Here is a 72,089-nt window from a genome sequence, read left to right on the forward strand (position 1 = left end):
GGCAACTTTGAAGATGTCCCCCCCCCCCCATATGACTTCCTATTCTTGGCACAGGAACACTTTGGAAAAAAATCTCATCTAATATTCTACTCAGGGACCTCTAGATCCCTGCAGTGTTTTCTACACCTTTAACAAGCATGACTGCTATTTGTCATGAAATGATCCAATAATTTTGGATTTAAACAATTTTTAGAATGAAATCAGGATGCAAAAGAAGTCTTGCAGAGATTCAGTAAGTCAGACCCTTCTGTCAAGTCCCTACAAAATAAAATACTGTCTTTACAGGACTAGGTGTCCTGTTTGCTGAGGAGCACTTGAACATTCCTAAGACATGTTTGAGCATTCTCATTAAAGAAAAAGCAAAATTCTCTTCTCCAGAATCAAAATTCATATGGATACATAAGCAAACCTCTTCCCACAGAGTCCTTTTAGGACTGCTTCTCCCCGTGGACACGTAACAGCCCCTTCCATGCCGTGCCAGGCTGCAGCACAAGTTGTGTCAGCTCTTCAGTCTTCAGCTCGTGTTGCTTCTAAAGGGACTACGCTGAGCCTTAGCTTTGGCATTAAGAGAGATGCAAAACCAGACTTGTGCTCCCATTAGCCCCTAATCCATTAACCCTGCTCCTGCGCTCCAACTCCTCTTTCAGTACTGTAAGAAAAGGAAAGTTAGGTTTGTGATGTTTAATTAGCAAATACATGTTAAAAGCACTCAGATACTGTTTTTTTTTTTTAAACGACGAGTATCACTGCTGAAGCTGAGCATCACACACCCTCCCATTTTTTCAGCTCCACCACTTGCCCTGTTCTATCGAAACTTCAGTGTTTCTCAATCTTGGCTCTTTGCCCATTTTAACTTCTTACGCAGCACACACCTCAAAGTCTGAGCACATTATGAAGATATTTTCCCTCACATCGGTACTAACATCAGCCTTGCTAATAGCTGTGGGTTTTCTTCCCATTGGACTATCAGACTCCTGAAGCTGTAAAAGAAAAAATAGCACACTTATCTAGAAAGGAACTATTGTTCTTAAGTTAGCATTATCTTTCCAAGGCGAACTAAAGAAGAGGAGGGTGGGTTTACGTTGGTGTATAAATGTACAGCTCAGTGCTGCACATTTGTCTCTTCCGCAGCCCAGACCCTGTTAGGTATGTTCAGTCTGGAGTGTGGATGCCCTCCAGAGCCCTTCCCAATCCAAAGGCCCTCAACAACATGACCTCAAACTCCTCTTCTCCTCAGATTGTTCAGCTGCACATCCCAACAGCTCTTTTCCACCAGTCTTCACATCTCAGACTATTTTCTCTCTTCCTTACCAACTCACTGCCACATATTTTCATTTCTTCAAGGCTCCTCTTCCCCCAGCCTGCCTTAGCATGCTACAGTCCTCCCAGACCCAAGACTGCTTAGCTCCTCAGATGCACAGCAGCCCTCATCCAAAGTAACATCATTTGTTCCCTGCTACAAATCCCATCATTTCTGGATTTTCCTCAATGTCAATGCTAGTTGCTGTTCAACAGGTCACTTGCAAAAATATAGCAACTAATTCTAAGGTCCTTTCTCCACTGTTAAGACAACAGTCGAGCCAGTGGACTCTGTTGAGCTCTTACCAATCTACTCTGGCAGAAGGAACAAACCCGAGCATCACCTGCCCTTGCTGACCCTGGACTCAAGCACATGGCGAGGCACAGGTCAGACAAACAGCACAACTAACGCAGCTGCACACAACTCAGCTCAGGTCCAAAAGAAATAGTGCCTCTTTCATTAGGAGCCGTACCTGAGCTAACAGCTCCTCTGATGATAGTCCTTCTCCATGTGGTCTTACTCACATTTCCACTGTCTTGGGAATCTCCGCACTGCCTGCTGTTTCATGGCAAGATACATTTTGCTCTTCTCAGGGCTTCAGGGGGATAGTCTTGTTTCTCTCCCGAGAAGCTTGCCTCTCCTGCCTGAGGCATCTTTTACCATAGGCTCCAGCGGTGATTCCACAGAAAGCAGTACACCAACAGCCAGCCATGAAAGCCCTGTGGAATCTGTGTTGAATTCCCCTTCCCCAAATCTCCATAGCCTAAGTACATCTTTTTCTCAAGTTCACTCTGCGAAGTCCAAAGATCAACTCTTTAAAGGCACACAACACAAACAGAAGAGAGAGGACTTCTGAAGTGTTTCTGAATTAACTATGCATCAGTTTTTTTTCAAAGCAACTCATGAATCTCAAGCTAAGCTTATCTGTATTCTATTCCTTGTCAAACTGCCTCATATCTCTGAAAAATTTGGAGTATATGACAAATAACTGAGGAGTCTGGAATTCCCTGCTCCAGAATAGGGCCTCTAAAACCAGAACCGTCTCTGCTCCAGCTTCCTTGTAAAATGCTGCCTGCTTTAGATCCTCCAGCCACCCTGTCTAGTTATTCCCTGGATCCAAGGTGACCAACTGCCTAGACAACAACTCTCAAAAAGATAAATAAGAACTGATGGAGAGAATCCACCCCTTTATCCAAAGAGAAACTGCAACTGCTGAAAGCTAAATTTAATAATCTTCTACTCTTCAAAGGTGCACATTGCTCATAAGTTCAATTAGTTCCTAAGGCATACATAAGTTTTAAGATACCTTACTAAAGCTTGAGACAAGCCCATAGCTAGATACTGTTCACACAGAAACACCAACAGAATCACTGAAGCTTTATTTCACCTTTCAGCGTTGCAAATTATAAGGAAAAAAAATAGTCGTGCAGGAGCCTATGTCCACTACCACTTTGGAACCTATTTCGAAAGGACCAGAACAAGCAACTGGACCTTATGACAATCCCTTCTGACTAGATCTTCTACATGGGGGAAGAAGATCAAGAGCATCCAGGTCTCATATCTTTGCATATCCATTATTTGTCATCCATTTTTCTCCTGCCAACTGACTAGATTTAATCCTGACTACAGTTAATGAAACAACAGCTAATGTAACATCAAAGGCTGTTCTCAGCTTTGAAGCCTCCATTCTAGTTTTTGTAGCTGTGACAACGTATTACTAGAAACTTACTCCGCAAACTGTGCTTTCCCAAGGGAAAAAACACTATCAGCCTTTCCTACAGGAATTCATACAGAAGAGAGATATGTAGAAGAGGACCAACACAGCTACAGGTTATTTTTAAATGAACTACTTTAGTATTAACAGTTTGTGATGGTTAGTTAGTACCCAAGCTTAAGAGGTCAGGAAAATACACATTTCATTAGTATTTTCATACTGGTAATAAACCTTCAGGCAAGCAACAGATTAATTCCTTCCTCCTAGAAGTACTTTCTAATGCAGCTGGCATGTTGAGATATGTGTATTTCTTCTAACAAAGACAGTACTTCATCAACTCTTCAGAATAGTGATGAAGCTTGAGAGTCCCCAAAATCAGGTTATAGTCAAACTTGTTTTGGTAAAAGGAACACGGCTTCATTCTTCAAGTATAACACTGTGTGGGCAGAGTATAGTGAAATCCTGTATTTCACAATATTTTAACTCAAAACCCAGTTGCATTAAAATTTCAGTTTGCAATGCTAAAAAAAGCTGTAACCACAATGAAGTATGACAAGTTTGAAGGTTAAACAAAACACTTTCAACTCACTGTGCCAACAATTCAGAGCTGCTACGGAGGCAGATGATTATCAAACCCCCAAACTTCACACCCTCCCACTTTAACATGAAAAGTCAAGTTGGACACATGAGAGAAAAAAAAAGCTTAGTGAAATACGTTAGGTGTGATTTCCACTTTTTACTGTGCAAACTACTCTAAAGCTATACTCCTGAACATCTAAGCAGCCTGCTTTGATGGCACCCAGACTTTTATTTTTTATTTTTTAAATAAAGCAGGCATTCATACTTGCTTTAAGCATTTAGATTAGGCACCTTAGCCAACAGCCTAGGCTCCCTGCTGGAAAGCAATTCAGGGCATCAACTACACTCAGAGCTCACTTCTCCCTGTTGATTACAGGCAGTCTAAAGTTAAACTATTTACACTATTTGCCTGCAGTCAGTCTCAAAGAGGTTAAGCACTGATTAAGCACAATGCCCTGAATAAGAACAAGACGACACTACAAATTTCACTATATTCTAGATTTGTATAACAGCATCTAGAAGCCAAATGAGGTTGAAGCACTTTGTGCAAGACACTACAATACCAGCAATGAAATCCTGTTGCAGAGAGCTCACCACCTAAATAGGCAACATGCACAAAAGAAGGGGGAATTACAGAGAGGTTGTTCCAGTATCAATCCTCACAGTTTAAAGATGTAAGATGCCAGGTATTCGACATTGTCCTTGAAGTCCAGCCATGTAACTGGAAGTAGAAATTTAAATAAAATTTTGGATATTTTCGGAGGGTGAGGAAGGGTTCTGATACTTGATCCGAGTGCATCCAAGCAGCTAAGAGGCAACTCAAAAACACTTTTAGCCTCAGTGCTTACATGAGCTACCTGACTTTTGATTACCTAGCTTTAGTAGGACTATGAAAATCAAGATCAGACAGGGCTAGTGACAAGGGAGAGATCAGAACCCAGGCACGGGGAATCCCAGTCCAAAGTTACGGCAATAGTCATTATATAGAGAATTTTTCCAAGCTCTGTGATGCAGATAACCATCTGGCTAGCCATATTTAAGAGTACCTAAGTTGGTTAGTCCTTCCTTGATAAAGAGTTTATGAGCAAAACAGTCTCATCAAAAAAAAAAAAAAAAAAAATCACTTTTCACTTGCAGTTTGGACTTAGGTACTTTGACTGGCAGAAAAGAGGGATGAAGTCACATTCATTACATACCACAGGCAGAAATCTGTATTAAGGTGCTTGAGGCGGCACTGGTCACATTTTGAGGAAGAGCAGAACAGCAGTGGGATAAGTCAGAAAGGCACTGGATTTAGAAACAGGAGTAGGTTAAAGTTACTCATGGACTGCCAAAGGCATTTAAATGAAATACAGGCAGATAAACATTTCAAATGCATATTAGTTCCCTTGTTCCACAAACCTGTTGCAGAAACATTCATGGCACAAAAGAATACTCTATATGACACTAACAAAAGCCAAAAAACCCGACTTCTACAGAGACCGAGATGACCTTGCATGCAGGCAGTGCCACAGGTCCACAGATAATGTCTGTAGCGTCCTTGTACACTAACTACTTGGGAGTACACACCAAAAAAAACCTACTATCAAGGTTACTGTAATGTTCAAGGCAAAGCAAGTAGTATTGCCACAGCTGAAAGAGAACACACAGAAAGCTGCAGCAAGGAGGCTAGAGAATGAGGTCACCCAACTGATTCAAGTTGCAACCTGCTCATAAATGCAGTGGAGCCTTTCACCCAGCCAGTCACTCTTATCTAACTGTTTCATAGGTGAAAGTAAACATCTGAGCTAGTAGGATGTAATTTGTTTGGTAAAAAAAGTGACTGCTTTTATAAACTTGATTTGGAGTAGAAGCCTGTATCGCTAAATAAACACAGATCCAGAGCCTTCAAGATAGCTGTACGAGAAGTGATTTTAACTAAATTATACCTTTCTAGCCACAACGTGCAGGAAACTTGCCATTTATTTAGGCTGGTTAGTCCCTGTCCTTCAACAGGAAATATATATATAAAACAATTAATAATAATAAAAACAACCATCATGAGAATTAAAACTTTTATTAGTGTATTCACATATTAGGCAAATGCAACACGCATGAAGCTTATTTCTTAGGTTCACAAGTTCTACCAATACATTAGTCTACTGGTAAAACTAGCACAAACTGGTAACTGCTTTGCCAATTTTTAAGAGTTGTCTGGCCCACTTTTTCAAGGCTTGATTTTTGGTATTGCTTCTATGCCCTAGTCATTACGGCATAAAAATATCCATCACTATTATCAATTCAGTCAACTGATTAAAAGCTGTAACACTGGCCACATTTTTGTTCTCAAAGCTAAGTTATCACTAGCTGTACTTACAAAGTACAGTACTAGTGTAATGGATGAAACAATGGGAAAAACAGACAAAGGCAATCCTGCTACTGCCACGATAACAAAAGAATGACAGACAGCTAGATCACAAGATTGTTAGTAAGATGTATATTTTTCAAGTCAATAACCCTTCTATACAGTTTCCCAACCCTTCCCCAACCCAGACTTATTTGTAGAATATATTTCAGAGTATTTTTAATATGGTGCAGCTGTAGTGTCCAAGGGTTCACAATAACATGCACTGTCATGAAGAACCTAGAAGTCCTCCTTCGCTGGTCATACCTCAGCAACCACTATCCTAGAGGTTTTGCAGAAGCAACTACTTTTAATAACAAGGCCCATTATGACATAATGAATGCGTATGATCTGGTATGTAAGTAACCTATACAAAGCCACTCAGATCAGAAATTTAAGTTCTGTTACTGAAATATGTTAAGAAGCTGCATCTATTTAAAACCTATACGAAAGAGTCTAGTTTACCCTGGGAGAGAATTTTTCAAGGTATTTGGCCTCAAAAACTAAAAAATGAGATTCTTAGTGACATCTGCTTAATTAAAATATACAGATGTAAGGGGTTAGCCAATAACCTTGTATATTTAATCCAGTATCCAATGCTACTACAAAATTCTCATTCCATGAGAAAAACATTGATCTCAATGAATCAAGATAAAAAAAAGTCCCAAATGCATCAGTGCCAGCAATGCCAGCGCATCTATTTCTGACAACAGGTGCATCAACTCAGATGGGTAGGGAAAAGTAGACTCCTAGTGTGATGGATACTTGGAATTTAAAATATGAACTCATTTTAGGCCCCATTAAGCATATAACGTGTCTTAAGATTTCAGAGACGAATCTCAGACATTTCTTTCCCTTCCAATGGAGGGATTTTCTTTTTCTTTAAGAAGGCAGCAAAAAGTTAAGCTTCTCTACAAGGAAAGTCTGCTTTTTATGTTTAGGACAACTCGAAAACCTGCTTATATAAAAAAATATAAAAGAATAAAGGAGTAGAGTCTTGGAATTTTGAGAGATTTGCCCCAATCAAAAAAACAAACATCTATTTATGGGAACTAAAATGTAGAACAGCACAATACTGTGATATTTGAGATCATGATACATTACCTGTACATATACTTAACTATTCATGTTATTGATAAACCATTAGGACACTCAATTATATACCCAATAAAAACACCATTAAGAGTCTTTAGAACTGTCCCTTCTTCCTTCTGAAGAAGGCGCTTCTATACACTAAATTTTCATCTAGTATCAGAGTATAGGAAACAGAATCCACAAGGTGCTTTAATTGATGAGACCTCAAGTGCTGTTTTCTTTTCTTTTTTTTTTTTTTTTTAAAAACCTTTTTGGATAGTAAACAGTTCATGGGGACCACACACAAATACTACGACAGACGAGCTGTTATATTAAGTCTGTTGACTGGACTCGATATTTAGCCCACTGGTAACGGAGGAAGGAGTTTTACGACATGCTGGAGCAGCGTACTGAAGGGGAGCCCATCTGAGTCAATACTTTGTCCAACCATTGTAGAGGTCCGTTCAGATGAAGTTCAATCCAGCAAGGAGTGCTTGTTACCGTTTGCCGCCTGGAAAATGAAGAGGAACAGAAAAGTCAGAGAGCAGTTTTGGTTACCGTAAAGTCCTCCACCACCTGATCAAGTGTTTCCATCCATATGTACCACACAAAGATAAAAATCTGCAACTATTACATAACTGTACTAAGGTTTCTGTTTGCAAAAACACCCCACATCTGTAAGCCTTGTCAATAATTACAGGTATATCTTCAATGTCCAGAACATAGTTTTACTCTGCAGATTTAAACTAGAACTGCAGCATTTGCTTCAAGTGCCACACCAAAAGTCCTACTTTCAAAAAGAGACTCAAAACTGAAGCTGATCTGGTGTTCATACCCCAGTCAGCCCCACACAGCTAACATCTAGATCTTCAAAGAGTTTGCATGCATAAGTGGGTTTGAATTTAGAAGACAACTACTGAAAAAGAAGGAATAGAAGCACTTTGCTCTGCACAGTCAGAAAGGCTGAATAGCACAATACTATCGCTATCATAAGGACAACTGCTCTGAAAAGCTAGACAAGAGAAACGTATAAGGGAACTGTGCTAAATGTTGTCAAAAACACTGCATTGTACCACAGTATGTGGTTACACCGTGTTAAGTGATGTTATCTCAAAGGAACACCAAACTTTGTCTCCGATTTCCTGTATTTATACTTCTACATTTGTTTTGTACTGTAGCATCCTCACGCAGACTATTTAAGTAATTTTTTTTTTTTGTGTTTCCCTTGTCTTCTCTATAAACTTCACTGTATTTTTCCAGGATTGAAGCCTTTAATTAAACATCACAGAAAGCCTCAGTAATGCTGAAGTGTTGACAACCTTCATTAATTCTCCCATGTGTCCTTGTTTTAGGGATCTGTTACTCAGAAATCTTCCCTCCCATTTCCAAACTAAAGAAATCAGCATTGGACATTCTCTACCTGAGAAATCCTGCTATATCACACTACCCACGCCAGGCATGGGAGTTCTCCTGAACTAGAATGGCAAGACGACTGCTGCTAAGCCAGTTTTTCCTAGTAATTCTGGCCATTCCAGAGTCAAAGAGGGAGGCATTAAGATTCAATGACAGCAGATTAGTCAGGCACAAACACAACCCCTTCATTTTCAGCACTGGCACTGCAACCCTCTGCTTTAAGTAAATCTGTTTATATAAACAGAGGAACTGTAAAGGCAAAACAATTAAGCCAACGAGAGGACGGATTTCAAGAGTTGTCTGTGGTTTTTACATTTTCTAGGACAAGCGAGCGGCCAGGGTCTGCGCGCTCTCAGCATTCTGAAAAACATTGTTATCTCAGTACTGAATACTTGTGCCAAAACAAAGTGATCCAATAAAAGAACAATCTAAACCACAGGAAATATAATTCCATTTAGTCCCGAATCCTCTCCCAAAGAAGGAAGCGCATTATTCCACCGCTGTCAGCTCCCCTACGATGTGTTCCATAACATGCTTCCTCAACACTTTGTAACTGGTTTTGTTCAACAGCCCTAGCTCTTCACTAAATTGGCAAAAGAGAAAATAGTGGCAGTCCCTTAACAGTCTGCTCAAAGCTAAAACTCAGCTTTTTTACCCCGAGTTTCCAGTCCACATATCGCTACGTCTCTCTGCTACAATTACCTCTACTTAACTTTCTTCAGAAGATGATTCTGTCTGAACTTCTAACCTAGTCCTCAATTCAAGCCAATACATATCAAACAAAAAATTAAGTACTGGTTTGGCTTTGCCAAAGTCTATGAGAAACATTTCTGACATAATAATGAAGCATAAGAGTTTTTACAAGAACGATTGATTTTACCCCACTTCATCTATTTTGACAATTCAGACTATATTCATTTAAATTCAGTCATGCGTGTAGTAGCAACCTCTTCTTGCTTTAATCACAACTGTAGCATAACCTAGAAGTTTACTGCATTGATAATTTATTAGCAGCACGTTAAACAGATGCAAGGAAACTAGTACGGCATTATGTCAGCAACCAGTTTCTGTTCTCTTCTGGCAGCCTTTCTACTGGAGCTTTTTCAACCCTCTGATCTCTGAAGGGTTTACAGACTATTAACAACCAACATTTTCCCTTCTTAAAAGTAACCTTTACCCAAAGCCTCCCCAGCACTAACACTCCATTCACTTCAAGTTGTCTCCGTATCATCTGACTGTCTAAGCCTTTCTTCTGTTCCGATTTGAATGTTGTATTTAATTATGCGTAAGTGTATACATACTCCTTTGGAGCCAAATCCAACAGTTCTTTAAACTTGAGCCAGATTTTTCTCTTCTGTACCTCTTGCTAACAAAGAGGTACCAATTTATTCCATTACTCAAATTTCTCATTTCATGTAATTAGACTTTTACAAAACTGGCTCCACTTAGGCGAGAGTCCTCCCCCACATACCGATGCTCACATCTACGTGGATATATTACAAGGCAGATAAAAGAATTTAAAACTCAGGATCTACAGTGCAGCCAACATGGCATCATTCAACTTCAAAATCAGGAATGATTTAGACTTAAAAAATCAGTACGTATTGCAATAGGATATGATGTCAGATTTCTGTTCTTTCAGTGAGCATTTTCTAGAGATGTTTAAGGGATTCTTTTTTAAACCACAAGTCTAAACTCTCCAAAATAATGAAATCTTCTTTAAAACTGTTCAGTTAGTAGAAGTCCAGATGCTTTTCTTTCCAAATTCCCATATTACATTAAAAACAGGCCCCATCCTAAGTTAGTTTTTAGTTTTGCTAGTAGAGAATACAATTGGAATCCATTCAAAAGCAGAAAAAGGACTATTTTTTCCACTCAAAAACTGTTTTTAGCAGTTTTACCACATACACACAGAGAGTCATCTTATTCCTGCAAAGTTTTTTCCGCTACAAGTTCCAAAGTATTTGCCATTCCTTAAATGTGTGTTCTCCAGCTGTTTTATTCTGCACAATGGCCTTAGAGTCGCTCCAATTTTCTCCCTTGGGTACCATCTACTGATTCCAACATCATATCCTAACCAACTCCTTACACTCTATATGGAACAGCACAGAGACTAAAACAATGGTAGGTTTAACAAACAGCAAATAATCATAGCACAAACATTGAAACTTCTGGATGTAGTCAGTGGTCTCGCCACAGTAAGCAAGCAAGCAGGATTGATCAGGGAAGTGAACTTTGATGACACTCCTTGCTCAACAGCTAACTTCCATGCAATACTAAAATCAGGTTACTTGTCCTTATGACTTAGGAGCTCCACAGTTGAGGGGGAGAGAAAGAAAAATTCATGCATTCAACCTGCAGACAGCAGCGAGAAGCCTGTACATATGGCTTTTGAGCCAGCCAGAAACAGAGCATTGAAGAAACAAGCAAATGATCAACTCTAAATTTAAAAGCAAAGACTTTTTTCTTACCTGTATTCAGCTCCCCATCCTTTAACAAAACTCATTCTTATGGTACACATTCTAGTAAGCTGATATACTGCTTCAAAACCCTGATTCACAGATTGAGCCAGAAGAGCAGCAAATTCCTGGTTATTAAAAATTTTTAGATTGCATCCTACAAAGAAAAAAAAGAAAAAAAAAGTTAAACAGGTACAACTAACACATACTCGCATTTGCTACACAGAAGCCCAAAACCGTGAGGAAACCCCATCCTAGGTGTCCAAAGGAAAGCAAATGAATGCATTTACTGGATTTTTTTTTCTTTTTTTTTTTTTTTCTTTTTTTTTTTTTTTTTTTTTTTTGGTAAAAGACCTTTGTAGGCTACTAACCTGGTGGAATTTTGCACACAGTCGCCGGATGCCAGCCGTATCTTTGATTACAGTTGGGGCTCTGAACAAAAATTGCACTATCACTGAGGCACTCAGCAAAAACTTCTCCACCAATGTAGTAGAGGCGTACTCCCCTTCCTATAACAAAACCCAAAGGAACTCCAGTTATGATATGACCCAAGTAGATTTACAAACAAGGTTGTTGTTTTTTTCTCCATAGAAGGCCAAGGTTTTTCTTTACAATGGCAATAGAAATCAGTTATCTAGATGACCATACTGCTGGGCTGACAGCTGTAGCGAGAGCAGAACATGATTAACTCCCCCCCGCTCCACAAACATACACCATTTGAAGGAAAAGCAGAAAAATATTTGGTCAAGAGGGAGCTAGAACTTTCTAGCCACGTAATGGCTTGCAACCAAGTCCAAGCTAGGAAGCAGCATTCATTCCCAAAGAACTTTTTCACTTGAAGAAATACTTGGAATTGGAATAAAAAGGGGATTAGATTTAACATTATTAAAACTTATGCCAGCACTAAGTGTTGTGTTTGAAGCAGCACATGCCACTAAGACAATGGGAAAAAAGCAAAACAAGTATTCTCCCTCTACAGACTCCTCTTACATGCACCCACACTACTAAGCAAGCCACTGCATACCTCTCTTCCCTACTACTTTGACAAAAACAACAGGACTTCATTCATCCCCATTACCAAAAAAACCCCAAAGCCACCCTATTGTTCACTTCTAAATTGTGATCTTTTTCTGAGTGGAAAAAATCTAGATGGGTTATTCTGGCACAAAAAAGAGAAATAATACAGGATTGATCTCCAAAAGAAAACTACTTATAATTAACAGGTCCTTTAAAGGCCCTAGTTTCTAAGAATCCCTCTCCCTCTTCTTTTGAAAAATATTTTTCAAACAAAATGTGATATTCTCTTAAGAAAAAAAAAAGACAACTCCTTACATGTTTGCTTTTCCTCATCATTGACTGTTTTAATCAGTCAACAGAGGCATATCCTGGGTTTCTCCACATCTAAATTTTATAACAGAAGCATTTGGATTTGGGGTGGGAGGAGTCAGAAGCTTCTATTAAAGAGTTTCAGTAAGAAGCAAATGAACACACTAATGAACATTGCTAAATGAAAAAAGAATCCAGCAAAAATTAAAATACAGTTTAACAAAGAACTTAAAAGCAAGATGCTGCATTGTGGTAAACGATACTCTTTAACTGTTTCAAAGAAAACCTTGATCCTGTCAAAACAGCACATTACCCCAATGGCAGCTTTTCACATTCCGGAAAAGTCAAGAAGTACTATTTATGTCCAATTTGCATTTTAAAAATTAGAATAAACTGAGCAACCTTTTGATATTTTCTAATTACAGCTTAAGTGTCAGCTATAAACGATGCTGAATTTAAATGCTACCCAGGGCAGCGTGGTCCAGCTAGGAGCCTGAAGGCCACAATCTGCCCACAGGATGCTTCTGTTCAGCACATCATCTTTTTCCAGAAGACAGAGAGCAGCTACGTGAGCAACAAAAATACCCGTAGAGCTGAGTACTTCCTCCTGTGCCTGCTCTCAGCCTGACAGCTGTGACACTGCTGCTGCCACCAACTTATAGAGACCACAGAATGAGGAAAGGCAGCTAGCTCCTTTCACCTTCAGCCATCACTACAACTCCTCCCTATTGCAACTGGCTGCCAGAAGCTGCTACACATTTCTCTGGATTGGGCAGCGGTGACTTCTGCATCTTTCCACTTCTGTCCTTCGCAGGAGTAAGTCATGCTCCCTCTGGCAAGTGTCAAGGGAGAAGTTCAATGGCTGGCTGCACAAGGGTGAGATGAGCCCAAAGCACAGCTCTGCCCATCCTGCTTCGATCACTTCAGCTTAATGGCTAAAATGAAATTAAATAGTTAAGAGATCAGCAATTTTTACCTATGTGCCGCCTTGTCATTTCCACTGTAGCATTTCTGTTTACATTGGAAAGCAGACCTAGACAAAATCGTTCTGAATTTGATGGATCTGTAAAGCCATCTACAGTCAGTGAGGGTTGCGATGCATGGAAGGTTTCTCCCACTCTTTGATTCAATTCGTAATATGCTATTGAACACCAGAATGCAGGCTCCGAATAAGTAACTGGTTGCAAGTCTAAAAAAATTTAAAGAACAGAAAAACAAAAAAACAATAAAATAAGAGTAATCAAGAATCTGAGGCTGAAAAGAAACCTCTCTGCCCTGTTACTTGTCTCCTCCAGGAAGGACAGCTGTAGCCTTCTCAAACTACTCAAATTAAATTGTGCTTGCCATCATTTTTATCTCCCCCAGTAAACAGAATGGAATTCAATATTCCACACAAGGAGGGGGAGGGAAGGGGGAGAAGGGGTGACCTAATCTGACAACAGCTTGGGTACTTCAGTACTTGTATTTTTGCTCAGCAAAACAGTCAAGCTAAACACAGTGAAAATTAGTGAATGCCAGACACTGAGGCAATTCTGTTGCCTTTCTGTAACTTGCAAGGATTTTGGCAATATTAAAGTGAAATTATCAAACACTGAACCACACAGAGGAAAAAGTGATTAATATGCAAATGATGTTCCCTTGTTTTACACTATTTCCATGCTTTTCCTCTCTCTTTAAAGGCACCTCTAAATTCCTTTTATTCTCCTTTCCACACCTGAGTAACTTCCCTGTGCATCTTCAGCTTTTGCTATGTTACTTCTCCTTTTTACCTGTCTTAATTACTCACTCAATGTTCTGAACAGCGTGTTCCTGTCCTACCAGCTCCCTGTTCCTTACACAAATCCCAGGCGATCTGATCTTCCCTAGGCATTTATACACACACAGTGATGGCATCTGATCAAAGCAGGTGGGTAGCTAACATGGGAATAACCACTGTCTTGTGGTCCCGGGTGAAACAGTGCATTAGAAGTGCGGCAGAACAGATGTTTAGAGGGAGACAGCAACTCTGGGGAGCACTAGTTTGCTGAGGAGGTTTGATGGCCCCTGAAATTTGTTATCTACCCATAAGACTAGTTAGAGGCTATTGTCCTTTAAAGGATTTATGTTATAAATGCACTTTCTGCACACACAATTGTATAACCCCTTCTCTTTGCTAGAAGCTCAACCGTTATAGAGGTAGACTAGCACTGGTTATTAACCCAATTGTATTATGTTTATCAGAAAGTGAACCCAGAAGCCTCCTCCTACTACAGGTCTTATATTTCCAAAAGTACATTTTTACTTTTAATGTAATTACATATATAAAGAGAAGTGATCACACACACACAAACAATTGAAAGTAATTCCAGCTTACCCAGGCTATGATTAACTGGAGAGAGAGTACTAGGAGACAGCTCTGCTGGAGATCCTGTTGGAGCAACACAGATTGTTTCAGAGCAAATGATTCTTGGTATTTCAGATGGGAAGGTATGACCATTATCTAGGTACTAGTTTTATACTAAAATTCTTTGGAAATAAGAAACCTCACAAATCCTACAACCAGTTTTCCAGCATGTCACATCCTTATTCTGAATTAAGATTACATTTAATTTTCCAGACACCTGGGAACTTGCCCGTCCTTGTAAAGATCTCATTAACATCTTAGTATTGTATTTGGCAGAGATCTCACTTCATGCACACTATGTGAATATATCTCTACTTATGCACAATATTTAGAAACCAGTGAGAAATCAGTGACTTCTTCCTAGATTCAGTGAGAAAAGCTAAGAAAAAGTGGACAAGATAATCAAGATATTACCTCTCTATTCTCAAAGGAGAGGGTTTATTGCTAGAAAAGAACAAGCTGAACTTCCTCATTTGAGGAAACTATTCTTTCCTGGAAAGAGGAAGAAAAAACTCAGAAAAACATGGACTGTCCAATGCATCATGAGCACTAGTAGGCAAAATTCAGGTGCAAAGAGGGGTTGCACAGAAACATTCCTACAGTTACTCCTGAAGTCAGGCTTTTAATTAAGATACCTACTGTCACATAGTGGGAAAATATTGCAATTCTTACATAAGCTAGTGCAGTTGATTCCAATTAACTGAAAAAGGTTGCTAACATTAGCTAACCAAAAACTCTCTCAAGTCTGGCAGCACACAGCAGGAGGTTCTTATCCAACACGTTAACTATTCTTTGGCCAAGCCTGAAGTCAAACAGATTATCTAGGAACTCCTTCACACAGAGACAATACTATTCTTTTAGTAGACCCTCCTATACAAGAGCTCATTTGAAATATGGCAGAAATGATAAAGTATCAGAGACAGGTTCTCAAAAAGCAGCTTTTCTGCAACCTTTTTAGGCCAACAGACATCTTTCCAATGAACCTAACACCTTCCTGCTTGTCTTCAACAGGGAAAGTCAGGGATCGGTTAAGAACAGTCAGCTTTCAAAATCTATTTTGAGGCTTTCCAGTGAAGACTTATTTAGACTTGGATGCTTTTGTTATGAACCAAATGAAATGGACTTAACATGGCACAACATGTTTTAAAAACACTCCCCTAGCAAAAGTTATTTTGTCCGCAAAAGACTGATAGTGGTATTTTAAAGACAAAAGACCAGCTTACACAGAGCGCTACTACTATCATCATCTGAGCTGAATTCATGCCACTGTGTAGATGGACCCCAGCTAGCAATCCCTATTCTTGAAAGTGGTAAAAAAAAATTTTACCTGTATCCATGCTTTGGTTCAACTGCTGGTCACTTGTCTCTCCATCTTCACTGATGTATCCTGGAGGTGGTGTTTCTGTCAAAAAAGTATCCATTTATTGGCTCAATGACTGGAGAAATTTATAAGATTTAGCATTTGGGGTTTTTGTCCTCAAGTTGCCACGAGCCTCATATGTTACCTGAGTACTGAATTAGAATTTGACTTTTCAGGCCCTTTTTCCTTCCAGTAGGACTTTAGACCTACTAAACATCTTATTGTCTATGTAAAATGTATTCTCTCTTGTATGCCTGTCAATTGCTTACTGGGCAAAGTTATATAATTAATGGACAATACTTGTTTATTCCACACAATGCAAGATACTTTCACTACAATGAGTAACAATTTCGCAATTGTGATCAACAGCTTTCACATTTACCAGAATTACGAACAAGAAAACCATCTGGTGACTTCCAGAGAAAAATATGAGCTGCCTTATGTAGTATAACCGTAGGATCAGATACCCTCCCACAGTTTAGAAGCTGCTAGATTTAATGAAGGCTAGCTTTCAATTCAGTCCCCAAATCCATTTCTCTTTAATACCCGACAGTTGATTTCACTCATTAACTCCAGCTATATTATCTAACCAGTTTTCCCTGCAAAAGCCCTATTATTGCTATTAACTTCCAAGCTCTACAAAAACAATCACCTCTTCTTTCAACTAGCTTTCTTTAAAGAAGGTGTTTCACAGACTGAAGTAAACTCCGTAACAAGTTTAAAGCATTGTGATACTTGAAACTGTGCCTAATTCCAGAGAAATATCTAAAAATAGAGAGAATGGCTGTTCCTTTTCTCCATTCAAAAATTTACTTTGCAATTCAGATAATGAGTTAACCAGCTGCCTTTCAGGAAATAATTGTCTTTGAACCGGACAAGTGTCTTTTCCTATAAATTAAAGGCAAAACCTCAATTTCTTTAGTGAAAGTGCTTGAAGCTAACTAATCTCTACTACTGCCATAGAATTGTCTTTGAGACATCTGAGAGATTAAATACATTTAATTACAGTATTACCAAAAAGCAGAAATTTAAAGCTAAAGCCTTTTACTTGAGAATTAAAATAAAATTATTTCAATATGTCAGAGATTCACAGCAACAGAAGATCAGAATGAAGTCAGCAGGAGGAAAATCAATTGATTAAATAAAAATGAACTGAAGAATTATCTCTTTGGTGCATTCTGTAAAACTAGTATGCTAAATATTAGAAATTTGTGACAAAGAAAACTCAAATGAGCATTTAAAAGGAAGATTAAGGAAAACCTTTACCAGCAAGAAGTACGACGGTAAAAATCTTACTGTTTTGAACATTTTTATACAATTCATTGTGATAAAGTGGACTCCACCCATCTCTGAGTCACTCATTATAGCTAAGCCCACAGCCATGGTAAAGGTCAGTAACCATTTCCAATCTAACCCACACCTCCTGTTTCCAGTTACTAATCTAGGTTCGTTGGCACAGATAATTTCCATATCTAGTCTCTCTGAACAGAGATTTCCCCCACCTAGTACTATTAATACAGCTTTTGGGTCAGAGGTTGAACACCACCACAGCTGGAAATAAATGCTCAACTGTAACATTAAAAATCCTTAGCAGAGTGAATGCTGCCAGAAGTTTGGACAATGCCATTCAGCGCATCCCGAACTTAGAAGGGAACACAAAGCCCCAAAAGGCCATCCTATGCCTTCCATGGTCACCATCCGCCCAGCAAGCATACATGACGTATGCCATAGGTGAAACCAGTCTCTCTGTAGACTGAGTATCGAGACAGTATTGCAGTGCAATACTACCAGGGTTGTTACTCTGGTCTGCAGCTAAAGAAAAAGGTTCTCTGTAGCAGGCTGTGAAGACACACAAGACTTATCAGAACCTGTCAGGCATTCAAGATTAGTTAGCCAGGTCAAATAAAGTAAGATTCCACAATACAAATTCAAAAGAAGGGGGTTAATGGCAAAGAGAGGAAAGAACTCTACAGAAATTCAAACTGTGGTTAGCTGCACAAGCATTTGAAGATCACGTGAATACTCACAATCACCTTCAACAGACTGCTTGCAAATTACTATCTATAGTTGCTTTAGATCATTTACACAACACAATTTTCAAATGGTTGCTTTCCAGTAGTTGTCTGCAAACACTATCAAAAGCCCTCAAACTTGAGTGGAAAAAAAAGTTTTACAATCTTGGAAGTTGGTGTCACTTTTTAATTCCTCTCCTCTCCTGCTCTCCTTAGCCAGCAACAAATGTGCCACTAATTAAACAGACCAGATATCAAATCCACTGAGATTCCAGGTGCCATTTCATTCTGCAATATATTTAAGAAAATGCAAACAACATTCTGTTTAAAACATGTAGATGTTTTGTATACTACGCATGTTGAGCTTCAAGGTAGTAATCTTATTTTTCTAGAGTCAGGATCTGAATTTTTAGCTTATTCATCAGTTTTTGGAAGCTGCAAGGTAGTTGCATTAAAGATGAGTGAGAAAATTTCAGCTTTGCATGGTTTTACACTCTAGGCAACTTCCTGAAGAGACAGGAAACAGGAAGTTAGGGCAGGAAACAACAGTGGCTCATTTTACTTCACAATATGGATGCATACCTATGTGTGCACAGTAGCACCTTAGTCTTGATATTTGTTCAGGGTGGGAAAGCAGCAAACAGATAGAGGAGGAATTATTTCACAGTTCAATTTTGTTACATTGTTCTTTCATATTAAAAAAGGACAAAAGTGCATGGACACAACAGTAACAAATATGCAAAACAAACTTTGATCAGTTGCAACCTACAGTTTAAAAAACAAAAACAAAAAGCCCCAAAACCTTTAAGTTGCCAGAACAGTTACCTAAAAGGTTTTCTCCAAATCATACATGTGCACTAAGAAATTGAGCAGCAGTTTACTACTCAGTCTCCAATATATAGCATTTGGCAACCCCTATATGTTTGTAAAACAGGCTTAAAGCATGAGGCAAAGGTCTGCTTTGTATTCACTAGCATTTTGAATCATAAGCTAGCTTATGGTACTTACACAACCGCACACGTGGTTTCACACAGGACTGCACTTCACAAATAACTACGATCAGATATTTCGACAGGAATACATCCATCCACAAAATCAACAAGACAAGAAAACATTTAATTTATTTGCGTGTCTTCCAAGCCATTTGACCACTTAGGAGGATGAAGTTACTATCTTTGTTCCAATGGTACAACGTTAAGCACACTGTTTACAGTGAAAGTTAAGAAAATACCTGGTATGTAATTGCTCTGTGGTTCAATTCCAGCTGGAAAGTTAGTGTTTTCAGGAATGGAATGGGTATAGTCATCGAGAGGTGGAAGTTCCGTGAGGATCTCGGTGTGCCGTGGCACTAGTACAGGAGGCAAGACTGGGAAAGAAAATTTTAAAGCATTAGTTAGACTCAGAAAATATACACTTTACTTCTGTGAGCTAAAAGCCAAAAAGAATAAATAAATCTAAGTAGTCTAAAAATGTCTTTAGATTCCTTGAAGATTTCTAAATGTCACGGTATTAATGTTTGCTACAGAGCTGCTAGCTACCCAAAACAGATTTGTGAGGTCCCTGTTAAGTAAGATTACCCCATATCAGCTAAGGTAAGTCACTTCCATTTTCATTTTCATGTTGGATTATACTTAGCCAACTGGAAATTGCTAGTAATACTGAAAGCATTTATCAAAGGCATTCACATTTGTAAAATATGGATTTTTTTTCAGTAGCTTCACTATTAAAAACTTTCAGTGGATGGAATTCTCAACATCTGTATTTTCAGTCGTCTTGCAGTTTTGGCAAGAGGACACATCACCCTTTTCTATTTTTCATTTAAGACATTATGCTGAATAAGTACGGACAGGTGCTGCTACAGAATGGCCGAAGCAGTCTTCCTACCTGGCGTCTCCACTCTCTGGTAGTGGTAAGGGTTTACACATACTTCATCCTTTTTAAGATTAAAAGCATATTCACAGTTTTCAATTGCTTTAAGTTCATGGTGGCTGTGAAGATCTGGCCAGCGCCACAAACGACAGTAAATAACATGCGGTAATCCTTTACGATGAGATACCTGTAGACGGCCATCGAGAGATCTATATGGGAAAGATGTTGAGAAGTATTTATAGACTGCATGCTGTCTCTTAATCACCTAAGCAACAGTGTACATACAAGGGATGGGTAGTTTATTTATTCTCAGAATTCAGTGGATTGGCACTGCTAGTGACATTTATATGCTTGGTAAAAGGCTTCAAATGTAAGAAAAATGGTGACATCAAACAGTGCTTTAACTTATTTTTGAGCTGCACAAATTATTGCCAGTGAGTTTGGGGTTCACTGAAAAGCCACTTTACCTCCAAGTATTTATGATGATTGCTTCATATACATTTTTTTTAATGCACAAGACAGTTGTTTAAAAAAATCATACACTTAATACTCCCTTGAGTTTCTAAGCCCCGCAGCTTTGCTGTGGCATGGATGCTTTATGGCTTTAAGCATAAAAATTCCCACAGCACTGCAAATAAGCCTAGAAGCAGTCAGCTGCCCAAGTGATCCACATGGCAGTATAACTGTGAAGCAAAAAGCACGAATGCACATCTTGTAAGGGCTGTACAGTTTATCTTCTTGACTTCATCTGCCTTGCTACCAGCTGAAAATGTTTTGCTAGTTTTAAGACAGACTGCATATGCTTACACAAATGCAGATGTTCATGATTGTTATGGGATGGGAGACAAACCTCAATACACAAATTAAGTAATGTGACATGAAGAAATAAAGACCCTGTTTAGAATTTGCCCACCATTAACTACTGAAGAATTTACAAACAATTCTTTAGCAGCTTGTATCGGATCCAATTAGCAGGATTTAATTGAAAGCTTGTGGCATACAAAGCAGTTTAAACACTTTGTAAGATTAGGTCTAAGGAATTAAGCATCTCAACTTTGTTAATATAAGTACCAAATCACATTAGGGCTTGCATTTAACAAGTCTTCCCATTCTTTCAATGGCACTGGCATGAAAAAGGAGTACTCCAGAATCAGAATTTCATTGGTCAAAACATCAGCTGAGAACACTTAGATTTCTATACTGGCAAGCAATTATTTTAAAATGCTGTACCATGAGAGGCCTAGGAAGCATTTTAGTCTATTTTACAGCTAAAGCATCCCACTACAGACCCTCCAAAGCCAATCCCTCCCACAAGACTTCTATGATGCGAGAGAGGGCAGAATATTCACCTGGTTTGTTCAGAGAAGCTGTAAAGGCCTGTTGTATCCCACTGATCTATCGTGTTTGGTGTACTCAGTCCCCAAATTTCAGAGCAAGTGCTGTGCATAAATTGAAAACAAAAACAAAAAATTGATATGAATATGGAACATGGTTATTCAAAACACCATGATGTCAAACATGGAAAAATGTACAGAATACGTCCTTCCACATAGAAGATAGAGCATTGTCAGGTTTCCATTTAAACTGGCATCTAATGCTATATTTTCTATATGAAGGAGGCTATTAAAATGGAACACGTGATTCAAGGTAAATGATAATGTTTTTAAAAGGTGAACAAGTTCTCTGGTTTTAAGTAGTCAATACAGTTGTAATGTTCCTTAAAACAGGCAAAACTTCCTCAGCCTAGCTCGTAACAAAATTCAATTTTAAAGGGTAGTTTCTGGAGGTTTTTTTGTTTTTGTTTGTTTTTAAACATAAACCAATCTAAGCTTTCAAACAGACACCGTGGGTAGCTGAAACTGAACTGTCACAGCCTAACTTTCAGGTACCACCACTTCAGTATCAATCTCATTTTCCATGCAGATACTAACTTCCTGCTTTTCCGAACACAGGAAAATTTGGACTCTGAAGAAGAACACATTACAGCTGGTAATCCTCACCGTTTTCTTTATTCCCCTTGATTAAAAAACTAAACACTATTTTCCACAAAACGCAATGTTTAACACAGTTTTATAGCAGTGTATTTTAAGATTTAATTATAGAATAACAAAACTTTAACCGGTAAATCAAGCAGACCAGGAAAGCAGGCGGGAAGGAGAGACAACCCATTTCTTTACAGAACTGCTTCAATGACAAGATCAAAGCAGTAAAGAAAAAGGAGCCTGTGACAGACACAAACTAAGAGCAGCAGATTTAAGCAAAGCAAGAAAATAGCATGGGTTTGTAAATGGTCAACATGTTTTCAAACCATACCTCAAGCTCGGCTCTGTCATGGACTTGTTCTGTGACCACTGGAAATGTTAACTTATTTTACCTAAGTAACACACAGCTAGACTTTGCATCTCAGAAATGAGTTTGTTTGACAAGCCCCTTACAACTCCACTAGCTAATCACACCACCTGAGGTTTGACTGGCTGATACATTACCTTTGAAGTTCATAGTCTCCGAAAAGTTTACCATAAAGAAAAGCAGCCAAGTTCGCCGAACTCTTAGGTATAAATACAAGCTTTGATATTTAAATTTAAGCTCCTAAACTTAGTTTATATACTTATGAGGTTGGATTCAGTGCTTTAATAAAGAGAAGTGACATTTTTATTTCTCTTCCTTCTACAGGGAAATTCACTAATGGATTTCATTAGAGTTAGAAAAGAGAAGACAGCACAGTACTGTACTTAAGACCACTTTTAGGGTTGACAACTACCTTAATTCCATGGTTGCTTCAATAATACATAAGCGTGGGCTACTGACAAATGCAATGAGTAGTTCAGGTCCCCTTCCGACCTGGCCACATCCTTATTTCTAACACCACGCCAAGGGAGGCGGGAACACTCATGCAATAGAGCAGCGAGCCACATCAGCGAATTGCCCATCTGATCCCAGAACACACGTGGCAGAAAACTAGCGTTTTGCGAGTTGCTTCTCAGCCAGATCAGTTCCTTTATTCCCTGTGGAGCTACACGAACGTGTCCAAAAAAACCCCCCAAAACAAAAAAACCTATGGCCTCTGACACGTCATTGATAATGAACACAAGCAAATCTTATGCCAGATGACTTCTTGTCTTTTTGCATTGGCAGGACAGAGACACATATTAAGGTTCGTTCTCTGACACGTATCCAGGCTTCACAAGAGCCAACTATTCTGAACAAGCGCCTCAACCTGATACCCAGATAATGTCACCACTCTCCAGAAACAGAGCGGTCAGAAGAGGGAGAACTGACCACTACAGGATCAGCAGAGCCTGCAACCTCTCCCTTTCATATTCCTAAAATGCTTCTGGGGAAGTGGGCTGCCAGAAGCTGTGTGAGGGTTGAAATAGCTGCCCTGAAGACACACAGGCAGCTCGAGGGCCTAAATTCATACTGTCACACAGATTGCACGTGGTCCCAAATTGTTGACTGCATCATTGGTGCAAGCATGACCCTGCCACGCAGCTGCTTTACAGCTAAGACAATACATGCAAAAGTAAAGCCTTATAGCCCTTGACAAAACCTGATGAACAGTATTTTGTACTGTTAACCTCTTCCCTCATCAATATTTGAGCTGGCAAAACTGACAGTATATTCCAAACCTATGAAAAGACAAACACTATTCTGAAGCGACTGCAGGATGGTGCCATAACTTGCAAAGAAACCCAGGACACCATGGAGAAAGAAGGTGGTAAGGAAGTAAGGGGTGAACAAAAACAATACACAAAAAGTGATCCGTTAAAGAGGAGAGCACAACCTCCATTATTCAGCAGCCTATATATATATGCAGTCTTCCAGGACATATGTCTGCTTAGATCTGGGATTAGTATCAATGTTTTTACTAGCTCATCTACACTAGGGCTTTACTCCCATTCCAATAACTCACGATCAAACACTAAAGAGCCTGCTGGAAATCATCCTGTATGAGCAATACTAAAGTGAGCTCCACACAGCTTTTCCTGTCCACTAGAAGAAACATCTGAAGAAATAAAGCGGTCTCCCCACTCTCCTGCTCACATAAAAGATCCACTGCCCAAAAAGTTCAAGACTTCCTCCCACTCCCATGCCACCCAGCCAGTAAACTAGGACTCTGAACATTCACACAGACCCCAAATCAGAATGAAATTCCTCACAACCATAAAAAGCATACTTCATATAAAGCACTTCCACGAAAGGCAACAGTTGCTACTCCGACACAGTATGTTCATTCGTATGCAAGCAACGGCTTGATGAAGGGCAGACACTCCTAGCCATCCCAGCACGCTGGTGGCCAAAAGGTGGATTCTGAAAGATGTTTAAACCACCACCAAAACCATCCATCTGAAAGTCTATGCTTCCTATCTCCTCTTTATGTAGTAGAGGGCCAAAAATAAATAGGAGGCATTCTCTCCTAAACCTGCCTTTCTAAATTGTTCCAAATCCCTTGCGAGATGAAGAGTCAGTCTTTGCCTTAGTCCATAAAGAATCTGGAAGAACCAAGGACTAACATCTGTATGCATAAACTAAATATCATCTGGAAACATTCCCAGGTGCTGATCATAATCACGTACGCTTGAAAGTACATTCCCCAGCATCGGCCCATGCCAATGAGCGTTCTCCCACACAATTCCCAGCTTCGAGAGTCGGCACAGGATCGGGACCACTGGCACCGGGCAGTTCAGACGCAGCCCCCCTGCCCTGGAAGCAGAGTTTAAGGGTGTGAATGCAGGCAGTTGTAAGCCAGTTGGCCTCAGTGCCTGGGAACATTCCCAGGCACGTTTAATTTATTAGAAGAGAAGTAGCCAAAACATGTCGCCATTTAACCTTTAGTAAGCAGACTGCCCTCAAACCAATGTCCTGAAGCACACTTCAGGCTTTGTGTTTTGTAGAACAGGGACTTTAGTTTTTGAGCCCACTGTATACTGCAGCATTGCTGAGCCACCACTGTTTCCAAAATACAGTTTGACTCCTGCGTCCAAGATGGACTTAAATCTTTCCTGTGTAGACAGGGCTTAAATATATTCCAAGCTACAAGTTTAAAATAAGTATAATTCCTCCAACCAGAACGGACACTTTAATTCCAAGGAGCATTTTCAGTGCTGCTCTCAAAACAATTTGACCTGTTGATATAAACAAGGTCTCAACTAGACGAAAGCTAATATTTCTATCTTTTCAATAATGGTTCAGATTAGCAAATCACCACGTTCTGTGGCTGCCAGCACTCCCAGAGCAAGCTCGCTTGAATACTAGATTGCTGCTTTTGCAGACACAACAGAATTGGTGAATTTATTATAAGGGACTTTAGGGATCTAAAGCATGAAATTGGCTCAATTTCCCAGATGTCCTGAAGTTCTAACAAGAGAAAGCTATTTCCTGGAAGAAGGAGAAACATTCAAAGAATACCTGCAAGGAAAAACAGCTACTCTTAGAGACTGAGGGATTTTCAGGGAAAAGGCAAAGTTCTAGCGAACATCTGGTTAAGCTGTTACACTAAACCTGGGACAACTTAGTCCTGCAGTTCAAATCTCTGGACTGACTAGAAGACAGATGTGGTGAATAAAGGGTCAGATAGTTATTACTGGGTGGAACCGAAGCAACTTCCGTCGGAGCCTTTCCCTAAATGGAAAGGGTTGCAAGAGCTGGCATTGCAACTTGACTTTTTATCTGCTTATAAGGAGCAGCATCTCAGATGATATTATACAGCTCTGGCAAGAAAAATCTTTAATGTGGCTATCAGCATGCAATAGTACAGAGTATGCCTTCAATTCTTCCATTTCATCATTTCCTTTAACAGGAAAATCTGAGTTCCAAAAAACCCTACTCTGGGCAAGAAATTACCTAAACAGCAAAGAGCTGTAGCAATGCTTCACAATTTTGAGACAAAATGCCAAATCTGCCTTCCTCTAGTAAGATAGAAAATAGTGATATGCAGAAGAAAAATCAGGACACAGGAAGAACCTAAATATCACAGAAAACCCCAAAAGTATTTGTATTACTTAAGTCTACATATTATGGATGTTGATACCAAGCAGCATCACTAATGCAAACCATACTGGAGGAGTAATATCCATAAGCCTACTACAGAACTGAACTATGAAGTCCCAGCTCAAATACAGAAGAGTTATTTCTCTGCCAGTAAAGAATGGACATGGACAAATATGATTTGAGCCATACTGCTAAGTATACAATACAATTGCTTGCTTTGATGTATTACATCCCTATCTGAACAATCAATGTCCATATGAAATTCCATACTAGCTAGATATAAACTACCCAGGATGGAAGAGTCTGAAGTAGCCTACTGGAATTACATTCAGCAGTCCAAATATACAGATGGACAACATCTGAAAGGGAACATGCTGGTGAAAAACAGATTCTTGCATCTGGAATATAATTAGGTGACAAAGGACACTGACTCATCTAACTAAAAAAAGCAACAGGATAAGGCTACCATTCTCAGTTTTTTGGAAGATGACCATTACCAACCAGCATATTAATGATAATTCGTGACAGTACAACCTCATTGTAGTGAATACAGACAACCATTTGGGTTTTGGCTTGCAGTGGCACTGATTCCAAATTAGAAGCTTCAGTAACTGGAGATGCATTTACCCAGGACAATCCACAGCTCTCATGGATACCCAAACGCCAACTAACAAAGCCACCTCAGCTTGGTGCTCAACCTAGGTCTCCTAATTAGGTTTAGTTTCTCAGCACAGCTAAGAGCTAGATGTACTGATTTGCAGATCCAAGCAAGTATGCCATTGCTGTTCAGACAGCACTTACGCTACAGCATCAAACTGCTGCCTACATGTGGCACTGCATTGCCAATAGTCCAAGACACCCCTGTAACTTTCCCCTAGTGCATTTGCAAAGCAGAAGGACTGTTCAAATAAAAGTAGGGATTAAGTTAATAAGTCTTGTCAGTGATCGAGGTTATAGCTGAAAGAATCTGAAGCCAGCACAATTTTAAACAGTGCTTTGCGTGAACCCAAAGGAATCAAAGAGCACTGTCACTCTTATGCTTAGGCTGGCATCCCTTTGCTAATGTAAATTTATTACTACTTTTTACAGTGACAGAGTGAACAAAGCAACCACCCCACCACTAAAACTGTTCATGGTATTAGCCAGGCTGCATGCTCTAGTTACTTTTTTTGTACTAAATGCAGTGCTCGCAACAATACTACATCAGATGCAAGTTAGGCAGAACCACTTCAAAGATGATACACTTCAAAGTGGTATATAAAATAGCAGAAACTCTACACAGAAGTCATTAAATATTGTCACACTTCATAGATAACCGGAATTCCATTTTATTCTTGCAAAGGAGTGGAATGGCTGTAAAGCAGCTAAAAAGCAGGGAGTTCAGTAGACTATCTACTTTTTACCTGAAGCAGAAGTACTAGCAAGAGAACAAATAAAACTACAAAAGCAAATCGCTTCACACTAGTCAAAGCCTGTATTACTCAGGGATTACTACAAAGTGGTCTCAGGCATTTAACTTGCTTATTTGTAAAGTAAAACACTGAATCCCTAACATCTTTCGTGACTATCACATCCTGCAAAATCTACAGCCAGTAACATGTTTGTAAGTGAACGTTCAAGACTATGTCTTCTCTATTCTTCTTTCTCCCAGATCTTACATTCACGAGCCTTTTTACTACTGAATCTAGTTTCTCTGCCCCCACCTATTCTGAGACAGTCGCAGTGCTGGAGGTGCCACTGAAAATAGTTTTAGTAAACTGTAACAGTACTTCATTTATCTATTTTAAAATCAGAGTTAGTTTTCAACTTCTAAAACTCTCATGCAAAGGCTTCTGTACAGATGTGAGCCTGACATTTTCACTCAAAGCCTAAACAAGAAAAACACAGTAAGAATAAAGGAAGATCAGGGTTTGACTTGAACTAAAAAGGTTACTTAGTACAGGCACACACTGGAACACTGTCATAGCATCAGACAGCTACCAGCTTAACAGTCACAGCGCTTACTACCTTAACTGAGATTTTGTCGAGGGTATGGGGAAGGAGGCAGCCAAGAGGTACAGAATTTGCTTGAAGAGCTACACCAAGCAATCCAAATTTGAGGTAAAGCAGTGAGAAATAGTTACTAGATTTATGAGAGCTCATTTTCTCATAAGGAAGGGCCAAGTGACATTGTTTTATCATAGCTCATGGCTGCTTCTGTGAGATCTGCCTGAGAAATCAGGATAAATCTACTGATTCAAGATCTATCTTGCACGGCAACTTTTATCTTTTTTCAAAATCTTACTATATAAAAACTTAGATCGAAGACCTTAAATAGCAACACACTAGGCAGAAATCTGTGGCAGGAACACAGCTATTTATGTTAGTTCATCACTAGCACAGCTGGACTGAAGTTGCACTTGTGTGAAGTCACTGCTCGTTACACCGCTGATGCTGACTTTAAGACCCTGGAGATGGGTAAGAGAACTCAATCCTTCCTCTTGTTCCAACCTCTTCTTCCAGATGACAAGGAGGTTCAAGAGCCCATACAGCTGAAAGGAAGATCAAAAAGGATACGCCTAACCTTTGGGACTAGCTCAGAAGGTCTTGAAAATGACAGGTCCAGATGGACTATAGATGAACCAAAGTCAGTAATTAAAAAGATTCATTTGCTTACATTCAGCATAGAAGACAGTTCTTACCAAGTCTGCCCGATCGTAGTTTCTTAATTCTGGGTTTCAAATGAAAATATGCTATGTGTTTAGCTACTTTTATACTCTGACTTGACAATCCTTTCTTTACATTAGCAATTAGCATTTCTCCTTACTACAGTCTGAAATGTCTATGTACAGTAGTAATGCTAATTATACTACCTGTCTTTGCAAATAGCATCTCAGCCAGCTGTTCAGCCAACTGGATATACAGAAGTTTGCTGCAAAACATAGTTTGGCTGGCCTAAATGTCTCAACTTCTGAACTGTATGTTGCTTAGGGTTTATTTTCCCCCACAGTGGGGGTGGCAGAGGAGAAGGTTACCTGCACTATGCTCAGTCAGAAAACATCAAAAGAGATCTGCATTAACAATGCAATTTTTTTTAAGCTACCTTCACAAGATAATAGCTACCCTACCCCTTTTTTAAATCCTACAACATTTTGTGTCCCAGCAGAACTGACCAATCTTTTTACTGGCATCTCCATCATCCCATATTATAGTGACAGGATGGCATCTCTTCATTTAAATGCACATAATGAGATGTGCACATTCATCAATGGCACAACCCAGCATTACAGCAGTACGTTCCTGCTTATGAATCATGAGAAGCAATGCAGGTCTTGATCTCCCTTCTTTAAAAGGGAAAATGTAGAGGTTCAGTAACCGTTTAGTAGGAAACAGGGATTTTTTTTTTTTTTTTTTAAGTATCTGCTAGAGGGATGAGCTAATATGTTGGTCAATGCTAAATAAAAAGCATGAGTCTGAATTCCTCTTAAAAAATGACTTAGCTCTGCATTTGCACTTATCCTTGGTAGGAGCTGGACAAGATTCTTCCCTGCAGACCTTTGCTGTCAGTGACAGACACTGCAGTAGAAAAGGAGATTACTATGAAAGGAGCGGGGAAAGAAAAAAAGGGGGGACAGGTTCTGTTAGAGTAGTATTAGCACAAGAGTAAATGGGTGTTTGAACATGTCAAATACAGTTGGGCAATTAGTCTGCTAACAGATTCTCCTATTTTTCAAAGGAGTAGCAGAGCCTGTTAAGTCTAGGAAAAGGATATTAAGTAATGTCTAAAAGAGCTTGGACTCCAGAAAAGAAAGCTCTTACATAACTGAAAGTGCAATTTGTACTCTCAGTACAAGCTTAACAAAATGATGGTAACAGTGGCAGCTGGGTACTTGGCTCCTAGAATTATGGACACTTCTCCAGGTGTACCTGTTTTCTACTAGATTTTTTTTTTCTTCAGTAATTGGTCTTATATACACATAACAGAAAGGCTTTGTTTCTGCTCTTCCCCAAGAGCCCAAAGCAGACTTTTTTCAAGCAGATGCAATACACAAAAAGACTACTTGTTCAAAACAGTAACTGTACCTTTTCTCCCTGCTTCCCCTTTCACACATATTGAGGACATACTGTATCCAAGGAAGAAATGTTTAAACGTGCATGTTTAGTGGAATACAAATCAGGAACCACTAAGTGACTCCTCTTGATCAAGCAGCCTTTTAAGAATAAAGTTTATGTAAACTTTTATGCAATACAGTCAAAATTAGTACATCAAATAGAAAATGCAGCATTTCAACTGTGCAAAATGACTTAAGTAATCTTCCTTAGTAAATGGATATATGCTAAAAAATTAACACATCAAAATAGCCAGAAAAGCAGGAGACACAGGATGCAATTAACCTCTCTAACACTGTTGGAAAGGAAAAAAAAAAGTCATTAAACAGCTCTATTTACTTCATGTTAAACTTTGAGGATGTCCACAGGGGACGCACAAGTAGAAGGGGAGGTACAAAGGATGCTCTGTTACAGCCTGACATCAGAGCTGCCCATTGCACATTTCAGGGCAAGGAGCTAGTTTCTTCCAGTTCTGCAGAGTGCCAGGTCAGCAAGTCATCCTGATGAACAGTATAATGCTTCTCTTGCCTTTACTAAAAGCACACTTCTTCCTGGTCATATGATCAAAAAACATCTTACAAAGGCAAAAATATAGATATAAGGCAGGCCCCTTCGAAGCATTTTCTCCTCCGCCCTTCTCCCAAATCCTGACATGCTAGCCCAGCGCTGTCAGACAAAATAAAGTGGCCAATGACAACCACTGTTACCTTTATTTTGTCTCAAAATTAGGAAATACTAGGAGGATAACACCTTAAAGTCCAAGATTAACCTTTCCAGGATGACACGGAAATCAAGCAAAAATAAAGTATTTCTTTTCTTGCTGTCCCCACTGACTGTTCAGATGCAGATCCTATCAGAGAGTCTTCAATCAGTGTCCAAAGTCAGGGAGAACATCCTGCAAACTTGTTTCCTTCCAAAGAGCAAGACTAGGCAGCGCACAGGGACTGTTTTCAGGACTGTGGTACAAGAGATGCAATACAACTGAGCCTCACTTAAGAGTTGGTGGGGAGACTGAAGACGACAGGGAGCACGCAAATCAGCCAAGGAAACCGTGACCCAACGGCTTTGCTGGAAAACTTGCCCTACAGCTCCCTTCTCCCAACATAACACAGTTTGAGCAGCTGCTATATATATATATGTATATATATATGAACTCTGAAGCAATCTTACTGGCGATAAGATGAACTACAACACAGACATCCCCCCATCGCACCCCATGAAATCACATATTCAAAACAGTCACCAAGAACAGTGACCACTAAATCCAGCATCCAGTGTGGAAGACAAGTGTACAACTGTGTTTGCAATGGCAACTCCTAAGAGAATAACCAGGCAGAAAGAGAGACAGACCAGCATGTGGCCCCACAAGCTTCAGGGCTTTGGATGTGTGTTAAGATGGCTTCTTGGAAATAACTTCAAATTGCTGCACTGCTTTCATTTGTTACACTATTATATGCAATAAAGGTTTTCTGATTGCAATGTTATTTTGCAGCTTCTCACATCATCTTCACAGAAATGTGAACACAGTACTTCAACTGGGATAAAAGCATGCAAGTTTGAAGTTCCCAAAGCTGAAAGTACCGTGCTCATTACATGACTGAGTGAACTAAAGTTGAACATAAAAACATCCATCTCATATAATGAGAACATCACACTTGAAAACATCTCCGGACTTCCTGATAAAAGTTTTTCAGAGAACACAAGACCACCACCTCATAAAAAAAATTGTATTATCAAAGTAGAGGAAGGATATCCAGGAACACACACTCCAAAAATATCCAGTTAGGAGAAGAATTTTTTGGAGCAATGAGTACCTAGTAAGATGTTGCACCACATCACGCAGCATGCGGTTTTGAAACAAGCATGTTCAGCGACTCAAGTCTAGCTGAGAAATCACCATCTATCCTCTACTCGCTCATTTTAGCATGTCTTTTAAAACAGTAAATTGAACAATTCCTTTCTAATGTTTAAATCTCCACTGAAAGGCTCCAACTAAAGCACCATCTTCCAGAACAGGAGCAATGTCAAGCCATTAAATATCTTTTTCCTTTTACTTGTAAGTTACATAAGGAATGAATAACCTACGGGATCATCTCCATTCCACTTCATACAACCTGCAGTTCCCTTTTTTTCTTCTCTAGTTTCTATTAGTAAGTAAGGCCATGCGGTAAGTTAAGATGACACCCAACAGAGCTTCACAGATTAATGAATGCTCTGTATCATCCCTAACATGAAGACAGACCTAAACAGAATCAGGAGTATCACAGGACAAAGTATCTTTACAGAAAGACACATCTATCACAATACTGGTTGATCTGTCCACAACAAGTTCGTTTATTAACGGCAGATAATTTCACAGAAGGTCATGCTTTCAAAAGAGGTAAAGACAGAGCTCACATACACTCTTCCAGACTTGCACCATAAAACATTTAAAGATGATCTTTATCTTAAGTTCTCCAACCACTGCTAGTCATCCTAGGTGCAGAGTCAGTCTCCACACTGGTAAAAGTTTTCCCCAAGAGTTAACAAGTACAGCAACCCACGGCTAAGCCTGTCATCCTCCAAGCAAGTGAGCAGCTGATACTACTGCATGAGCAGGCTGTTCTGTAACCCGGAGGACAGGAGACAAAGTTGAGATCTGACATTTTGATAAACTGTCTCAAACTCATGGGTATTTGGGCTGGTGAGGAGGAGGGTTAGCTCTGCAAGACACCTATCTGGTCTGTGTTGCTTGAAAAATATGCTGACTTGGCAGAAAAGTCTGAGAACAACAGAATTACACAAACCTTTTACCCTCATTTCAAACCAAAGGTGCTTCTGGATAGCCTTCCCTATGAATTCCCCATGTGTCCTGAGAAACTCAATGACAGAGGCCCAGGAAGACAAGTGAACACAGGATATATTAATTATAAAGTGCTCGATGCAAGGAAGCCCCTGCATCATGCCAGCACAACTGCTGCAGTCTAAACCAGCTACTGGTGCATACCTAACATGAAAATTGGTGACTTGAGAGAATACACTGACCTTGATTAACCTCCAGACAAGAGAGAGTATCTTTAGAGATTAGGCATACAAAAATTCAAAGAAATATCAAGTACTACATAACTGTAGTCCACAGTGCACACAGTAAGCAAATGGATTCGAATGAAGTTAAAGTTTGACAACCAAGATTGCCTAACTACAGGCCTCTATTCTCCTCAGACCGGAGCAGGATATGGGACACGATACCAGATACCATCCACAGAAAATCTGAGCATGCAGAGTGGCAGATCCCTTGGAATAGGGATGGAAACCTATTTACTGAGCTTCACTGCCTAGAGCTAGACAAAAAGGAAGTGTCAAGATTATGGACAAGTCCTGAAGTCTCAGGCATCTCGCTCATACTCCACACCCAGAGTGCTCACCTGAAGATAATGCCCACAAGCACTCTTGCCTCACATACAATTGCTTAATAGTTAAAATACTTTCCCAGGACATCCAACAGCTTCTTTTCCTTGCTCCACTGATGGGAGTTGACCCTGACTTACCTCACCCAAAAAGAAAAGTGGTAACAAACAACTGCCCTGTGCTCCAGTAGCAGCTACCCTGCTCTCTCTCTGTGCTACTGCAGCACAAGATCAGAATTTCAAAGGCTAGAGAAAATTAGCATTCAAGTTAACATTTTTGTGGCTCCTTGGTGCAACGAAAGCTGGTTAAATCCTTCTTGCTAGGTTACTGAATAAAGCACTGAAGAGTTCCCACAAGCTGAACGAACACTTCAGCAACAGGCTGCAGTGATACTGCCTTCCCAGGCTATTTCAGCATTTTTAAGTGGTTGCCACCAGTGCAATTTGCAGCAGACACAACCACATTGATGGGCCATATGTTCTCCAGCTTTAATCATCTGAGACATATGGGGGACAGTGGAACATTGATTTTTCAATCCCAGTTATGCTTTTACAAGGCATCAGCTTGCAAGACAGGTACACCGGGCATAAGCACAATATTAGGCATTCATAAAATTTATATATGAAGGAACCAAAAGGGGATTTTCATCCTCGGCTTTGTGGAATTCATCAGGATGTATATAGTTAAATTCTTTCTTTGCTATGGCCGTTAAGTTTACATCCAAGTCTCCCCCACTAATGCAGAAGAGCAAACATTTATTTTGGAAAGACAGCAAAGAACTATCAATACACTTTGGTGATCAGATGCTATGCTGCTGTTGGCTTACACAAAAACTTCAAAGTTCAGAAAGTGCTCTTTGAAAATGTAGTTGAGTCCATGAAAATAGCATTTGAGTTATTAAAGAGACTTTTTCAACCAAACACCTGATAGCTGAACATTGCTGCAAACATATGAGACTTTCCACTACACTTAGAGCCAAAAAATTCCACATCAGCTGTTTATTAGGCCTTCACATTCAAAATTTCAAAACGACAGCATGAGTTAAAGTTTTTCAAATATCACAGAGGAACCTGACTTGAAGCCTCCCACAAATTCAGAGGAAGTGAATACCAGTTCTGGGACACAACTCACCAAATCAACTAAACAGTAACTCTGAAATTCTGCATTTAAGCAAATCTCCAAGTTTCTTTCTTTTGTATCAGACTTTCAGCTACCCAGTATTCTAGGAAAGAAGATTTCCAAGCACCCCAGGAAACGTTCAGTTTACCAACAATTACAAGCAAAGACTCCAAATGAAAACTTTCGATTTTTGACCTACTGAAATGTGTTTGTACATTTTGGAATAAAAAGCCACAATCTGGGGAGTCATTTCTGAACAAACTCTGAAGTCAGATTACTGTGTAGCACTTTTGCAAGGGCACTCCCCCAATCTGCTTGCTCTTCTGCCGATTTTGAAGCCTCTGCAGCAAGATGCAAACTCACTCCAGCTCCCCAATTGCTCTCTTGTATCCTGCTGGTCCGCTTCAACACGTTCAGACCACAGCATTGTATACAGTAAATTTTAAAAGCTTTCTTTTACCAATCCACACTGCAACCAAGTCAGAGTAAGCCAACAGTAACAAGTAGTAAACAAAGCATGGTAAATTGCTCTTACTAAATTAGCAGGTGTAGATTATAAACAGGATTAAATCAGTAGGAAACCAGTTAACCAGCAATTTGTGTTCAAAGCTGCAGCAGTAAAAGAGCTGCAGCATGTTTTTTATCCTATAAATACTTCGTAGGCTAACAGCCTGAGCTACACAATTGGGAAGTTTCTCTACAAAAATGCTCTGGTTGTCATAAAAAAAAATCACATTAGTGAAAATAGTGCTCAGGTTTTTTGCTATAGTACCAAGAAAAGTAAATCGGCTGACTTGTACACGAGAAGAATATAATGAGAAACCTTCACACTGCATCGCTGGCCTGATATAAAGACACTAATTACTACAGTAAGCCAGGGAATAGTTCAGCACTGACATGGGCTGACTGTAACCAGATTCCTTAATTGGAGAAAAATAACTACTATTTATGAGGTCATTTGGGGCTCAATATTGACAACAAAGCATAGTCAATGTATTTGTCTTGAGTGACCAACATATCTTCTTAATGGCAACGTAAAGTGTCAGATACAGATATTATTCTTCCTAGTTAAAGCACTGTACTGGGATCCATTGAGCAGCTAAGCCACTAAAGTAATCACAAATAGCTATTTTTCACGTGTCTAAAAATCAACAGCCCCAACATCAGTTGTTAACTTGGGACAAGTCAGTCAAGGCGCATAAATCAAGTGAGCTTTAATACTTCTTGAGTCAGGCTCTTGAGTAGAGTGCTGCTTCTTACCATTAAAGCAATAATAATAATAAGCAACAGTAAGTTGAAGCCAAGGAACTTTCACAGATTTAAACAACTTTTCACGCCCGAATCTGCTTTCTACATCATTGATACTCCAACAAGAAAAACATACTAAAATCACACTCCATAACCAATAATTCAGTTCATGTCACTGAGGTGAAGATGAAGCATTATCACATATACCTTGCAAAGATTCATCTCAACTTACAGACTGAGAAATCACCACACACAAAACAATTTAAGGTTACTCAGCAAAAAGCAGCAGCCAAGACTGAAATCCACATCTCCAGAGCCCTGATCCAATGTTCTAACTCGTATACAAGAGGATCCTCAACCCTCAACATTTTCTTCCTCCTGACTCAAGAGGCGAGCTCCTTTGAACTACACTGTTGGCTAAATATCTCGCGCATTTAAACTTTTACATGTTGTTCTACCTCAACGGACATGCCAATACTTTCTGCTTGGCGTACCAATTCTGCAACAAGTGATGTGGGCAAGTCACGTGACTTCCTGAATTGCACCAGCTTAAAATTGGCAGCATTAAGTTTCATTGTTAATGCTTTAAGACTTCCTTTTTCAGGATGACACTGATGTTATAAGTTGCTGTAACTTGAACGACTGCTGCACTAAAGCTTAACCTGAGTTAACAGGATTTCAATTCTCAACAGCAGCCACAGCTGTGCGCAAAGCCAGAGAAGTTAAAAATAGCTATGTTTTAGTGCATTTAATAAAACCTCAATTACACTTGAATAGTCATTACTTTTTATTTCAATTAGCACTGCCTTAGAAGGCTAGACAATTGAAGTTTTCAATTCAAATTCAACTTTTTAAAGAATGACTTATATATACTAGAGCACAGCCCTGACCACCATCACACACACCTTCCGAAGGGCCCCCTACACACACACGTACATACATTCTTCTGTACCCAGATATTAGGAATAAGGGCTTGCTGCAAAGTGACCATTCAAGTAGGGAGTGTTGGTAGAAGAAAAATAGGCTATGAGAAAAAAATATATATTCTTTTATGCTCATATTAATCTTGCATTGTACTCTGTCTAATGCACTAATGCTATGAATCAAACACAAAAAAAAAGACAAAATTTAACTTCAGGCTGTAACATGAAAGTTGCACAAAAAGGTTTAGGGAAAAGGGGAATGACGGTATTCGACTTCTGAGCTTATTCCTTTAAAATCTAATTCAAAGAGAGGTTTTTGAAGAACTTTGTATCAGGCATTCCGAAATGTGACTGCTTTGGGCGTTCACTCACTCCATCCCACCTCGTTCACCTCCACCCATGGCAGCTCCTCTCCAAAACAGGACCACAAAACAGTGCTGACTAGTTTACACCAGAACACTTTTCCTACAGAACGCTGAAACTACTATTTTCACAACAAAGCTTCAAAAAGTTAAAGTCAGTTTCTGAAAACAAGCACCACAAAAGTTGTATAATTATACAGTATGATATAATACCGAGTAAGCATTTAAAGAAATTATAATTCAGGAGTATTAATGCCAAACTGATATTTCCTCCATTGTTATTTTTTTTTAATTGGTCTGAACTAACTTAAATTCTTTTTCTTTCATTAGCTTAAAAGAAATTGTGAAGCTCCTGAATGACCACCAGCAGATCTTCAATTATCCCATTTCCAAGTTTAGTTTTGCAATAATACACCAATTAAATTGATTTTTAAAATAGCTTTGTAGTTGAAAGATACACATAAGAGTAAGTTCCAAATAACAGGTGTGACCAGTGTTACCAACATCATCAATGATTGCTTAACTCGAGTTTAGAAATTAAGCTTTCACAAGGACCAGAAGTCAAACCTGACATGAATTCAGAGTTCCTATTATGTATCATCCATGCAGCATCTAAAGGTGTCCTGCAACCTCAAGCATGTAGTTAGGGTCAGCACCCCCTTGTCTACAGCCACACCATCCAGAACATGACTGATTTTGGAAACTAAGGAGGGCTGGGCCATTTATTCTTGAATGGGAGACTGTCTTGGAATACCAGGTGCTTACTTCTGCCACCCTGGCTCTGAGGAAAGCCCCAAGGAAATTAGCACAGTCCCTCAGCGAAATGCTGCGTTTTCTCCGCACAGCAATCCAAACTGTGCTGTGCAGCACTACAGTACACGGTCTCGTTGAAAGCAGTCACCATAAAACGTCTGAAACAGAATTCTCAACACGGATCAGAAAACACTGCGAAACGTGAGAAGAATACCCCCCCAAAGCCAACTGCTTTGCCATGCCACTTTCAGCAATAACACAGAAGGTCCATCTGGCATAACCATCTCTCAGTGGTGTTTTCTGGACAGGCTATGTAGGTGGGCTCTAGTCATCCAGCAAGCAGCTGTCTGGCTGCTTGCTAGGCCTGGCACTGGGGCTGTACAGCTCCTTTTACTAAGAGGAAGTCGAGAAGCTCCAGAGCATGCTGTGGACTCCTCAGCTGAAAGAGTACATGCACACAGGGCCAATTCAGAGTGGCTACAAGACCTGCCACAAGAAGTCATGAGATGCAGAGATGTTATACCCCACAGGAAGCTGCTGCAAAGCACGCAGTTGTCCTGCCCTCAATGCCTTGCAGGGGTCAGAGCCTGGCCCAAAGCATTTAGAAGACACCAAGAACTTCCTCCAGTCTTCTACAGAGGATCTAGAGACAGTGCTCGAGTCCCACCATAATTACAGGACTGAGAAGGGCAAGTGCAATTTGATCCTCCTTCTGCTACACCTTTCCAGCGAAGACATCCAAAGTCTTCACAGCATCAGCTATCACAGGGAGGGATTCTGAAGATTCTTGCCTAAAACCCACAAACTCTGAGCCATCACTTGCTGTTCTTTGTTGTCCTAAGGCATCATTTTTATTTAAATTCCAACACAAGAAAAAGAGGATGAAGCAGAGCCCACTCTCAATAATCCTATCATGAGAAAAAGGAGTCAGTTCATCAGCAAACAATTTACAAGCATTTTTCTTGTAATCGAGCAATAAAGATGGTGCTTCAGTGTATGCCGATGTACTTAAACATCTATACGTATATTTTAGGATGCTTAAGATGTTCAACTATAGATCTTCAAACATTTATAGAATCATTTTAATTTATGTCTCAGTGAATGTGTATGGAATTAAGTGATGTAAAGCATGTCCTCAAATGATACAGCAGCAGCAGCCCTCAACTTGCGAGCTACGATTAAGAATTAATGTCCGTCCTCAACTCTACTAGCAAATGACTGCATCTCTGCTACAAACTAACAGATGGTGCCAAGTTCTGTTGCTGGGAAAACAGACTTCACCTCTGTCTGGATAGCACTATTATTTTAGTATCTACTGTGCCAATTCAACTGCCTGCAGTTGTCCTCTTAGCTGACTTGTTAGCAGAGATGCAGATGTTTGAACTCTCCTGTAACAGTTTCCAGAGGAACCTTTTTTTTTTTTCTTCCCCACTTTAGTTGGGGAAATCAACCATCTTTTATGGCCTTAACCTGGGGAAGAACAGAGCACAGGAATTTCTGTATTGCTGTCCACTGAAGTAACCTACTGTGGGGAAGAATCTTAAGAGCTTGGGAACAACCTATTCTAGAAGCCAGGTTAGCTGTAGTGGTGATCAAAAGCACCCTTAAAATGAGGTTACCGCATGCAGCTATGCAATCACTTTCCTGCCAAACATTCCCAGGCAATGCAAATAACCATACTAACTGATAGAACAGGTTCTGTTGAAAAAAACACGCACTTTAGACGTAAATTAGGCATGACCTTTTATTCTGTTACATGAAGAAAAAGGCACCCAGATTGTCTCATCTTAAAAGATTTGTTTGCTCTCAAACAGCAGTTCCAATTCACCTGCCCCACCTTCAAAAAAGTCTTGTCTTTGCCCAGTTTGCTTCTGCTGTTGCTCACTCCTAAATACTTTGGCCAGCATTATTTACTTCCATTTAGGGAGGATAACTAACGCAAGCACCAGCTTCCAGAAAACAATTTCAGTATGTGCAATAAGCCGTGCCTAGGCTGCTTACCTGCAAGTGAATTGGTTGATCAGGCTGATGAAGAGAGAGGATTTTAATGCCATACCTGTTCCATAATTTTTCACTTCAGATAATAGTGAAGGTTGATAACTTTTTAAACTGCTTCTTCTGAAGAATCAGGAATCAGTATGGGATGAGTTCCATGACAGCACCGTTACCGAAATGTGATCAGTAGGTGGTTCCTGATTTTTAAGCCTAATCAACCAATTCACTTGCAGTTGCCTACTTTGCATTTAATCCAACACTCCCTCCAAATCTTCTATATTCTCAAAACCATGGAGCCTATTGTAAGGTTTCTTCTTTGCCTCTGGAGAGTAACAACGCAGAATTCATCTCACACGTGAAGTCAGAAGCCAGGTGCTTCAGAAGTCTAAGTGTTGACTGTGAAATAAACAGGTCAGCTGGACTCTCCAAAAACAAAGGCAGGATTTAAGCCCCTCCTGTTATCTCTCCCATTTCACTCAGAACTGGGAGGCTGCTCAACACACAGCAAAAACATGCTTCTGAAAACCACGAAACATAGCAGAGATGCTATCCTCTTGTTAAGCAAGAAGGACAGCGGGCACAGATAAGACTACATTTTCCACGTACATATTGAGCTGTTAAGCAAGAACAGCCATTTTTCAGATGCACCTTCTAGAGTTGTAATGGCACAACGCAATGGCACAGCAGGCTGGGAACCAAGGCTTAGGCAAGCCTTGGCAAGTATTAGCCTTTACTCTGTGCTTTAAACCACTGTTGCATTTCACTGAAGCCTTCTTAATGCACTTGCATGGCACTAGCACCCTAGCTAAGAATCCCTAAATATGGATTCAAGGAACTTGATCTCCAACCCCTACCTCATCCAGTACAGTGCCCTACCAGATATAACACTTTTCCTTTGTGCCTTACCTCTCTCTCTTATGCAGCAGTGAAAGTTCACCTCTTCCACAGAGGAAAAAAAATCAAGGTCTCCCATGAAAACTAGGGTTCAAGTTGTAAGTATTGTTTTACATACCGTATCAAAAGCAAACTTACATATCTATTTCCACTACCACTAGAATCAACGAAAAAAAATCGTCTGTTCAAGAAGAAAGTTTGTTCTTTAAGTTAGTAATCAGGAAGTTATTTGGTGCTGTATCAAACCCTTCTAGAGTACTGAGATGAGTATACAAACCTCTGGAAAGAGGAAATAGAGGTATACTGTTACATATGCATCATTCAGCTGTCTCCTCTCCTTCCCCTCAGTTGGCAATAGCCACGTCAGGGCATACACAAAAGCAGTGTTCATTGTGCAAAGCTAAAATGAATAAAAGCTAGAGGTTCTGAGACTGACGGGAGGTGCCTATGTGTTCTTTATCATCCCGCATATACTACAAGAAAGGGCACGTATACACTGAGAGATACAGTATGCCTCTTCAGCATTGCATTGTGCAGATTGTGTCAGCGTAGAGCAGGGAAACTGCCAGAAACGAGATGAGATACAAGAGTGCTCTGCAGGTTCAACAATAGGTAAGTGAAAGCACAGCACAAGATGGCATCTTCTGGGGGAGAGTGAATGGATTACGATGTATAACAAACAAGGATTAGAGTCGTACCTAGGGAATACTCAATACGGGCAGGTCGCCTCCTTTATCACTCACCTTTCACATAAGACAAGACACTATTACAGTTGCCACATTACCAAAATGTTGACACAGAAGCAGAATTCAACCTGTGATATGGATTCATTCGGTTACAGCTCAAGATTGACATGATTAGTCCTGCATTAGTTTTCAGAAATGTGTGCTCCGGAGCAACATATGGACATCATGAGGCCGTCTGAACTCCATGCAAGATTCCCCTTCTTCCCATAACTTATTTTAAAGAGTAACTACAACACTCCATTCAACACGATCCCCTAACTCATTCCAGTTAACCTCCTCTGATGGTAGTTCTACATATGTGGTATTATTCAAATGCAACTCCATTTCTAAAAGTCTTACTAAGGAAGCAAGACGACAGCATGAACTACATCTATATTCTTTTTAAGACAGAAGAGCCACACAGTTGACCACATCATACTATGGGGATGCTAAAACTAGTGATTTCTGTTTCCCTGCTTTGGATTACAATACCCTGCACTGTCATCACTGAAAGGACTTCTTATATAAAGAATACAGACTATGGATATGCCATCTGATTATTCACTACAGGGCATAGTTTAGTTTGTTAAAGGTTAGTTTGTTTTAACATAAAAACATAAAACAGTTTGTTTTCAGTTTTTGCTATTTAAAAAAAAATAGTTTACAAACAGCTCCTTTGGAAGAAGTCTTATATAAACTGATGCTCATGTCCTCTGTTCCTTCACTGACTGCTTTTGGGCTATATTTGTATCAAAACCGCAAGGGAGAGCGTAAAGACATGTTCTTATATTCAACTGAACTCATTACACATTTTAGAAAAGTGAACTCAAGTGCCAACATTTAGTTTGAGGATACATAGGGATTATGAGATTAGAATTCCACTGGCTTGCTGGGAGGATTCAGCAAGATAACTACAAATTACTTAGAGGGCTAGTGTCAAAAGGACCGCTGTACTTATTTAGCCTCTGCTCTAGATTACTGACCCACTTAGGAAGCGCTAAGCACCCCTGCTGTGCCGAGCCAACACCCACTCCATCTGTTTGCTTCTGCTTTCTCAGAACCCCTATTAGACTGCATAAGAAGTTGTGTTAATTACCACATGAGCAGCTTGAATAGTACACACAGTATCAGCCTTACTTAGTATGTGGTCACCTTGACAGACAGGGCAGAAACACAACAATTCTAATCGCAGCAGGATTATAAATGACAAAGTACATGCAAATTTCTGAGGAGGGAATTTTATTCAACTTTTGTCAAAGCTTCTTTCAGTTTGGAGAAAAGCCTATGTGCTGTCAGTTGCTTTGGATTTTTACGATGAAAAGATATACAGGAGTTAAACATTATATCAAATAGGAAATTTCTGCTAGGACCAGAAATTTGTAAAGCCGCAAGTGAAATTTCTGTGGAGGGAAAAAGGCAACAGTTTGGAAAAGAGGCAGGCAGCACTGGTCAATACCTACTCTTAGTTAAACAGCATCAGTGATTAAGACTTAGCTAGTGAGAAAACAAAACAAACAAAAAACAGAAGAGCACTTGGCAAGTTAGCCCAAGTGTTACGTCAGAATTGCATCTTAGTAGCTTTGCACCCCAAACTTCTCGCTAGTTAGGAAGAAAAGTTTCAAATTCAGTATTTGGTTATTTTTCCCCGATGACCCACATATCTTTGGGTCATCTATTGAAGTGGGTCTCAAGTGGAGGTTTTATTAACTTCTTAAATTCAAGAAACAAGAATCTCCAAAAATCATTATAGTACTGAGCTGAGATTTGTTCATTCTTGGGCACCCAGAGTACTGCTGTCAAAGTGAAATAATATGAACAGTCTAAAAACCAACTGTGAAACTGAAGTATTTTGTGGAGCATTGCTCACAGCCCGGATATCATCTAGCCTCTTAACACCAAAACCTCTTCCTTGTTTAAAATTAAACCTTGTGTAACAACCAACACCACTTGAAGAGCTCTCTAGCTACCAGCTTCTTCCTAAGGCAGTCAGAAAGCAGCAAAATCTAGGACCAGCCCTTTTCAGAGCTGACTCCGGGATAGATGAGAACAGTATGCCACAGCCCGGCAAAAACTGCTGATCACAACATGGACACTGTATTATACCGAGTATAATAGATCTTTGCATTCTCTTTTAAAGAGTTATTTACTGTTATTACTGTAGCACAAGAGATCACGCAGGCAGGAAGAATGACTTGAATACAAAACACAAGTGCCCCAGGAAAACAGCTGTAAATTGGCATGCTGTTTGTATCTTCTAACATTGGCTTCAAGATACTTAGACAACAGTTCTTTGGAAGTAGCAGTATTTACTGCCCCAGTACCCCTGCAGGACAGCTCTAGGAAATCTAACATTTGGCCAAAAAGTTAGATGCGCATTTGTGTCAAGTGAATAGTTGTACGGCACATTTAGTTTCTGTCACATGAAAACTTCTTCTAGTTGAGTATTTGGTCCTTGTCAGGATAAAGATTTGGCCAAATATATAGAACCATCTCAATGAAACACATATCCCAAAAAGTTTGAATCTTAGTCTACCAATCCACACTAAGACCACAAAGCTCTAACAAATACTTCATTTCTGATTGTTTTCCAAGTGTCAAAAGGAAGAAAGCAGAAGGGAAACAGAGAATTTTGAGGCTGCTCTAGGGAAGAAAAAAAAAATACAAGCAGAGTGCAATGCTAGAAACAAAAGGTGAATCGAGAAGAGAAAAAGAACAGAATTTAAACAGCCATTGATTCAGAGCACAGGTAAGATTTTCTCAGAAAGCTATGTCAAATCTAACAGAGAATGCTAAAATCATTATTAGATAAAGGCTATAACACATTTGATATGTGGAAACCATTACTAACACCAGTTAAATCTAGTTTGTGCTATGATTAGTACAAAGTTGAAAAGTATAGCGGGGACCAATATGCTAATATAGAAACCAAGCTCATAAAATGCATGTCGCTTCTCTCCCTTAGAAACTATTTTAAGTGTCAAGGAGCTAGTGGCCCAGAATATTCCTGTGTCACAAGATCCTGTAACTTTTTCATGAAAAACAAGAAAAAACACACCTGTGAAGTGATTCGATATTTATGTTGCACACTTAATGAGCTTACACATGCACCTTAGTGGGAATTTTGTACAACATGAATCTAGAGTACATTGCATTAATACTTACAAACATAACCCTTGCCTCTCGCACAGCAGTTGCTATGAATTAAGTTGAGAAAGTCAAAGGGATAGAATGCAAGTCTTTCACCTAAACGTATATACATATAAAGGGGCAGAGGAGAATTTCTAGAAATACTCCAAGTTATTAAATGAAAAGCACTTTCATTAACCAGTAACAAATAATAATTACAGTAAATAAATTGATCTGCAGGCAACCTGCCTCCAAAGATAAGATTTCCCTTCCGAAGGGAGAATGGATGCAGCTTGTATAACTTAAATTAAGCTACCATATACAACTGAAAATAATAATTAGGTGACTGAAGTGTTGACCAAGGAAAAACAAGTCTTTTTTTTTTTTAAAGTGAAAGTGTAGGTTCAAGTAAGCCCCTCCAATTATAGACAGGGTTATCAAATAAAAGCATAAGGCGGTGCTACAAACTAAAAGCTGTGCTAGGCACCACCAGGATATATACAAATTGTAATCTAGTTGGTACCACAAAATGAATGTAAATCATTAGAAATTTTGATTTTACAAAGCATGTGATTCAGTTGTAAGAGCTAAAGCAAGCACTATTTAAAACCAAAATAGGTTTTAAAGTTTTTTTCCAAAAAATTCAAAAGCATGCAACTGATTTTGTATTTGTTTATTCACAAGATAGCCTAAATGTCCATCTAGCCATTTGTTAATTGGTTATAACAATTTCAAACACAACAGCACTTACCTTGGTATCGTCACACATTTTGTATTGCAATTTTGAGTGGTAATTGCCTTCTCAAGCTCATCCAGCTGTCCTGTTTTCTTTAGCTTCTTGACCAAGCTTTTCACTGCTTTTTCACACCATTTTTCCTCCTGACCATTCTGCTCACCACCACCAGCCCCTCCAGAGCCACCAGCAGATTTTTTCCACCCCAGAAGTCTCTTCACAACTGGTGGAGTGAATGGCAATATGGATGACATGATTTTCACCAGACAGAACACTCAGCACGCAATAAATTAGAGATTCCCGTCTGAGCCCTAAAAACACAAACCAGAACAGACACGTTAGCACTGAGGTATTACATAAGACAAATACCTTGCTAGGAACTTCATTACCAAACACCATAGGACACAGGTTCCCCAAATAATCCAGAAAACAGTTCAAAACTAGTCTGCATCATCGTTAGCTATGTCACCAATGAGGTTTAAGTGCAAGCTTTCTGCACACCATCCCTTTCCTTCAACAGTTTGTACAAATTAGCATACCAGTTTACTGTTCGATTAGGTATTTTATTTTTCCTCAAATCTTTCCTGGTTAAAGTCTACTCACTTCAGTAAATATAAGAGTTTACTTTAGTCTAGCTTTGCACCTAACCTGGCAGACTTGTCATTTGTGAAAATGTTAATAAACGACTGACAATTTGTAAATACAGATATGCATGTTCTGCCTGACTTCAAATTAATTTAACAAGCAAAATTGTATTTGGAACGTCATTTAGTCATCATGGCCTGACAAAAGTCTTCCAATAGCCAGCCACTTGGCAAGCCTTTTCTCTTTTTTGTTATGATTTAAACAACTACCAATTTCTGTTCCAATGGGGACATCCATTTGAATTTCACTCTTGAGTTTGGTGTTGAGCTTATTTTCTTCACCCAATTTAGAATACAATGGCCTGTAGATAGTGAAGCTTCCCAAGTGGCATTACTTGAAATCATTGGAAGTCTTTCAAAATTCTTTGAAGGATATTCAGCGTCTGAGTTTTCAGGGATCTGAGCTGTGGAAGTGTTTGTTCTCAATTTTGATAGCTTTTCATTCACTATGTACTACCTGATCAGATTGTCTATATAAAACAAAAGATTAGAAGGGATCCTGAAACTTGGGCTATGTTCAGCTTTCACTGTGACTTACACTTCAAATCATTCAACAGAAAAATAAGAGCTGGTAAAAAAATTCTTTGTTTTGCAGCTTCTATTAGGCTAGCCTTACATATTAAAATATAAGCTCCAAATCAGCTGTATTATTTTGGGCAGACACCTATTATAGCTTGCTTGAGGACATCATGGTCCTGTGGACAAAAGTATGGCGTTAAAGCAAAAAACAAAACAAAACTCATTCCCAAGCAGCAACCGGGTATTTGAACTTCGGAAAGGTACCTTGTTTCCCAACTTCAGAACCCGTAGCTGTGTGAGTTAGTTCGGTTAGCTGAAAGATCTTGTTTTAGCTAAGAACCAATGCTATCTTCAAGCTACCTGATCAGAGCTTCCAAGGTACCTTACATGCCTCACCATCCTGCACAGGCACACTCCTCACACTTCCATTCCAAATATACCCATTCCATTTTATTAAAGTTTCACCCATCTGCAAAATAGCACTCTTGATTTGGGATATTTAAGGCTATGGTATTCAGGATTAGGTTACTCTTTGTCATATCTTAGCAGTTTCAGCGAGAACCAACAAGTCAACAGAAGATACATTATATTAATAACTTAAAATTGTAACTTTGATTTCCACAAAACAGAACATTCCATAGAAAGACTAATTCATTTTCAATTAAATTATAACCTCCACAAAATAGCTTCTGAGACCACTTGAAAATATTCCTGAAGCAAGAATTACAGCCGTCTAGGCTCCAGGAGACAGAGATTCTGATTAACAGGCACTCAAGATTAACACTGCTAATTTTAGGGAAGGGACTCAAAATAATCCATCAATCTTAAATCAAGAGTATTCATTTTCATACAAAACTACAATATGAAATGAACTTCTATTCTCCCAATAACATTAAATTATTGCAGAATTATGTCCAATTGTGTCCAACCTGACCGCAGGTCAGGTTCTGCGGCCAGCAAAACCGTTATACTGGAATCCTGGCTGCAGCGAATAAGAAAAACACACACAATGTCCAACATCTTAAAATTAAATCCTGAATAGGACACTCAAGCTACAGTCTCACAGGGAGCTGAGGCAATGCAAGAGCTTTTTGCCACCAGATGTCCAGGTCTTGTTTCCTCCTTTGTCCCCACCTCCTCCTCTGCACCAGCCCCGATATGCGTTAGACCTTTCCACAAAGGGTCAGATAGCTAACCCAGCAGAAAATTGCCAAGTTTTTTTGCCGAGTTAGTTTTCTTCCAGGTTAACAAGTTACATCACCTCACACAGGGTACTGTAAGTACCAGTGTTGATACCTGGCAACTTAAATAAGCATGGATGGAAGACTGAGACACTCCTCCAGCCCCAGCCTTCAACAGTGGTGTTCACAGTTTACTGCATCTCTTGAATTGCAACCTGAGCATATGCTTTATTATCATTAGGTAATTAATTCTGGTGGAAAAGCCAAATTAAGCAGTCTTATTTCCATTTCCACCTGCTCTGAACTGCTTGTGAGCCAGGCAGTGGAACAAGTTAGACCCGTAACCCAGTGCATTGAGTGTCTCCAGAGACAAGATGGGAGGCTCACGTAGCCTCTGCTGTTTTAAGAAACACTCATAGTAAGCTTCTGAAACAGAAAACTGGACTAGATGTTCCAGGTGTGACTTGGAATAGCAGTAGCTCTGAAATTTACTAAAAGACTTCCAACTTTTGAGCAGGGCCAGCACTAAATGCTTCAGAGGCATATGCTAGAAATTCCAAAAAACAAATTGAAGAGGGATAGCCTATTTTGCCATAAAGACCACATTTAAACACCAGTAATTGATGGTTTAAAGTCTGAGCATCAAATTTAATGCTCACAGAAGTAGGCAACCACAAGGACCAATACTGATGCTTATTCACACCTCAGTCCTCCTCAAATTTATGGAACTCAGTTCCACATAATCCTCATACTTCCTGTTCTTTAGCTTCAGATTTGACACCTTTAAGTGCCCCAGAATAGTTATTTGATTGTCAGCCTCATAAAACATATTTCACTATGGTCTCATTTACTACCAAGATAAATTGCCTATTTTTCCAGGCCCTCTAAATACATTCTCAATGCTTTTATCTAATTTTTCTGCTCCTGAATACTCCTTGAGATGAGATGTCCAGTTTTGCAGTATTCCCTCCCTTAAGACATAACATTGATCTATATATCTATCTATATATATCTCTGTATGTATATAAAGATATAGTTCTCAGTATTCTCTGGTGCTTAAAAAAGAAAAAAGAATAAAATTTGCCTTTCTGCTTCAAATGCATGTTGAGTGATCCAGCTCTTGCAGCAGGAGAAAATTTAGAAGCCCAATACGTATCAGTTGTTCTTTATATCTGAATTCTTATGCTATTTTGACATATTCAAAAGCAAAAGTCTTCCTTTTCCCATTTTCAAAGGACTGTCAGTTCAGACCTAACTAATCAGAATTTTCCAGATAGTTTACTTACTGTTTTAACCAGTTCTTTTACATACATGTTTACTAGCCTACTTTCTGTAGAAGCTGTCAGAAAACAGAAAATCTGCTATCCCATTAGCCATTACATTAGCTATTTTCACATGAAAACAGCTTTTTTTTAAAAAAACAAGATGTATATATACACACACTTAAAGAGTCCTTTATTACACTGATCATTGCACCTTAATAGCTGATTAAAAAAATAAACATACACCACTGCTGCAGTCCAAGATCCTGGGACGCTTGAACTAGCTTCCTTCTAGTCACTGGCATGCTATGTGCCATTAAGTTTCACTAGGTTATTCCAGTAACGGCCCCATAACTTTAAAAGGCCAAGCAGAGAGAACGTGGCACAAGTAGGACAGGACTTCATTCAGCTTAGGGCTTCAATTGATTGTGATAGACTCCTAGTAAGAGAATATTTCAGCTGGCTTTATTTCTGCAAAAGTTACATTCTCCTCCAAACCTAAATGAGGTACTACAAAGTAGAAGGTACGGTTAGCTTGAATGCTAAGCAATTTAGATAAATCTAAACTATGCAAGGACAAAGCAACAATAAAGTAAGTAATAAGAAATACCCTACCGGGTCAGAAGAGTGGTTTATCTGGCCTAGTGCTCTGTCCCCAACAGCAGCAAAAGGATATGCTACTCATGGAAAGCACAAGACCCTGGCTGCTTTATGCAGCCCATTCCCCACCTAAGCATCCACAACCATAACAGCAACAACATTAGAGGCTACATCCTTGCCTATTCCATTCAGTAGCCATTTATGGACTGTTGTCCATGAACTTATCTAATCATTTCTAGACCTGATGATACTACCTGCCTCCACAACCTCTTGTGGCAACCAGCACCAGACATTTACCGCCCACTGTGTAAAGGAGGACTTTTAGCTCTTTTAACTTGATCTCCTCCTAGTTGCAGGAAGTGCCCCTTGCTCTGCTCCTGCAAGCTTTGCTGCAGAGCTGCTCATGTTCATCTTGTCTACAAGCTTCATGATTTTGTAGATCTGAATCACATCACCCCCACAAATGGAGGACTATCAGCCTTGTGTCACAAACAAAGCATCACAACATAGCTCATACAGCTTGGGAAGCTCCTCTGGAGAGAGGCCAAGCCTGAAAGCTTTACTTCTTCAACTAAGTTCCAAGTACTTGAAGACATGGCAGAGGAACTGATCCAAAGACTACAGAAGAATTAAATCAGACTATAGTCAATGTTTGCCACTTATCTTTTTCACCATATTATCCTAAAGCTACCAACATTATTATCCAAAATTATAAAACAGAAGTCTACACCTCACAAGCAACTTGTAGCTAGAGAATGGACAGCACATCCATGCTACTGAACATCTAGCAGAAGCTCAAATAGAAATCTGCCCCTTAGACTTCCACTCCCTGTGGCTTCTTGTATGCACCTCTACCAGTTTTATTAGCTCATAACCATGTCCATCTAGTCTGGTGTACCATGTTTATACCCATGGATTTATGAATCACTTTGCTGCAACTCATTTTTGACCAGTGAATCCCATTTCAATTCATCACCTATAATTTTTGCCTGCAAGTGGATATAGTAACATAAGGAGTTGTAATCTTTTGTTCTTAAAGCATCATCCTCTCATCCACCACTGTTGATACGAGCCTCTGTCACTTGCTAAAAAACATCCCTCTACTATTGCTTCTTCTTGTATCCTTTCCTGTTCCATAAAAAAAAAAAAGAGATATAAAATGCTTCCTTCCCCACCCCAATTCCGAACTTTGCCAATGCTGCAAGAAACATTTCTACATGACGAAGATGGCTGCAGACTAAATGAATACATGCTAAATCTGCAATATCTCTTCTTCCTTGTGATACAATCTGCATGAATTCCCTGTAGTCCACAGCCAACTGTCTCCAAATACTGAGTACCCATTTAAGGCCTTTGCTTTTAAGGACCTTGACAACTGTGCTTTCCCATCTTTCATTCTTTGCACTGTCTCTCCTTTGCTCAGCATATTCTACTAATGGCCAATACTATACTCAAAGACTGGATCTTTTGCCATCCCATGAACTATTTCCACAACATTTCAACACATCAAATACCTCCCTGTAATTCCTCACTGAGTCTCAAGATCCCTTTCTAAGCTCAACTACAGTTGAGCTTTTAGTATCAAGGCAGAAGTGCAATACAGAGCAGCTACTATTTCGCCCCTTTCCACATTCACTTGTGTTGTGCCTTAAAACTATAGCTTTGAATACTCAGTTTTGCCCAGAGAAGTACAAGTGTTGCTTTAGATTGCTGGCACACAGGGAGTATGTGCAGTTAAAAAACAGAATTATTCCTAACAGATTAAGGCTGGAAAATTAACAAACTGCCTAACTTTGGTGGCATCTGGTTCATCCCTATCCCTGCAGTATATTCCCGTTTCCTGATGCACACATGTTTCTATAGTTGGTCAAACATAGTGTCATAGTTGGCAACTTTTTAAGTCACAGTTTGAGTCATGTCTGCTATTATTCCATTCTACTGTAGTTCTATGGAACAAGTATTAAATGCTAAGCCCATTATCCCAGCAACAACTGAGCATAAAAGGTGAAGAAAACTTTAAAGGCAGCATGCTAACAAATTAAAACCTTCAAGGAAAATTTCCTTTCCTGAGTGTCTGGAACATACTATAAACACACTGCTGCTACCAAAAATATCAAGTGATTTCTAGCTAATTTATTCTAAAACCTTATGCAACATATTTCATATCAGTCTGCTTATTCATCTTAAACTTGAAATAAAGAAATCTGATCTTTCCTGGTTTTACTAGAAGTATTCTGGCTTACAGGAATTTTATTTGTCCGTGCTCTTCTCAGATAAAGAGGACAGAAGCTAAGCTCTTGAGGAAAGAAGATCGAGGAAGAATCATTTGTGGCATTTGAGACAGTCTAAAAGTTCATTCCCTCCCAATCTTTGTCTCATTTTTGTGGTATTATTAAAAAGCAATGGTTTTTCATTAATCCTGGAATTTGGTGGAATAGATGAAGTATCTCATCCAAGTGCACATTGTTCCAGATCTCTTAGAAGAGAGGAGGGAATATATGCCCTTTCCCTTCACGTGCCTGCCTGTGACATTAGTCACTTCAGAATAAGGTAACATTTACTGAAGCATAGCCTATTTAAGGCAATATCAAGATACAACAATACTGAAAGTATTAAACAAGTACATAAGCATAGCTTATGTAGTACTATAAATGTCATCCATATTAATGTAAAATCATTAAGAGTTAGAGAAACTTCGAGAAAAGATAAGCTAAGTCTTTCATCTTGCATTGAACAGAAGTAAAACAAAATTTATGATCTGCTTCTAGATTGTTTAGACTGTTGTTCTAAACAGCAATGAGACAACTCATTTTCAGTGGAACCTGAGAAAGTTTTCCCCAATGTTAACGATCTCAACTCACAGGAAACCTAAATTCTGTATGAAGTTCAAACCAAAAATCAAAGCAACTCTTTCCACTTTCAGACAAAATACAGTCTAGCTAATACATTTAGCGGAACAGACAAAAGGCAACATTTTACTTCTACCCCTGCACTCACCTCCCCTCCAAAAATTGCCTTTTGACCTTCCAGAAGGGCTCATTCTTTCTTCTACAAACACATATTAAAGGCACCTGTTTTTGTCAAACTGGAGAAGCTCAAAACTGCTGCTGCTTCTGTACATTTGAGGAACCACCACACACGAAAGATGATGCACATCCTTCTCCCCCCATATGCTGGGTGGAGTAGGTCGGCTTCAAATACTTCCTCAGTGGGTTTGGGGTGCTTAGGATTTTTCGCTTTTGGCAGTGGGGGTGAAGAGGAGAGGGAAGGGGAATCCAGGCCCACTGAGCAATGCCCTCAGATCCACCCCGCTCGCCGGTTCAGCTTTTCAGCCAATTAGGCCAGCAGTGGGGAGTGGCTCTGAAGAGCTCCCTCCCAAGGGGCTCCATCTGGCCCGCGGCTCCATCTGGCCGGCTCTCGGGCCAAAGCTCCACGAAGAAAAGCCAACGTCCTTGTTCAGCTCCGACACGAGCCGACGAAGTTCAAGGCAGGCTGCTTGTGACTTTAGGGGACAGGAGGGAAGAAAATTCTCCCTCTGGGACAGCTTTAGAACTAGGATTTCGTAACACGCCAATTTAGAAACTCATTTGACACATTAATTCTTTAAATTTATTATGCTCTAGTATTGTAATGCATCTCAAAATTCTGCATAACTATTATCTTCATATAGCTCATTGAAAAGAGAATTGCCCACCTCCTTCGAAAGTAGACTTTTTCCTCTCACTCATTTCATGAAGTTTGATTATGAATCAAGTGAGGAAACTTATGCTTCTCAAATCCAGAATTAAAATAAGCACCAACATGATGTTACGAAAGCTTCAGAAGCCGGATTTTTTTCAACTACTGAGGACTACTGCAAATTACAGTCAAATGTAATAATGAAAAGCTTTATTGCTATTAGGACATTAGCACACTGAAAGCAGCACAAGCATTCACAGTATACTAAAACTGCGTGCAACTAGAGACATGAGAAAGAGGAGAATTTAATTTTAACGACCTTTGATTAAGCTACTAATAGGACTGAAGCATTTTACCAACTCTCCTAGAATTACAAAAGACAAATACTAGCAAGAATGTAGTCAGCCAATCCACTTGTCTTCACAAAGCAACAAACATCTGTGAGTTTGTTCATATTAAGTACATGCAAGAACTGCTCCTTAAAACTGAAAGACTAAGATTTCCACAAAAGCACTAAATATGCATTCCAAACCACAGCAGTTTTACAAGTCTTCTCACTTCTTTTGTTTTGACTAAGATTTTCCATGTGTAACAGGCAAGTGTCAGTTTGATTGTTTTAGAAAGTAAGTACTCCTGGGATAAACTTGACAGGAATAGTCACATACCCAACTATCAAGTACCTGTTTTGTTTTTTATCCATATAGCTTAGCAGTTTCTCCACTTTGTTAAATAAACAAGTGCATTTAATTAGTTTATTCAAGTCGACTCTCAAAACAGGCCTAAAAAATGTTCTTCAAACACTCCCCTTGATAAGCAGAGCTCTCTTTGCTCTGTACTGAAAAGTGCCTTATGTTAAGCTCATACTGCTCCAGCGTAATTTAATCAAGCTCGAGCTCCAGACTAAACTGTTACGAGACTCGGGAACTAGTCCCTCACAGTCTCTTTTTGGTCTTCACACCATGACTGTCAAACACACATAACCATGACAAAACGTCATCTGGATTGAAGCCTTACTCTTTGTAATACAGTTTCTCTACTGGAAGTTAAAAGCAATGTTTAGGAAGATTTTTCAGCAGTATCCAATTTTTTCTAGCCCAGAGAGTATTGAACACAGAGCTGCCTGTACGCTCCATTCTATTACAAAAAACTAATCCCATCGCATGACCTGCAGCAATTCAGTTTAACAAATCAACAATTACAAATATTTTGGCAAAGTAAGCTTAGGTATTGTTTGCCTCTCGGCACAGTTCACAACCAGTTTGTGGCTTTATGATAAAAGTCATTAAATCCAATCTGAAAAGCAGAATTTACAGCTCACTTAGCAAGTCAGGCCCATAAATGGATGCTTTCAATTACAGGGCATTTACATGCACAAATCATTAAGGCAGTGTTGAATACATTTGAAAACTCTAGAATACTTTTATAATAATTAAAACTTTGTGCTCTGTTCTTTACATGAACAAAACTTGGGAATTCTCTTCACTCTCAAACAGAGCTCAGATTCATTGTTATCCTGGACCTACTACAAAGCCTGTTCTCCCAGTAGTTTTGTGGGAAAGGGATTAGAGAGATGGAAACAAGTTTTGTTTTTTAAAGTAGCACTCAGTAACAGAGATTTGTGAGCTCCAATAAACTCAATTATATCAACTAGTGCTCAACACTTCTGAAAGATCAAGTGGAACAGGAAGATGGAGGTGGACCCTAGAGGGCCTTTCATTTGGAGATTCACTGTGTAATTCAAGCTTATTTTATTTTGTTCATGAAACCAGCTTCTGGGTGGAGGAAAAGCAGAGATCACTTAAGAGACCAAAATACCTCATTTTTTCAATTGTGTTCTCTTTTCTAGTGATCAAACAGGACCTCAGGGAAGTTGACAAGTTCTTCTTTGAGATTACACTGCCCACAAGTTCTAGCTTCTTCGTTAAAGAAAACTGCACCTTCAAACACATTTGTTGATTTTGGTGACCTCCAGCGCAGTCCAAGTCTGAATCATACAATTACAAAACAACAACCCTACAAAGTCCTTCTATTAAACATTCCAATATACTGTTGGGAGATGTCTTTAAGTACATATCTAAATTAAGTTTAGGCCACCTCAAATGAGATCCTCCCCTTCCTCTTTTTAAAACCATTTATAATTAATGTTATCTTTCACCATGATAGTGCTGAATAAAGGGGGAGGAGGGGCAGAAGAGACTTCCAAAATCTCCCCTTTGCTTATAACTCACTCCCCTCTAATTCACTGCAGCTTGTAAACACAAAAGTTTTAAAGAAGAAACACAAAGAGAATGTACTCACGCACTATGGAAGTAATGCTACAACACTGAGATAAAGCACAAGAAAGCCTAAACAGCAATCTTGTTCTGCTAAGGGAAGCCTTCTGCCTTAACAACAGGAGTTTTTTTCCAGTCTGGAGAACAGAGCAAAGCCTAATCAGTCTCTCACTACAGAGTCCAGCCCCCACAGAAATAATGTCATGAATCAGTTTGAAAGTACAGCTCTCCAGGCTAAGAGGGGAACACTTAAGAACAGACAAACCTGCTGTTATGTGCAGGCTCCTAATAAGCTGTCATTATAAACTTCTTGCTATAGATAGAATATCACTTGTTTATAACCATGAGCTGTGGCAACATTAACTCTGCATGCAACATACACACGTCGCAGCACTTGCCAGCAGCATTCTCAGAAATACTTGCTTGCTAAGCCAGCAAAGTAAAACTTTTTCTCAAAGCTATCCGCTTGTTTGTAAAGAGCTGGAAGAGAGCGCAACAGGCATGTTTTCTCAGTCCAAAACTGTGATGGACAACCAAGAGACATGAGACCAGGCTGCAGCCTGAATCCCAGCTGTTTGATTCAACAGCTCTCCAGGACATCACAAGGGCTCTTCACCCACGCAATTCTTCCCCTTCTTTTATTTCCCCAGAGGGAAGACTAAGAGACGGTCCTCCGCCACGCTTTTTCTCTTCCCCTCCATGCCCCCACCCCCCAAAAAAGGCAAAGGGGAACCCACCAGGCTGCAGCAACACCAACCACCAGCGTTTATCACCGCACAACTTCTCCCATGTGCTTATCTAGGTAGATGAAACACTTCACAGATGACGTCTGTTTACATTTTTACGAGGCACAGAAAGCTGCGGCGCGAACAAAAATAAGCGCCGCGAAGGGAAAACGCTCCTTTCGGCCGCAGGCACCCCGCACCCCCGGCTGCGGGCCGGCCCAGGGGGCGGACAAAAGCGCACCGGCCGCAACCCCCGCCCCGCGGCTCGCTCCCAACTTCACCCACCGCCCCGGCACCGAGTTCCACCCCCCCGCGGCCGCGAGCAGAGAGCCGGGGCCGGCGGGGGCAGAAAGGAGAATGTGAACTTTCCCTCCTCCTCCTCGCCGCCGCGGCCCGCTGCCCCTGCAGCCCCGCGCTCCGGGGGCGCTTTGGGTGCGGGAAAGGGGGGCAGCGCCCTGCCGCCCCTCCGCGGCCCCCCCCCGCCGGCAGAGGCGGCCCCGAGCGCCGGGCCCGCGGCGGCCGCCCGCCCCCCTCAGCGCCGCGTCCCACCACAACAAAGCGGGAGGAGGAGGGGGGGGGGGGGCGCCGCGGCCGCCGGGCCTCGTCCGGCCTCGCCGCCGCCGGGCCCCGCGCCGCCGCCGCCGCCGCCCGCCCCGCGTCCCCCCCCGCCCCGCTCCCCGCCACAGCGCGGCCCCGCCGAAACCGCCCCGGGACCAACCTCTTCCTCGGCGAGCTGCGCGGCCGCCCTCCTCCCGCAGCGCTGGCCTCCCCTGCGCGCCCGCCCTCCCCGCGCCCATTGGCCGCCGCGCCGCCCCGCCTCCGCCGCTGGGAGGGGAGGCGGCCCGTTGGCTGCGCCGCCCGCCACTCGGGGCGGAGGCGCGCCGCCATTGGGCGCTCGGCGGCAGGGCCCGGCCCGCGCCGCCGATTGGCGGATTGGGCCGCCAATCGAGTGTCCGCGGCGGAAAAAAAAAAAAAGGGAGGAGAAAAAAAGAAGCGAGGCGAAGGGGGAAGGAGCCGGGTGGGCGGGCACGCGGCGGCGCTGCGTGCGCCGCGCTGGGGGGGGCGGGAGAGGCGGGCTCTCATTGGCCGCGCGGCTGTCACTCCGCGCCGAACGCGCCCATTGGGGGCGGTTGATCGCGAAAGGAGAAGCGCGGCGCCGGTTTGAGTGACCCGCACTGCGCAGCCGCCCTGGCGGCGCACTGGATTCCTCCGCGGGGCGCTGTGCCCTTCCGCGTAGGGCCGGGTGGGAGCTGAGAAAAAGTAGTGCCCCCCCACACCCCAGTAAACCCTCCGCGCCCCACGGCAGCCCCAGCACAGTGACACCCCCGGCCCTGTCTGCCCTCGAGCGGCCAATAAAGACATAATTTAATCGGGGATTAAAACCTCCTTGGGCAAGGGAAGAGAAAAACCCCTTCCCTGGGCGGGGCTGCGATGCGACCCGGCGGCCATGGCGACCCCTCCATGGGCACGAAGCTGCCCCCTGCCCTGGCTCCCCCGGGCAAATGGTGGCCTCTCCTGGGACCCCGTGGGCATCAGGGATGGGCATAGAGCTCCCCACCAACACCCGAAAACTGAGCGCTAAAAACTCAGTCCCTGGCTAACTCATTTCTAGTGCTGCTCAGCGTTTCGCGCCATGCCATGCGAAAGCAAAGGATTTTACCTGTTCATCACATAAAGCCCCCAGGATGTGATGGGTCCTGAGGAACCAGTTCGGCCCTGGCGGTCCCCAAGGTGTGATTTCTGAAATAAAAGGTGGTGCTGAACCCTCCTGAGTCTCTCTTTCCGCCAGCTGCAGTAGCCTCCGGGCTATAGGCGTCATGGTACGCAATGCCTCCACCTCGAGGACCCACCCGGTCGCTTCCAGTATATATTGAGTGGTTCTTTGCTTGCCATGTTCTGGTTTTTTTGGTTTTTTTTTCCTTTTTTTCCAGTTGCCTTTAATAGGCTTTTCACAAATTTAGCCACCCGTGATGTGGTAACGAAGTGATATACCTGAATTTCTGTGCCTAAGTAAACGCACCAGCTCACCACAGCTGAACTAGAGGCCGTTGGCCCAAACCTTGGAAAACACCAGCACCGTGCATCCCACCGCTGCTCCGTCCACGACGGGCTCACTGGAGCATGAGCAGGGGAACACGAAATGAGGGTTTGGTGGGCTTTGGTTTGGCTCCCTTTGGGTGAAAAGAGCTGTGCTCACTTTGCTGTAAGCTTGCTGGAAATGCCCTGTGTTTTCACTTCTTCTTTTTCATCCTTTTCCTTTTTTGTTCTTTCCCCTCCCGCATATATCAAAACTGCAAGCCACTTCCCTTGTACCTTAGGTCCCATCTCACCAGCATAACAACTTGCTTTCCCTCGACACGCTTCTCTTCCAGACCCAAACAGTTTCTGCACTCGGTGACGCAGGTATCGTGATTCAGTGTCCTGGGCAGGTGTCCCATCTCCACAGTCCTGCCGGGCCCAGGAGTCAGGCGAGACACCTCTCCCGTCATCCAGCCCTTCGGACCCAGCGGTAGAGGTGGACTCCCAGAAACCTTTTCCAGCTGGAAGCAGCCATTTCACTCAGTCTGTTGGTTTTCTTTTCAGTTCCATCAGTCTGAGAAGATGTCCACTGCAGGCAATGCAGAGCTGCTAAAAGATTACCATCGTGTTTTTTGAATGATAAGGAAGTGTCCAGGCGTGTTATACCTGGAAGCAGCTACAGGCTATTCAGCCAATGCAGCACTTGCTTTGCGGAGGGTTCACTGCACTCAGGGAGAATTTGTTCTATGAGCAGCATGTTAATTAAAGTCATTTTTTTCCGTGGATTTGGGTCAGACATTCCCTTCCCCTCTACACCGCAATAACTCCCCAGCTCCTTCTCCTCTTACATCCTCATGGCCGACTTCTGCTATACCCTCAGGTCCCTTCCATGTCCCCAACCTGCTTTTACTGGCTTGCTGTCTGGGCACGGAGCAACACGTGCTACGGCTGGTTCAGGGCTATGCATGTGCTGGCTGGCCACCTGCCCACTGTCTCTCTACTGCCAAGGAAGCCAAACAGTGCTGATAAGGGCTGAGCTCTCCCTGCCTTTCTCCCGAGTGGAGCGCTAACAAGGTTTTGTGTTTCCTAGTGCAGCCACTGCTTGTCACACAACTTGACAGACCTTCGTATTTTCAAAGCCTCTGCATCTCTGTCAAATTGGCTTGAAATAGGCCAAAAGGTTGAAAAGCTTGTGTGTGGGTGACTCTGAAGAAAACAGCAGTTGCGTAAACCTTATTTCTTCAGGAAAGGAAATTGCAAGCAATAGGAGAAATAAAGCAAAGGGAAGAAGGCATCAGTGCTACGAATCACAGAGCCCAAAGTTACCTGAGAAGCATGGTTGCCGTGGAGAAGCCAGAGGAGATGTGCATTTGCAACTTAAACGCAGCTCTAGAAAGTGCTTCCAGCCACATTCCTGCAACTGCAGAAACACTACCCGACTTGGCAAAAACAAAGAAACAGCAAAACCCACTCTCTGATGCCAAATCTGGGTATTCCTAGATGCTATTAAGTAAATCAAGCAGGTAGCTCACCGCATTTTGGACATTGCTAGTTAGGTACAGCTTGTGTCAGCTGGCTGACAGTCCCACTTGGATATGAACCTGCAGCAGAAGAGCATCAGCATCTCTAGCTAACGGGTCTCAGAGGGCTCAAAATCCTCACAAATGGCATTCTTGTACAGGGACACAGAAACAGCATGGTGGTATTTCACGGTCACAGTTTCACCTGTCTGTTAGAAAGGATGAGGGAAATAATCTAAGATCTAAAGAAAACATAATGAAACTGTGATTGGCTGCACTATCCTAGAGAGGATACGTGTTGAATTCCCAAAGGTTGTGACCAAATCCGCTAAAAGGTAAAAGAAATATAACACTCATATTAGATCAGTTCAGAGACACTTAGGATTTCTAAATGACCTGACGCTATCAGATATCACCATGTGAAGAAGACAAGCATGAAGTGCAATGCCAGGAAGGCAGGGCTTGGAGAGCGAGCAGATAGTTTTTGCATTGAAGTCATTATTACCAATATGTCAGAATGACCTGTTAAACCAAAATAAAGGAATAGCTTTGAACAGCATTCAGACACAAAAAAATCAGCCAGTGTGTTCAAGACAGGAAAAAATATTTGTTGAAAATGACCAGAAATCCATGGAGAACCACTATTAAATGCTGCTAAATTTCTTCAACCCATGCTATTGAAACTCCAGCATATACTTCAAGAAGTATATACTGTTAGAAGTCTCTTACAACAGTGCTTCTTCCCTGCTTACTGTAAATGCCATTTGAGCAAATTATTTTTGCTCTAAACTTATGCAAAGGTGGCATCCATCTTCCACAAGCCTGCAAGATTGTGAAACACAGAGAGGCTGGGTCTAGAAATTGTGAGTGCGACTGATTCCCTTTCATTTTACATTATGTTGTGGCCAAACAGCATGAAAACAGTCTTTCCATGTTATTGAAGGACTGCCTGCCACAGGGTTAACATTGCAGTACCTGCAGACACTACCCCCATGTAGGTAATAGCGTGAAACAATTCATCTAGAACAACGGATTAAGACTGCATCTCCCGCATGTTTCAGAGGGCTAAATATGGGCTTAAGCCACTTCTCCTTTTATCACATGAAATTTGTAAGCAACTTCAGATCGTATCACTTTGCGTGGCAGCATGCAGGGGGGTTAAAGAGGAAGCCACATTTTGCTTTTCCCAACAAATAATGAGGAGCAGTTGATTTTAAAGACAACTAGCAGCTATTTTTGTAATGTCCAAACAGGCATTTCCACTGACCAGAGAAGATCCTTAACATCATAAATGAAAAGAAGGCTATTGCGTTAGACTCCTAAATGAACGGGAACTTCTACTCAGTCACACAGGCATATAATCTACTCAGTATGTGCAAAGGGCCAGTACTCCTCAAACTGTAAAAAAGGCTGCAAGTGAAGGCTGAGGGGAACAGCAAAATACATAAAAGAAGCATTTTTGTATTTTTACTCTTCTATTTATCTTTTCAGTAAATAAATTTCTCTGAGATGTTGAAACTCAAATCTGTTCACTACCACTTCTAAAATGCAGAAGTATTTCCAATATTTCATAAATCACTGTAGTTTCAGACAGGCCTGTTATGAGATTTCAAAGCAAAGCAAAAAAAGAAAAAAAGGAAAGAGTTCCACAGCGCAGAAAACTTCTCAGCCCTTGATATAAGCCTGCAGTCTCTGTCCTATACCCTTGTCAAAGTGGACATAAATAAATGATATTCAGAATCATGTTTTAAAAGCAAAGAAGTGCTTTTCTGACCCCCTATAATGCAAACTAGTTGGCATTTACGTTATAAAGTACATTTTAGTGCATTACATTTATCAGATGAAATAGAGGTAAACAATAATCCTTTAAAGTGACATCTATTGTAAGAAATTCATAACTCCATGATATTTATATATTCATTCACAGTCTGGATTTACAGTGCATAATTCTCATGAGCAAATGATTTAACTGTCTTAACTTATCCAGATATCTTAATTGCTAGTGCCTATTTGCGCATGAACGCAGTTCCCCTAAGAAACCAAAAGCATGGTTAGTTAAATAGACATCTTTGGCATATTCAAACAAGCACCTGGGAGGCTTTTGAATTACTGGACTGAGGTGCTGAGCTAGTTTGCTTTACGTTGTGCTGGATTGGATCGGGAACTCTCGTACAGTCAGGGCAGTAAGATCCCACTTTGGGAAAATACCGGAGGCCGGGATCCACAGTGGGAGCTCGGTAGCTCAGATACAATCACAGATGAAACACATACCTTAAGCCAGCTGAACTGAACTTTGCAGTAGTCTCCTGGCTTGAGTGCCTCGGCTTTATGCCTAACTTTAGGTGTGGTCAATCATGGCTAAGGACCGGCAACTTCTTAAACTGCGTGAACCCAGATCACGTCTTAATTATGCTTGAATGCCAGTCTAGGTTGCAGGCAAGCAGATTGCAGAAGCCTCCGAGATGGTTTCGCGTGAACTCTCTTGGGTCCTGCAGCCGCGTAGCTATTTCCTCCGGAGATGAGGTGCGGCTGGGACTGCTCCTTGCCTTGCCGCTGCCACCCAAGCCCGGCTGGAGCATCCCGAGGAGCCGCCTCCGTTCACACGCTCGCCGGGGGTCTCCACGCTTGCTTGTCAATAGTCGTTTGCTTTTCATTCCTCCATTTTCCTGTTTTACATAGATTAGAAATGTTTTGTGTAGTCAGAATTTCTGTTTTCTTTCTTATTTTTCTGGCTATGCCTCTTTCCTTTCTCCTTGTTCCAAATCCTACTCTGTTCATCTGCCTACACCCTTTATTTTGGATTACTTGAAGTTGATTAGGAACACATTTATGCTAACCCCATGCAAGCCATTGTTAACGTGAAATAGTCATGTTTGCAGAGAGATTTACACCAGTTTATCTTTCTTGTCTTAAATAAACAAGTGTAATTTGTGAGTAGGCCTTGGGGACAGGAGCTTTGTTTCTGAATTAATAGTAGGCCCTGGTCCAGCAAGGATTTGTGTACATGTTTAAATCTATGCAATGAATTAGGTGGTTGAAGGCAATGGGATCACTCACGGAAATAAAATTCAGCATAAATGTAAACCTTGGGATGATTAATTTTTCTATCATCATCCTTATTCCCTTTTTTTCCACTTTCTTTTTCCAAGAAGCTGAAATTAATTCATCATTACAGTGAAATCTGCACAATAAAAAAATAGTTTGTGCCTCTGTAGGAAGGATCAAAATAAACCAATTTATGCTGTGATCAGTTATTGCAATACAGTCTGTTTCTGTTTTACACTGTGTAAGATGCACTATGCTAATTAAGCATATGTTTGTGTAGATTAGTCTCAATGAGATTTACCCCAGTTTTCTACACCATCTGTGCAAGATTGGTAGCCGAGTTGGAAGTGATCTCTGTATATATTTTCTACATTAGGTTGTGAAGTATTTAGACTCCTCTGAGGTAAAAGTTTTCTATATGTTATTGTTGGTCTTGCAAAGCTTTAGTTACAGATTTTGAATATTCTCTTTGTGCTTTCAGAAACTAGTGATTTCTGACAGTATCATTTAAATAGCTATTGTTATTCTGATGAGCGGCACAGATCAAGCGAGATTTCAGAGAACCAGAAAATAATCTTCCTTGCTTAGTTTTATTTAGAGGTATAAAACATATATTACTGTTACACAGGTGAAGACATCACAAACTAAAAATGTTGCCATAATAAAAAATTAGGCTTTAAAAATATAGCAGGACTTTATCATCACAAAACTGTCATGTTGTTTATTTCAGATCTTGACATTTATCATGATGAATAACCGACGCAGAAATCTCTTATCCGTCTAACAACGCTTGAAGCTGATCGCTGCTTCTGTGTAATCCGCAGGGAAGTGTGTGTTAGAGCCTCCATCTTCGCCAGCCCGCGTTCCCAGGGAGGCAGGCTGATTTCTTCCACTGGGGTGACAGAAAAACGAGCCCTTTGCTCTGGAGGCCCCAGCACACTGAAATCTACCCTCTGCAGAAATAATTTTTTGCCCTGTTGGGCTCATGAAGAGCCTTTCTGGCAATCCGGACCAGCTTCTCACCAGTACATGGTAAGGACATGGTCCTGATGCCATGTTCTGGCAGGAATTAAGGAACTGACAGGTAAAAAAAAATCAAAATTTTACCAAAGTCTTCAGATTTATGACTAAGAAGGAGCATTACAGCCACCTACTTTATGTGATGTATTTCAAAGGCCAAATCATTTCCCCTCCAGAATCCTTTTGCAAGCCATAACCTCTGCTGCTGTGAGCTGCTGCCTATCAACAAAGGAAAAAGCAACTCAGCTCTGCTTGCAGGCTTGCGGTGGGACGGATCCACCACCTGCCTAGCAGGTTGTTCCCATGAAAATGAGTGCTTTTCTCTTTTATCTGTAAGTAATTTGTTTAGCTCCAACTTCCTGCCATTAGATCTCATTATACCTTCTTTTTTTTTCGGCTGTGTTTTGCGAGACTGATGTCTTTAGTAAGACATGTAAGTGTTTGGAGAGTAGGAGCAAGGTGAGTTGGAGCAAGCTGCACCTCAGTGTTTTTCTTAGATAAGTGAACTAGACTGAGTTTCTTTGGTCTTTCACCATAAGGTGAGTTCCCAAATTTCAACATTTACTTTCAATCCTCTTTAGCTCTGCAACTTCCTTTCTGAAGTGTGGACACTGAAACCACAAAAAGTCCTTTAGTGTGTTTACAGTGTTGTAACACTTCTCCACCTTTATTCAGTTGTCTTCTGCTTATACATTCATTTGCCTCATTTCCTCTCTTGGCTACTATGTAAAACTGGGAATATATGTTCACAACGTTTTCTACAGTGACCCATAAATCCTTTTTAGAGTCGCTGCTTTCCAGAACGCAGTCCCTGCTCTTAAAACTGAGATGTGCATTCTTGATTCCTTGAGACAGCTGTCTTAAAAACACCACTGAGTTACCACATTTACTGCACTGTGCAGAGCGTGGTATAAAAGTAATTTGTCAATATTTATGAAACATGGCAGCAGGAAAAGCCTCCCAGCTTACAGCCACAGGCAAAGACAGCTTCTGATTTGTCAGACCCTACCACTAACAGGTGAAGAAAGTTCAGACAGTACCGAAATCTTAAATGCTTTAGGATAGTGTTGTCACTGAAAGTGCAGAGAGGTATGTCTTCTGATGTATGTGACCAAACCAAATGTGAAACTACAGTCTGTACTAGTTAGCTTCTTCATGCAAGTTTGACAGAACTGCAGGAAAACATATTACAGATCATATAGTTTTAAGCACTAGAGATAGTGAAGACAGAGCACATACATTGCAAAAGTCAGATTCAGAACTTAATCAGCCTGTTGATATATCCTACAGCAGGGAACGAGGCGAGAAAGAGCTACAAAAAATGGAAGTCTTAGCAAACATTGAAGATACACATCATGCACAAATAAATAGCAGCACCAACTGAAATAGAAATAGTAGCCTGCAAAGCAGAGCAAGGAAGAAATGAAAGATGCTAAAGTGCTGTATACATTTATTTCAAGAGAAATCACTTTGCAAACCTGCACAAACAGGAGTTTGTGATCTACAGCGATTTGTAATTTATAGCAGCTGAGGACCCACAAAAACATCCCTCAGGAGAAATGTCTTGCTCCCCATACGCTGGCTTGAAGAATAGAGCAAAAGAAGTGGTTTGCACCTCAGACACTAGCAAGACATGAAAACTGGCTGAACAGCCAGGCTCAGAGGGCTGTGAACGGTGGCACAAAGTCCAGCTGGAGGCTAGTCACTAGCGGTGTCCCCCAGGGGTTGGTAGTGGGGCCAATACTGTTCAACATTGTCATTAATGACCTGGACGATGGACAGAACGCACCTTCTGCAAGGTTGCAGATGATACGAAACTGGGAGGAGTGGCCGACACACCAGAAGGTTGCACTGCCATTCGGAGGGACCTGGACAGGCTGGAGAGATGGGCAGAGAGGAACCTTGTGAAGTTCGACAAAAACAAATCCCTGCACCTGGGGAGGAATAACCTCATGCACCAGTACAGACTGGGGGCTGACCTGCTGGAGAGCAGCTTTGCAGAGAAGGACCTGGGAGTCCTGGCGGGCAACGAGTTGACCATGAGCCAGCAACGTGCCCCTGCGGCAAACAAGGCCAATGGTATCCGGGGTTGCATTAGGCAGAACATTGCCAGCAGGTCGGTGATCCTTCCCCTCTACTCAGCCCTGGTGAGGCCATATCAATGTCCAGTTCTGGGCTCCCCAGCACAAGAAAGACAGGTTTACTGGAGCAAGTCCAGCAAAGGGCCACAAAGGTGAGTAAGGGACTGGAGCATCTATCATATGAGAAGAGGCTGAGAGGGCTGGGAGTGGTCAGCCTGGAGAAGAGAAGGCTATGGGGATCTTATTAATGTGCATAAATATCCAATGGGAGGGTGTCAAGAGGACAGGGCAAGACTCTTCTCAGTGATGCCCAGTGACAGGACAAGAGGCAATGGGCACAACCCACAAAACAGGAAATTCCACTTCAGCATAAGAAAACACTTCTTTACTGTGCAGGTGGTTGAACACTGGAACAGATAGCCCAGAGAGGCTGTGGAGTCTCCATCCCTGAGATATTCAAAACTCAACTGGACATGATCCTGGGCAACCTGCTCTAGCTGATCCTGCCTGAACAGAGAGTTTGGACCAGATGATCTCCAGAGGTGCCTCCCAACCCCAGCTATTCTGTGATTCTGTGACATGGTATTAGAGATGTTACGAGGACATGGTGGCTTCCTTTTCATAATGAATGCAAGTCCATTGCAAAAACACAAAAGGTAAATCTGATGGAAGGATTTAAGGTAAGCTTTGGCAGTTATTTTTGGAGTCAAAGGATCCAGCTGCCATCTGTGTGTAGTTTTGACCCTAACTGTGTTGAGTATGGCCCACAAGTGAGAAAAAAAGCCCTGCTGGAGTTAAAGAAAGAAGCAGCATCTGGAAGGCCCTTTCCAGCATATGTCTATATTTCAATCAGAAGTGTAAACCTCCTGGTTTGAACTCGATAGCCCAGGCTTTGTGAGTGCTGTAACAAGAGTAGCACAGAGTTTAGGGCTGGCTGCTTACCCAGGTCTTGGGTGGATTTTGCAATCCACCAAACTTGGTGTTACAGGTGACTCCCCTGTCTGGGAGTGAGAGAAGCAGGAATGTCAGTCTGAACTCTGTCCACCCTTGAGACACACAGTGGACACCTGCCTTGAGCAGGCTTTGAGTCCAGGCATCATTCTGCCCAAAAAAAGTGTCCAGCACAAATCCTCGTCACCCCACTGCTGGGACCTGGCGGTTACGACGCTCCGGTTGTAAAATTGCCCTCTCCTGGTAAGGCTCAGAGCAGTGATAGCCAGCGTGCTGGGATTTCTTCTCTCTGCTTATCAGGTCCTGGCTGCTATCTTCTCATCCTTCAGCTGATGTTCCTGTTATTTCTCTTCCAGTTGATCCAGAGGAAAAGAATATGTAGTTTCTCACCTACTGTGTGTCAGTGTGAGACAGCTGATTGTCAGCCTACCTGTGAAACTGTCTAGACGCCGTGATGTGCTGTCAAATGCACAAAGTTAACAAAATGATAGGGGAGAATGTTTTCCCTGTGAATCCTCTTTCAGTCGTCATCTCAGAGGTTATTTGTGTCAGTGGCAGGTACAACATTTTCAGATGAAGACATGATTTGATTAATCAACTCTGCCTTTTTAAGATGTTCTAGGTTTTTTCCAAAGTCCACCCATGACATAAGCTGAGGCTTACATAAATCCTCCAAGCGCTGCATGCTGCAGTTACAGGTAGTTTGCAGTTATTTAACTGGTAATGTCAGGAGATAATGGTCTCCTGCTGCTAGATAAAGCCAGAAGAAAAGCCAAGACATTTTACGCCTGGCTTAAATTTAAAAATGAAGGCCTGTTGCTTGGAAAAACAGCTGTTTTGAAACACATCATCAGTTTTTCTTCTTAGGTTGTTTATCCCAGAAAAACAATGAGGAATGGAAAGGAGAAAGGGAACTGCCAGAAATGGTCCCAGGGTCATTTACAGTTCCAAAAAGATAAGATTGTCCGCATAAAGGAATCTTGCCATTTCCAGGCCCTCCTGATATTTTGCTCTTTTTGGAGCATGACAACATAACAGCGGCTGATGTGACTGAAGTCTGTGACTTGGCCCGATTACAGTCTCAGCTCGAAATGTTGGTGAGGACATCAAGCTGCGCAGATGAGGCATTACCTGGAAGCTCTCTGAGCCCGGAGAGACAGGAGCTGTTGTAGGGCTGTTGGCTGGGGCAGAACAAAACCTAGAGCAGGGAAAACAGAGAAACAGGGCCAACCTCTCTAGCCATGCTGTTATACTTACAGCCCCGGAAAAGAATATTTGGAACGTATTTTTGCTCTGCAATGCATCCAAATAAAGGCATTTGCATGATTTCATATGCTAGATCTCTGGTGTCTTTTGAGGGCGTGCCTTGAGGCTGCCTTCAGCACCAACCCCTTGTCCCTGCAGACTGTGGTGGTGGGATGCACTTCACCAAATATTAGATTTCTAAAAGTTAAATGTCTGAGCATAAGTTAGTCATCCTAAGCTTTCCTTACAGTCAACAGGGAAAAAAGGGCATCTCCAGAGGACAGTACATCTGGCCTATTTTAGAGCTCACTTTAGGATCGGATGAATAACCCTCTGCGTTGACCATACCACTGTTTTCTTTTCCATACAGTGCCACGGGAAGGTCCCCCCAGTGCTCTCGCTGCAGCCGTACCCGTGCGGAGTCATGCATGGTGTTTGCACCATGCCAGCTGGCCATGGCTGGAGATGCCGGTGAGCATGGAACGGGCAACGCCCAGAGAACTGGACTTTCAGCTTTCAAAACAGGGCGGGCACATGGTTGTTGTGAATGGTCCCTCGCTTGACCTAAATCCCAGACTATGCCTAAGACCTGTCTGGGAGAGTGCAGCTGGCCCTGGGCCAAGCTGTTGGTAGGAGCGGTCCGGCTGAAGAGCGTGAACAACGGAGCTGCAGCGCGTTGGGCTGTTCCCTGGAACATCCCATTGGTGTCTATGGGTACTCTGGGATCAGACTAAGCAGCCCCCCAGGCTTTGGCATCCTCTCTTTCTGCTCATCTTCCGCAAATCCAAGGAAACCTGACACTGCAATTTGAAATTATCCTTCATCCATCCAAAATTTATAGAAGAGGAGTAGCTTAATGGGCTGGGCCTTGGACTGGAAGAGCTAGGGATTTTGTAGTTATACCTGTGGTGGGCTGTCCACACCCCGTTTTTTTACAAACTGGGAAGAGAACTTGCTATTCCAAACAAGCTCGGCAAAATCACAAAGTCAAACCTCAGTTCTCCTAAGGCAGACAGGCACCGCATAGTAGACTGAAGAATTAAAACAGATCTATAAACTACCAGGATGTCTATCTGGCACGCAAATCTCTGGTGTAACACCCAACCACGCTGGTAAAACTGTATGACGTGCTCAAGGACAGGGTTTGGTGCAGGAGCTGTGGAATTCCCTTCCCCGCTGCTCTTGCACAACGTCACTGCTTGCCGGTTGTCCGCCTTTGCCTCTCGCTTTTCATCCGACCTTCTTTTTAACCTGTTGTACCTTCTCATGACAGGTTGTTCAGGAAAAGAGAGGACTAAGAAACACTGGGGACATTTCTTGACCTTATCCTCTTTTTATTTATTTATATTTACCCAGCTTAGCATCTGCATGTCAGGTATGCTCCTAGAGCATTGCATAGGGGTCCTGGGATAGGACTTCCGATTTCTTTCTGCTTCTATTCTGCTTTACCTTATGCAAGACAGAGGAGCTGAACTGAGACTGCAGCTTGTGTATGCCCCCCCTTCACAAGGAGCCAGTAATTGTTAAATAAATTATATGCTCTTGTGCCCGCATGTTAATAACTCTAATCCTACCTCCAACTACCAGGTTTAGAAATGTGATTAGGGAGGATTATACCTCACCTAATGCCTAATCGCTTGTCTGTTCTTAACTGGCCTTTTATTTCCACACACTCAGCATTAGGAACTTAACCAAACATCTTGCACACAGAGAAAATGCCAAGTGAGTTAAAAATCAGTTGAGGGAGAGCAGGTAATAGCTAGAAACCAGACGTGACTGAGCACTGAAACATTAACCAGTGTGGTTATGACTGCTAGCAGCACCCAACCACTCCCTCTGCGCCCTGACCACTTAGACAGCGAGAAAACCAAAAGGGCTGGAGTTAGATCTCCCACTGGACTGTTTTTTGCAGGTGAAGCATATTTTTTCAGACAATTCTTGCTTTTATTTTTACTTTAGATAGGAAAATGTGGATGCCTTCTCCAGCAATGCTAATGGGCAGGTTGGTAATGGCCACGGTTCAGGAGCTGCCTAAACACCATCCCCTACAGCCTGGTCTCTGCGGGCAAGAGTTTAACTCCTCACTCCCTGTCTCGAGGTGATATCCTAGTGCCAGCATGTAGAAATTACTGTGAACTGAAACCCCGTGATCCCAAAGTACTTTGCGGGTTTGACATGTGCAAGCAGAATCAGGTGACGTGACATTTTTCCTGTGACTGTATAAATTGTACTGAACTCACTGACTCCATCTTCCACCTCGCATGGCCACCTGCAGATATAACACTGCTTGCCCTAATAGTGACAAGGAGAAACAGGCAGCCCTTTGGGGAGCTCCCCAAGCACCAAAATGACAGAAATGGGCAAGTATGACAACTAGTAGGAACAGGGTCTAGATGCCCTCTTCCAAAAAATGAAGGGCCACATCATTTCTGACTTATGCTGGCACAACTCTACTGGCAGAGCTGCTGCAGTTGACTGGCTGAGGTTTAATCTGTATGTCTTGGAGCACCAGGTCCACCTGTTCCCTCCTTTCTTTTCCACTTCCATTGCACCCAGCAACAACTCTCGGCCATGCAGGGCTGAAGGGACAGAGCAATAGGGCATAGGGGTTATACTTCAGTTCTGGTAGCAGCGATCCAAACAAGGAGGTTTTTTAAATCTGCATAAAGGTTTCTGTGGGGGAAAAAAAAAAAAAAAAAAAAAAGCACTTTTTTTCAAGTGGTTGTTTATGTTTTTTATTTCAGTAAAATTAATTCTTTATCATTTGCTTCAGAGCTTGCAGTCACAGCACTCTGTGGGAGCGTGAAGTGTTTGGAGCCTTGGGGAATCTGGGAGGATTTGTTGCTGTTGGTTTTTCTACAGTGGTTGCTATCAGGCAAACAGGTGACCATGTTTAGGAGAGAAGAAAGGAAAATACATTTGTCAGAGAACCGAGATTATGTCCTGCACATGGGCATAGATGTAAATCAAAACACAATAATGGAGAAATACCCAGGGATTTACCAATTCTGGATTAGAAAGAGGATTCTGGTCATGTACTTCAAATCTCTAATCTTGAGCAAGCGAGTAATCTAAATCCACCTAATAACGATGAATGAAATTATAGTTTAGCTAAGTAATTACTCCCTTTTTCCCTTTATATCATTCAGAATAGATTTATCTGTTATTAACTTTGATTGGAACATTGTTTTAAATTGCAGTGCTTTTAACTATTCAAATTTAAGTATCTCCTCTCTTGGTTGATCAAAATCAAAATTGACCTCTACTTTTAGTTTTCAGTGCTGAAAAACCCACTGTGCAGTGGGATGACGTAAACCACTTTCATACTAGACCTCGGTTTGTGAATTTAGCATCTTGGCCACCTCAGAGAGTTCCAGGCAAGTGCTAAGTATTGAAGGAACTGGCTCAGATAAACATGGGTTGTTTGTGGTAGGAGCTGTAGTCAGCCACCTTTTTTATGGACACCCCCTGGACAAGTTTGCTCTAAAAACATTTAGTCCAGAAAAATTTTTAAGCAGTTTTAGTGAGGTAGCACACAGGAAATCCAGCTATGGACCAATACAATGTAGAGTAAAAGCTAGAAGAAGCTATGCTATTGGTTAAGCGTAGGGCTAAGCTCAGGCTTTCTCATGCTTGTGTACAAACCTGGACCAAACTGTGGAGCAACCAGGAGGAGGGAAATTAGAGCATATCTTAGGACAGGCCCAAAATTCATATAACCTGGCTGGATTTGGTGAGGGTGAGCCTGGCAGCAGATATCCCCAGGTCAACTTTTCCTAATGACAGCATGGAAAACCTGCCAACATCCATGCTGTTAAATAGAACAGGGACAAGGACCATATTCTGGCCCTGAGTTCAGGTTGGAGAAAGTGGCTGGACCAAAATTATGCACTTGGCATCAAGTCAACATGAAGCTCTTGTTGCTATATAACAGAATATTTGTGGGGAGTTTCTCAGCCCCTGCAATAACACTGTGGTTTTGTTGCAGCCCGCCAGCCTGAGATTACCGACTGTGTGCCCTGGGATGAGTTAGGAGGGCAGACAGGAGGCCTCCAAGGGTGCAAAACCTGGTAGGAAAGCACTGGAGGTCTGTAAATAGCAGCAGAACC

General features: G+C 41.2%; 1 protein-coding gene across 4 annotated transcripts; it reads right to left on the reverse strand.

Moving 5' to 3' along the window:
- Positions 1–5,633: 5,633 nt before the first annotated feature.
- LOC135325136 (mothers against decapentaplegic homolog 2) lies at positions 5,634–56,887 on the reverse strand. 4 transcript variants are annotated; one of them, XM_064502770.1, is made up of 12 exons: positions 56,818–56,884; positions 56,112–56,172; positions 45,236–45,528; positions 21,222–21,311; positions 19,888–20,081; positions 19,235–19,369; positions 15,959–16,033; positions 14,602–14,655; positions 13,225–13,437; positions 11,294–11,431; positions 10,935–11,079; positions 5,634–7,561 (listed from the first exon to the last, which is right to left on the reverse strand). In XM_064502770.1, exons 3-12 carry the CDS (start codon positions 45,469–45,471, stop codon positions 7,438–7,440), a joined length of 1,404 nt encoding a protein of 467 aa, XP_064358840.1. In that variant the 5' UTR covers positions 45,472–45,528; positions 56,112–56,172; positions 56,818–56,884; the 3' UTR covers positions 5,634–7,437. The 4 variants fall into 4 exon arrangements, with proteins under 4 accessions (XP_064358840.1, XP_064358839.1, XP_064358841.1 ...); XM_064502769.1 differs by lacking the exon at positions 56,112–56,172 and having other exon boundaries at positions 56,818–56,887; XM_064502771.1 differs by lacking the exons at positions 56,112–56,172; positions 56,818–56,884 and adding an exon at positions 54,917–55,027.
- Between the last annotated feature and the right edge of the window lie 15,202 nt (positions 56,888–72,089).

This window comes from Dromaius novaehollandiae, chromosome Z (genome assembly GCF_036370855.1).
Source record: "Dromaius novaehollandiae isolate bDroNov1 chromosome Z, bDroNov1.hap1, whole genome shotgun sequence".
In the NCBI taxonomy this organism is placed as follows: domain Eukaryota; kingdom Metazoa; phylum Chordata; class Aves; order Casuariiformes; family Dromaiidae; genus Dromaius; species Dromaius novaehollandiae.

Bases quoted from the DNA above. Each gene is read 5' to 3' on its own strand.
- LOC135325136 (XM_064502769.1), bottom strand. From the start codon at position 45,471: ATGTCATCCATATTGCCATTCACTCCACCAGTTGTGAAGAGACTTCTG. The intron at 21,312-45,235 runs GTAAGTGCTGTT...ATTTATGCACAG, and splicing joins AAATGTGTGACGATACCAAG to CACTTGCTCTGAAATTTGGG. The intron at 7,562-10,934 runs GTAAGAAAAAAG...TTCATTTTCCAG, and splicing joins GGATGGGGAGCTGAATACAG to GCGGCAAACGGTAACAAGCA.